A 72,089-nucleotide genomic window follows, 5' to 3' on the forward strand; every position below is an offset into this window, starting at 1 on the left:
ATCAGAAAGATTTGGTATAGCACATTATACAGGAATTGGTTAGGAAAAAAAATGCCTTCTTATGTTGTTAACAGCATAGATGAACTAACAACAAGATCACATAATGAAATACAAGCATCAGGTTCACATGGGGTTATAGTTAATACTACACTGCATGGTTTGAGTGTGAGAGCGTATGCTAACTATTGATGGTTTTAAGTGACAACAGATATTTTTTTTAGGTGTCGCCTTGGCTACCTGTTTGCAACAGCCCTATTCAATTCAGTATATACTTAGGATGGGCTTTGGGTGAACCACTTGCTCATGATCAGATGGCCTTTATGTCTTTATCATTTCTCTGCCCCTGATGACCATCTGTCTTCAAGAGGCCCACCTGCCTGTCAGTGATGATGAAAAATTGCGTAGTTTGCAGTTAAGGTATTAGCTGCTACTAGGTTTTCTGAGACGTATCCGAGGTGTGACTTTACCTGCTACGGAATTTAATTGGTTGTCATCTCTAATGAACTGCGGCGCGCGGCACGGAGCAGAGGTAGAGGGGTGGGTGCGGGAGGGTGGGAGGACATGGGGGAAACAGGTACACAAAAATAAAATAAAAACGTACCTCCTCACTAGGGGCCTCATTTATGAGGCCTTGCGTCAGTTTTGCGCTGCTGATGCGTCACTTTTCATAAATGAGGCCCCAGGGTTACAAACTGGCATGGTGTAAATTCAGGACGGTCAGTGTAAAAATTCAGGACAAAAATTCAGGACAGAAGGTCAAAATTCAGGACAAAAATTTGGGACAAAACATAAGTTTTACAGAAATATCGGAGGAGGTGGCACAATAATATATAAGTAAGTAAATAGACAACCAAAATAAATACAAGTCAAAATAAGTTTATGTAAGGTTGAGCCAATCGTGCACTTCACAGTTTTTCAGTCTCCGCGCAACTTTGGAAAGCGAAATCGGGCCCTTTCTGCAACAAGATTTGTGCTAGTAACAATAAACATTAATAAATAGTTTTTTTTTATTTGTATGTTGAAATCTGTCTTTTAAATGTACAGTGAAAATGCTGTTAGTTATTTTATTTTTATTTTCTCCAGCATGGTGCCAAGACAAAAGCAGAATGCTTTGCCATAGACAATCCCATGCAGGAGAAGGCACACCACATGCTGTCACTACAATTGGGCCCATTGTCATTCTATAAGTGATAATCAGCTGCACTCTCAGAATGACAATGGGTCACTCCACAGTCTGCACGTGGGAGGTCCAGGACGGGCCTCTGCAGGCAGCCTCTTCAGTTTAAAAGATAACTGCGAGAGGCCCGAGTGAAAACTTTTAAACTCACGGGGCCTCTCGCATAGGAAACAGCGTTCCTTACTCAGATTTCCCATTTCGATTTCAGTATGATGTCTGTAAGGCGTCCGTAATTTGAGATACCCAAATTACGGACGCCTTACAGACATCATACTAAAACGACGGACGGTCCGTGAAATTTACGGACGGTTGGTCACCCTACTCCTCACTGCTGCCTCACTGCGTTTCTCCTCTGTAGTCCTCCCTGGCTCGGCCTCAACAAGAAGCACACCAAGGCTCCCAGTTAGCCAATCACAACACTGCCTTAGCAGCGTTGTGATTGGCCTGAGTGCCGTGTTTAAGCACTCAGACACTGATTGGAGGCCTGGGCATGTTCTCCAGAAGGCTGCAATGAGCCTTGATGGAGATCATGTAAATTGTGCAAGGCTGTTCTGGGCGGCCCGAGAGGGCCCGGCTGAGCAGTCATTGCGCAATTAGGAAGGTGCTGCCTACCACTACTCCCCTGCCTCCGCCCTCTCATGCAAAGCTGCGTAAGTAGGACAAAATAAAATAATAATGATGTGAGTTATTATCCTTTTATTTTCCTTTTGTTTCACTGCAAAAAAAGCAGTTAGACGACGTTCCTCCGCCTAAGTGGAGGAGCCGCCACTGCTAATAAAAACGGATCCACATCGAAGGTCGCTAAATACAAGGATCCAAAAAGGAGACTTTTGCTTTGCAAAATGCTCTCTACATGCTCAAAACACTGATGACTATGACATGTTCTTTAATCTGCTAATAGAATTAAGTGCTTGGTGGAGGTCGTTGAAACTCCGAGGGGATACTAATTTACCTCTATTTCCATTAAAGGTTTGACCGCACTGCATTTTATCTTTGAGATGCAGCACTTGAGAAATCTTACTCCAGAATTAAAGCACTCTGGTCCAGATTTACTAACATTTACAGCTATGCTTGTTCCACTTTTATGGCACACCACAACGCAAAATGTTAGTTTGCATTTATTAAGCCACGCAATGGCAGACATACATTTTCATGGGTAGCTTTGTGAGGAACATTTAACAAAATGCAACCCCTTCTGCTGTGTTCTGTTTCACTGCGTTTGGGAGGTGTACCCAGATTTACGAATTCCCAGATTTACTAAATCTAGTAAACCTGGGATTTCCTCTAAACACTACACCTTCACCATTGAGGCATGAGAAGGAGAAATATCTTTATTTCTCTTCATTACTTCCTCTTTCTATGTGGAATGCAGAACTTTCTATGTGTGATGCATTCTGCATCACACATAGAAAGAGGAAATTGCTTTACAAGATTGTCTTTGTGCAGGAAGGGATACCTTCATCAGACCACCAAACTCGTAACTAGGCCCGTACAAAGGCAGCACCGGGAGACCACCAAAGCACTGCCAGCGAGATCAAAATTAACAGGCACATGGATCAACCATTTTTGCGAGCGCAAACGGTACGATTTGCAAAAATCGTCCGTTTGTGCCCGCAAAAAGGGCATTTGCGATGCATCAAGGTTCAAGGCACTCGCAATTTGAGAATTCGCAATTAATTGTGATGGCTCAAATTACGATTGCATTTAAGGAATCACAATTTGTGATTCCTTAAATGCAATGCACGCGCCACTTAAGAATAGCGATTTCGCTACTAGGGGGTGCAAATTACTATCAAGTTGAACTTGATGGTAATTTGCTAAAACTTTGAAAAATGCGCTAAAGTGCATGTGTGTGTGCAGCATATGTGCACAGTGCAGTTTCAGGGATGCAAAGGGGTGTCCTTTTGACACCCTTGCACCCTTGAAATTGCATGCGCAAATTTGCGCGAGTACCAATTGCTACTCGCAAATTGCGCGTGCATTCTCAAATTCATTCCTATGGGCGTGTAAGCCCATAGGAAGGAATGAGAAGGCATTCCTTAATTAAGGAATGTTTGGGAATCACTAATTTTATAGCGATTCCTACATGCATAGTCCTTAATTGCGATTCCTTAATAATCGCTATTAAGGAATCGCAAAATCATACATTGATGCATGTACCTGTAAACTCCTAATCTGGCGGGCGGTGTCTGTGGGGCTTTGCAGGTTTCGCAGCGGGGTCGCTGGCACAGTGGCCCTCTGCGAGGCCGCTGGAGTCGTGATCAGGCCCTGAGTTGAAAATCTTGGCTCTTTATGTTTGGCAAGACATATCTGGTCAACTCCATGTCCCAAAATGTAAGAAGTGAACATCACTTTGCATAAAACCAAAATTTACCAACATTTTTACATGAATTGTGAGCCATCAAACAGAGCTGATTTAAGATCACTATTGTTTGGCAACTAAATGAAAAAGATGTGTTTCTTCTATGTAGTCTGCCACCCCAAAACCTTACATTAGATTTGTATAAATTTGCAGAGTTTTGGATGAATATACCTAAAAGAGGGATAATTTGGTTTGCTTATCAAATAATGTGTCGAGTAGAATCTAAATCATCATGTCAGCAAATGAGCCAGTAGATCTGATGAACTGCTCTCTTTAGAAGACATTTCCACAAGTGTTAATGTGAACCATAGCATTCTGAATATCTCTCGGGTTAAATTACTACTCTGTGGTCCTCAAGCTGACCTCATGAGACTCCCAAGTGTCTGGCCTTATGCAGGTTGGAAAGTAATGGAGGGGAAAAACCTCTTAATGAGAAAGGACACTGTTTTAAGTTATCTTATCTTGAAAGAGTACATTTTTTGCAGCTTCTTCCCAGGGAAACTAGAGAGGCACTTGTTTGGCAAGAATTCTTTTTATATCAGTCAGTATTTTCAGAAGGAAAAACAACTCTTCATTTGGGACAACTTGTTTAGCATTCGTTCAGGGAAGACAGTCTTCTGAAATGGATTAGAATTCTCTAGAGGCATACTACTGCTCTGCAGGAATACATTCCTCCCGATGGGATTGCATTCTTTCCTTGGGCCCCATGTTCTCGTGGTGGGAAAAATAGGTAGACTGCAAGGACTTCCTTCAGAGACCGTGTAGACTTCATCTCCACGGTACCAGTGTAACTCGAGGAATCTATCCCAGAAGCATTAGATACACAGTCTGGAAGTCGCTCCACAAACAGCTTTGTGAAGTTAATAAGCAAGCAAAACAGTCTAGAAGGATTCTAGGGCTCTGCTGGCATATGGTAAAGATGTCAGTGTAGAGGTCTCCTGGAATAAGATCGCATGCGCTGAAAATCTCAGATTGGAAAAACACTGAGGGAAAAGTCAAGACATTTTAGGGTGTAGTTGCTGGTATGTCCATTCAGTTTTTTTAGTCCTTGCGCCCACACCTTGACAGATGTCCTCCCTACAATTTTAGTGCCCCCTTTAACCATGTTCTTCCATAGTTGATAACCAGCCATACCTGCATTAGTCCATTGTCCACATACTTTTGAGTCAGGAGATAATTTCCTAAATACACAATTTTTAGTGAATTCTCATTGTGCCATGATCGAGTTGACTTCCAATATTCTAAGTTCGACCTAGGGTTTTTCTCACACCAATCACCTCTAAAGATATTATCTCTATCCTTTTGGTGTCTGTGTGTGCACTGCCTGGGCACCCTCTGTGCCTTCCCTTGGAGCTTAGGTTTCTTCACTTCTTGGGTTCTTTGGTTTCTGTGGTGGACTAGAGCGCTGCTGTTTCCTGAAGACCAGACTGAATGCACTCTGAATGTTTCCTCTTGAGGTAATCCTAGTCCTACCCAGTGGCTTCAGGAAATGTGTGGCCCAACCAGGGCTCTACCTTAAACCACTGTCCTCTACAACACATATTATCAGTTGCTGAACATTGTACCGAAACATATAAGTAGTTACTCCTATGATGTCTTCATCATTTATATAACTTAAACAAGCTTGCGTCTTCAAATGTTGGTCAAGAATTTAATATAAGCTTGCTGAACGGTAAAGGCAGAGGTTCACCAAAGCACAAGTTGACTGTGTACATTGGACAAACTCCGGTAACTTGTCAGGGTTAGACTTGTCCTGCTGATCACAGACTGATGGTGCTAACATCAGCAGCTTGTGTGATATTTGATTGAAGAAAGTTTAGCAGTTCACTATCAAAACACAGAGGAGGAGTTAGAGGACTTTTGCTGATACACAGCTTTATGATTCAGGATTCTCCGAAGCGTACCTGCACCACCAGATACTTTCCAGGCAGCATTACATCGCTGGATCCCAGACGCTGTGGTTGCCCCCCCCCCCCGCCGAGCTGGTGACAGCTCCCAGCCTGCCTTGGGAGGACACCTCCCACTTCCTGCATAGCGCGACTGGAGGCGCTCAAATACCGACAGCGGGGACTGTATTTGAAACTGAGTGAGCGCACAGCGAGGGGGCTCCGAAGCGTACCTGCACCACCAGATACTTTCCAGGCAGCATTACATCGCTGGGTCCCTAACGCTGTGGTTGCCCTCGCCGCCGAGCTGGTGACATCGCTCGGCCATGGAGCGGCTGGAAACTACAGCTCCCAGCCTCCCTTGGGAGGACACCGCCCACTTTCTGCATAGCGCGACTGGAGGCGCTCAAATACCGAAGCTTCTTCCGCATCGCAGATGCACACGGACGGCGCCTGGCAGAGCCCAGGCAGAGGGCGGGCCATCTGTGGCCATCCGGGGCCAGAAGAGGCCGGGCCGGGCTCTGTCTCTTGGCTGATCTGGGTTGTTCTTTCTACAATGGGTAAGAGAAAGTTACACATCTCTTTGGACCAGGGAGGAACTAAACCCTAAATACCCAGGAAAACAGCCACTATTATTTCCTACCTTACCTCAGCAGTGGGAGCATTGACCTCTGAAATTGCTACAGCAGAGAAGGAACTTGGGATAGTGAGTAAGGATACTGACCCGTCAGGTTCTCCCAGCGATGTAACCAATCGGGTAAACCACGTCCCAATGGAGCCCACTGTAATAATAGCTAATACCAAGGCGATTACTGGCCCTATCACCCAAGCTTTGGTAGTAGACGATACCCCAATAAGAAATACCCCTGGTTCCCCTTTGCCAATGATGGCTGGATGCACAGACCCCCTAAAGGCTCCAGTCTCTCTCAGAAACATGGTCAAAGGGGAAGGAGGAAGCGCAAGGCGGGGAACAATAAAATTGATGTGCTGGACGATGATAAAGATATAACCAATCTGGAAACTAGGATTCAGGACATCCTGGAGAACTTTTTTGCTGAGCGGTTGGCCTTTGTCCTGACCACTGTAGCTAAAGACATTGTAGACTCTTTGAAGAGCTGTGTTTCTGATTTGAGTAAGAAATGCAAGAAAATAGCGGCGGCCGTTAATGGGAATAGTTGCTCTTCAGTAACGACACACAGTAAGGGGTCAACACACAGTAGAGACAAGATAGGGTCAGAGAAGTCAGGAGCAAATATTCATAGGAGGACTTCAGCTGTAGCGGGTAGAAAACACTCAAGCCATTCTTCAGATCAGGTGACCCAGATAGAAATGAGACATGATCCTATTGTATTAACAAATAGGTTCTCAAACTTGTCTGACAATATAGAAATTGATTGACTAGCTTCAACCATTACATCGCCGTCTAAACATATCACTGATAGTGGTATACCTGAAACAGAAACAGATATTGGCTATCTAACCACAGAGTCAGATACATTTAGCATCATGTCGTGGAATATTGCGGGACTACGGTCCAAAAGGGATGATTCTCATTGGTTGTCATCTTTAACTTCCACAGACATTGTCGCATTCCAAGAAACATGGGATAGAAAGGGAGACTTCTGGGTGGATGGCTATAAGACTTATTCAGTTCCGGCGCGGCCATCTTTAGCAGGTAGATCAAAGGGGGGGATAATGCTTTTAGTCTCCATTAAATTAAAAGGAACAGTAAGAATGTTGGATGTTCAATCCCCAAATGTACTTGCCATAGAATTTATGGACCCAAGCTACGGCAAAACACTTGTGATTAATTTTTATAATGCAGAGTGGGGGGGGCAACGCAACGAACACCTTCTTTTTTTGACCCATTTTTTAGAAGATTATAAAAGTCAACAAACCACTTTCGTGTATATTATTATTTTGGGGAATGTTAATATTCATTTGTGTAAACATAATTGTCGGATAAGGGAGGACCATGGACCTGCGTTTGCATCAGTCCCCCATTTTGAACATGCAATGAAGGGGGAGGCTCTGGAATACTTTCTGGCATCCTGTGATCTATATGAACCGAGCTTTTATGACAACCAAGAGAGGGTTTCTACATTTAAGGGTCGGGAGAATAATTCGATTATTGACTACATATTTATCTCACCGGCCTTGTTAAAACATGTAATTGTGTATAATGCAATTTTGTCCCAATTTAGTGATCATAATCCAGTGATTATTAAACTAGATGGTGGATTTGAATACCTTGAAATAGGGTCGGGGGTTAGAGGGCCAACACATGTTAAAACAAAAGAGCTAGGGAGGAGGCTGAAATGGTCGAAAGTTATACCCGAAGACCTGTTAAATAGTCTACATGTTAGAGCTAAGGAAGAACTGGAAATATGTAATAATCAGTCTCCACAGGGGAAGGAAAAAATTATTGCCTTTGAAAAAATATGTAAACAGGTGGCCCTGGAACTTACACGCCCAGTTAAACACAAACAGGTTAAATTGAAGCGATGGTTTGATTCCCACTGCTCTAGGGCGCATCAATCCCTGATGAAAGCACTGAAAAACAAACCCAGAGATAATCTTTCAATTACGGGTCTCAGGAAAGATTATAAAAATGCTCAGTTAACCCGAAAAACGGATATTAAACGAAGGGCCTGGGAAAGTCTAATGGACACAGCAGTAATGAAGGACAGTGCTACATTTTGGGATATAGTTAACAGTCCTCTTTTTACAGGGGATGAGAATGGGTTGCTGGACATTAACATTCCAGAGCAGGACTGGATCTCCCATTTTGAAATGATTTATGCTAGTAAGATAAATTTCCCCCCATTTTTGTCAGATACTGGAGATGATGAAAAGAGGGATGTAGTTTTTAGTAGGAGGGAGGTGGAGCGGGCCATAAATGATACTAAAAGTAACAAGGCACCTGGCCCAGACGGAGTGCCTGCCGATTTATTTAAGAGTAACCCTAGTGAGTGGGCAAACATCCTGACAAATGTTTTTAACTCGACTGTTAAAGCAGTTTTCCTGAAACATGGGCTAAATCTATTATAATACCAATGTTTAAGAAGGGACAAAGGGGGGACCCGCGCTGCTATCGACCCATTTCGCTGATTGATTCATCGGTGAAAATTATGGGTAGAGTCATACTGAATAAATTAACAAAATGGTCCACTGATAATAAAATCTTGTTGGATTGCCAGTATGGCTTCAGAGCAGGCAGAAGCACTGAGGATCAATGCCTGAATCTTTATCTTTTGTCACAGAAGTACACAAGAGCTGCCAAAGGGTCGATTTACCTTGGTTTTATGGACCAGCGTTTGATCTAGTTAATAGATCAAAGCTGTGGAGGATGTTACTGGACCTGGGTTTTGAGCCTGGGCTGGTATATTTTTTGGCCGACCTACATAGGGATTTAATGGCAAGTGTAAGGCTGACCCAGGAAGGAGCTTGCTCACGGTCTTTTAAATCAGGTAGAGGGGTCAGACAAGGGTGCATTCTGGCCCCTCTCCTTTTTACTTTATATGTTAACTCCTTAGACAAACATTTGATAACATCTACACTGGACATTCCGCATATAGGAGAAACTTCCATCTCAGTTCTCCTATACGCGGATGACGCGGTCCTAATAGCCAGTACCCCACTCGGTCTACAAAGACTTTTGAGTGCGTTCGGGGTTTTTATGGATTCCCTGGATATGGTTGTAAATAGTGCCAAATCACACACTATGGTAATGGGGCCTGGAAGAAAGAAAGTTAGAACATTTTTCTGCAAGGATGCAGAAGTAAAAAGGGTAAAATCCTTCACATATTTGGGCATATTGTTCGACGAACAATGCTCCTGGTCCCCCCAACTTCTGGCAAAAAAAAACTCAATGACCAGGGCAACTTTGGCATTCAAAAGTTTTGCTCAAAGACTAGGAGGGAGGCCATGCGAAGCTGTACTTTTATGGCCCACAGAGCAATGGAGAGGGAGGCGATTGAGCTTAAAAAACCTCTTGTTAGAGCACATTATTTACTGTCTAAGACACCATCGATAGAGCGTATTTACAGATAGTTACAAGGCCTTTCCACCGCATTTTATTTACAAAATTTAGGTTTAATTTAAAGCATTATGTTTTGGGAGTGTTTGAAGGGTGGAGTAAGCCTGAGGATACAGCACTTTGTAAATGCGATGATATGTCTATACAGGATACAATGCACTTTACTTTCTTTTGCGGATATTATAACGAGAGCAGGTCAACATTTTTAAAACCCCTGTTAAGGTGTTCAGGGATTGCCCAGGCGAGGCCTGCTTTATTATATTTACAGTTGCTTGATACTCCCTGGGTAATTTTTAATGTGGCAGTAATTTGGTTGCTGCTATTGGTGCAAAGAAGTTAAGATGTATAAATAATTTTGCTGGTATGGATATTTTGTGCTCATGATCACTCCTACTGAATCTCTATTGAGGATAAGTTACTTCTCCACAATTTCATCTACCTCATGGTCTTAAAGTATGCCTTCTGATACATTTTTAAATACACTGTTAATGACGATTTTAAAACTTTTTATGACGTGTTTACAGTATATAATGAATTAAATTTTTTATGTTTGTGTGTACTTTGTATGATTTTAAATAATCGAATAAAGTGGTATTGACTTGACTTGATTCAGGAAGTGCATAGGTTACTCAACATACTATTCTAACACAGAACACACTTAACATTAGAGCTTTCACAGTTCGGCCAAGATTTACTATGGTTTTGCATCGAGCTCTGTTTCTTTTGAGGCACAGCCCCAATGCAAAATCATTTTGGACATTTACTAAGCCATGCAGTGCCACTTTGCGTAGTTTAGTAAATGCAAGGAAATACTGCATTATTTTGCATCAGGTAGGCGTTAAATGGGCGGGGCGGGAGCATTCCCATTCATCAACCAATGTATTTTGACTCAAACACAGATTTACCAAAACCTGGGTTAGCACCAACTACTTGGTTATTTCCTCTTTTCATGTTATTTCCCCTTTTCATGTTTGCTGCCTTCTGCAGCACAGATAGTAAAAGAAATATACCTCTGAGGATTGTTTTTGTGAAGCAAGGTATCACTTCCCGCACAAAAAAAACAATGGAAGCACCCTTGCATTATTTAGCACTGTAGTGCCAAAAATACTAAATGTGCCCCATCTTTAATTACTTGAATCTGAGAGAGATTTTAAAATGGGGGATTTAGTCCTATGCAAACTGCACATTATATTACCAATATCTAGGCAGAGTAAATAAAGGATGGAAGAGAAATATCAGCATTCTGACTTTTACCAAGGACACTATAGTCAAATCCATACCATAATGATTGTACAGTAATAATTATTGCATGTTCTCTCCAAGTTCAGAGAGCTGTAACTATGTTATGTGGGTATGGTGCGCTAGCAAGAAAACTTTAGGAGTTAAATTGATTCTCAAGAACACATATCACCCATTAGCTCTGAAGCTAGAGTAACAATTGAGATATTATACACGAGTAAAAGGTATGCACAGGAACACACAGCCCCATTTTTACAAAACTGTTGCACAATGCAGTGCAGCACCCAAAGTTGCTGTGGTGCATTGCGAGACAGAGAGAGCAGGAAAGTACCATATCTGCAGAGATATGACACTATCATCCTCCATTTCTAGCGTTGGTGCTCAATCATTCTGCCAAGTGCCAGGCACACACCTTTACAGCATAGTGCAATGGTGTCTGCATCAATCTAGCATATGTTTTGTACTGGAAGGGTACCCTAAATGTGAAAAATACTATGCCATTGTCTGGATCTGAGAGGTGAGAGGAGCTGGGGGAGGTCTTGACCCAAGGGAGGGGTTGAGATGGTACCAGGCTGACCTACATCTGGAGAGTAGGCAAGGAGAAGCCCCGGGAGGTGAAGAGGCATAGGCTGCTGCAATAAAAAATAATTGACCAGTCTCCTGCTGAGTGATTAAGGATCCAGACCCTCAGTATCAAACGGAGAACGGTGACACTGGGAGGGAGACACCCAGAACCGATTTAGGGAGAGGTCAGGGACCCCTGAGCACAACAGATTTCAAAGACATTAAGGGGTATAACTATGAGAGCTAAAGCCCTTGAACGTTGGGTGTGTGTTGTGGTGCAACGCAGCATTAGTGAAGAGCGCCTGGTCAACGTGTGCACTGAAGCTGAAGTGAGACTTGGTCTGCAGGGTGCGTGTCATGGTGCACCGCAGGTGCTGGTGAGGAGCGCCTGGGGTGCGTGTGCATCTGAGGTGGTGTGAGTCTCAGACTTGCAGGGTATGTGTCGTGGTGCACAGGATATGTATAAGAAACAATATCCCAACTGGTAATATTTATAGACAATTAAACAGGATATCCGTACAGTATTATCCAAAAAGAGGCAATGAGACTCAATATGAATTTCGTATGTGCTCAAAGCATCATTTATATCAACATTTCAGAAAATCACGTAGGACACTTGCAATTACAGTTAGTGTCAGCACTGCAATTAATGAATAGCAAATGGTAGCCCAAAATTGTACAAGGTGCACAAGTGCAAAGTGGGTGGCACTACGGCGACGCAAGTGACAGTGAAAAGCAGCGTGGGCGGCATAAAGTGAGAGGTGAGTAAATATATACAGTGCGTAAAAACAAAGTGGTATTCGAACAATTCAGTTTTCATATATCATTTTATGACAACCACTAAGTGAAGGGCGCCTAGAAACTCGCTGGGGAATCGACGGCGTTTCGATCCATAGTACTTTGGATCATCATCAGGACTGAAGGGCCGAAGGCAGTGCTGTATGGAAGAGAAGGGAGGAAAAGAATGAGGGGAGGGGTGGTGCACAGGAAGCGTTGATGAGGAGGCTTTGATGAGGTGTGCATCAAAAGTGGAGTGAGTCTCGGACATGTAGGGTGTGTGTTGGGGTGCATCGAAGGTGTTGGTGAAGAGCACCTGGTGATCGAGTGCACTGGAGGAGAAGTGAGGCTCGGACACAGTGAGCATGTCGTGGTACGGCCGAAGGTGTTGGTGAAGAGCGCCTGGATATCGTGGCACCAGAGTTGGAGTAAGTCTCAGTGAAGCAGTGTGAGTGCTTTGGTGCAACCTGGGACTGTGGAGGTGATCGACTGATCATTGTGTGCAACAGAAGAAAGTGAGTCTGCAGTGTGGTGTGCGTGTCTTAGTGTCTTAGTGCCAACTGAGACTGCAGGAAGGAGTGCCTGGTGAGCGCGACTCGGAGTTGATGTGAAGTACCATCAGCGTTGTGTGTTTGGCTTCGTGCCAGAAGTAAGAAGCTGTACTCTGTGTCATCGTTGAACCATGTGGGGGGCAACTGTTATTGAAGAGGCTCATTGTTATGATATACATTGCCGATATTGCTGCTAACGAACTGCCAGACTGTCTTATGACGCCTCACATTAATGTTGTATAACGAAGTACACGATTGTAGCGCTAGGCATTGCATTATTTCTATGCCCAGACGTGGGTCCCATGCTCACTAGTGTCAAGCTATCCTGGCTGAAGACGGCTGATAGCCAGAAACTGGTCCTAGGATGCTTGATTCCGGTCCAGGGAAGTCATGGCTTGGCAGTTCGGTCTGGACTGTTCCCATGAGGCCAGGGTCAAGACTGATTTGCATATGGCCATGTCTGAACTGGGGTGGCTTGGTGAGCAAAATAATGATGGATTTAACCCAGATCTGTGACTGGGGGTGAATGTTTTGCCATTGTGCAACATTCCGTCCATCATCTTGTGTGTTTTGCTGTTCACCCTTGTGGGAAGGGTATGCCCAGATGTGGGTCCCATGCTCACTAAGCCACTGGAGTCAAGCTATCCTGGCTGAAGACGGCTGATAGCCAGAAACCGGTCCTAGAATGCTTGATTCCGGTCCAGGGAAATCATGGCTTGACAGTTCGGTCGCGACTGTTGCCATGAGGCACTGGGTCAGGACTGATTTGCATATGGCCATGTGTGAACTTGGGTGGCTTGGTGAGCAAAATACCGATGGATTTAACCCAGATCTATGACTGGGGTGAATGTTTTGCCATTGTGCAACATTCTGTCCATCATATTGTGTGTTTTGCTATTATTTTTCCCTTGCCAAGTACAGGAGTGTAGCGGCATTGCATTATTTCTTCATTGCAAAGTACATGATTGTAGTTATGCGTTCCATTATTTCTTAATTGCAAAGTACATGATTGTAGTGGCCTGCAGTGCATTATTTCTTCATTGCAAAGTACGTGATTGGGGTGTGACGCATTGCATTATTTCTCCCATTGCAGGTACCGGGGTGTATTGTTATGCATTGTATTATTTCTCCTTTGCCCAGCACAGGATTGTATCATTATGTAGTGCACTATTGTTTGGCCATTGCAACCTGTATGATTCTAGCTTTATGACCAGCATAGAATTTTGAAAGCGGTGGTTGGGATTTGAACCTACCAGCCAGCCAGAACGAATATTACCCGTTATTCTAGGTTGGCTTATGTATTTTGTGGTCTGATCGTATACCTTTTATATAAAGTTTATACTCGTTTTTATCAAACTCTTGTGGAGTTCATTTGTGGTGTCACCAGGGGGTTGCTGTGGGTGTGGTTGCACATACATACAATAAAACAAAGTAAATCAACACATAGTTTTAAACACACAGTGTTATTAGTCTGCGAAAGAACAGTCAGACAACGTACTTATTTTAGGTGCCCCGGGAGAAAGAGGGATGGGGCGGGGTGTTTGTGTGAAAAAGAAGGGATGTGCAGAATTGGTCAAAGTGCAAGCAATACCATCATAAGATAAACATCATAAAACAGTATAAAACTGGCTTCAGAACACTGAGCCAGTATATACAAATGGAGCCACTAATGCTCTATAATTTAACATAACAACATGCAACCGCCGCTGATATTAATAATCTGGATGTTGGCTGCACCGGCCTGTGTGTAATTTGTAGCAGTCGACGTTTCAACCCCAAAACAAAAAGGTAGGTTTATTTGAACCCTTAGGGCGGGGTCTTCATCAGGACAAAACGGGGGGAAAATCGTGATGGGGCGTTTATTTATGTAAAGAATAATGTGAAAAGATCTCAAAATTTTGTAGGGAAATGTGAATTAAAAGGCATTGCAAGGCACCCGAGAGCATGTAAAAATATCAAAAGTTTAATCACCATGAAGAATCGGGCCATCCGGCTACAACAAAGGACAGGAGAACGTAGAGGTATACCTTCAGAATCTAACGGTCACAAGACTCATTAGTAACCCACTCATAGGTTGAGTCACAAGCTCAGACACCAGATGCCATCAAGGTCATCCAAGTACTGTAGAGGGCAGAAAAACACATAGATGTGTAATTCACTACATGACAACAGCCCATCAAACAAAGCAACATACAGAATGCTCATATTAATATACATGGTCACTCACAGGCCGAAGGATTTCATAAAGGCCAAGAAGTCCCAAAGGTATAGTTCATCAAATTCCATCAAAAAACTCCTCAGAACTACAAAAGGGAATATAAAATTCACAGTTGCAGTCTGACTCCGAATAACATTTATATACAGTCAAAAAAGCGTTCGTCAAAAGACTTACATCACAACTAACTTGCACGAGTATGTGTAAGTCACAAGTGCTTCTCGGGAAAGAGATGCCGCAACCGCGGTCTTCAAGATCTACAAAGAGAAGGGAAGGCTGGTCAAGTAGAGGCAAGCTGTATCAAACTTCTGGCAAAACCATGAAACAAACATCGTACCCTTACCTCTATCTATCCAACTCTATCTCCTTTCCTACTACCGGTGTCATGAAAAACAACTGGCATCCGCATTCAGTATTAGTAATGCTAAAGCAGTCACGTGTGCTAGCGTCTTGAGTCAATAACAATAGTAAAGAGACTCTCAAGTGATCACGTTGACTATGTGTAGGCACGATTATAAAGTCTTGATTATGGTATGACTAAGTTAAGCGAAAAATCATTTAAAAAAAAGCTGGTGGGCAGTATCATTAATTCATTGAATGAAAACGAATGCTAATCGCATACCGCATATGCAAGATGCTATAGACCAGCATTGCTGTGAAACACCCTTAGCGTTTTAGTGAGGGCAAACCGTGTCACAATTCCACCCTAACCAAAAAACAACCATTGTGCCCTTACCTCTGTGTATCCAAATTTGTTTCCTTTCCTAGTCACGTAAAAAGCAACTGGCATCCACACGCAGCATTTGTTATGCTGAAGTGGTCACGTGTGCGCTAGTATCAAGAGTCAAAGGCAATAGTAAACAGACTCTCGGGTGACCGCGTCAACTATGTGTCTAACTGCAGGCACAATTAAACTATCTTGAATGTGTTATAAATTAGTTCAGACAAAAAATCATTTACAATCATTTGAAAGGGGTGTCATTAATTCATTAGAAAAAACGGAGTCAGTACCCTAATCGCGTACCGTATTTGCAAAATGTTACAAAGCAACATTTTTTTTATACAGCCTTAGTGCATATTTCAAGGAAAATTTTACATATAAATACACATATAAAGGACGCCCAGTTACCACATCGTGGTTATGTCATGGTTAAAATCCTGCAAGCGTACAAGCGGACAAGCAAGAGTGTAAAGGCTTAGCAGTATAGTGCATCAGTAGAAATGTTCCTAGAATTCATAAGACACATATTCCAATCACAAATAAATATACTTTAAGAAAAACATTTCATCATGGCATCATGGCATCACCCAACCAAACAGAGCCCTGCCAGTCGCGCACCTATCATACACGATGGTGAAGGCGACATATACATGCAGCGCATACATTTATGCTGTATGGAATCATAGGATATAGAATCTGTATGTCAATGGGCCACAGCAGTGGGAACAAACATTTCATGATTTCATAATTAGTCATTATCAGTCGCGCACCTCTCACACAGGATGGTGAAAGCGACACCCGCCCTGGGATCACTGACATAATATCGAGGGACAAAATATAGACTACTAAAATCATCGATGCCAAAATATCGACAGACAAAATCGACTTCATATCTACAAAAAGGCAAGTACAAAAATATCGACTCCAAAATATTGTTTGAAAATATATACTTTGTAAAAATATTGAAATTCTTAAAAATAATGTACAATTAAAAATATATTAAAAATAAATAACTAAAATATACTTAATAATACTTAAATAACCTTAAAATTATTAAAAAATGTATTTAATTCATAAAAAATAATAATACAATTTTATTTGTTAAAACATACATATATATCAACATAATAATATTAAAAAATATACAATATTATTACTGTAGGATAGCGGTAGTGTAAAAATGACTATTCCCACTCCAGTGAGTGCAACAGTAGGGAAAGTGTTGGATAGCGTAGGGGTAAAAATTACTATTCCCATTCCAGTGAGTGCAACAGTAGGGAAAGCGTTGGATAGCTTAGGGGTAAAAATTACTATTCCCACTCCAGAAAGTGCAATAGTAGGGAAAGCGTTGGATAGCGTAGGGGTAAAAATTACTATTCCCACTCCAGAGAGTGCAACAGTAGGGAAAGAGTTGGATAGCGTAGGGGTAAAAATTACTATTCCCACTCCAGTGAGTGCAACAGTAGGGAAAGCGTTGGATAGCGTAGGGGTAAAAATTACTATTCCCACTCCACTGAGTGCAACAGTAGGGAAAGCGTTGGATAGTGTTGGGGTAAAAATTGCTATTCCCGCTCCAGTGAGTGCAACAGTAGGGAAAGCGTTGGATAGCATAGGGGTAAACATTACTATTCCCACTCCAGAGGGTGCAACAGTAGGGAAAGCATTGGATAGCGTAGGGGTAAAAATTACTATTCCCACTCCAGTGAATGCAACAGTAGGGAAAGTGTTGGATAGCTTAGGGGTGAAAATTATTATTCCCACTCCAGAGAGTGTAACAGTAGGGAAAGCGTTGGATAGCGTAGGGGTAGAAAATACTATTCCCACTCCAGTGAGTGCAACAGTAGGGAAAGCGTTGGATAGCGTAGGGGTAAAATCTACTATTCCCACTCCAGAGAGTGCAACAGTAGGGAAAGCGTTGGATAGCGTAAGGGTAAAAATTATTATTCCCACTCCAGAGAGTGCAACAGTAGGGAAAGCGTTGGATAGCGTAGGGGTAAAAATTACTATTCCCAATCCAGTGAGTGCAATCGTAGGGAATGCGTTGGATAGCGTAGGGGTGAAAATTAGTATTCCCACTCCAGAGAGTGCAACAGTAGGGAAAGCGTTGGATAGCATAGGGGTAAAAATTACGATTCCCACTCCAGTGAGTGCAACAGTAGGGAAAGCGCTGGATAGCGTAGGGGTAAAAATTGCTATTCCTACTCCAGAGAGTGCAACAGTAGGGAAAGCGTTGGATAGCGTAGGGGTAAAAGTTACTATTCCCACTCCAGTGAGTGCAACAGTAGGGAAAGTAAATACTTCCTATATTATTTAAAAATATATGTATATTAATATCTATAAAAATGTATTAAAAGTAATTACTAATTTAATAGAATATAATAATAATCAATCAAAAATACAAATTAAAATTAAATATTACAATTAGTTACCTATTAATACAAATTAATTACAAATTAACAATTAATTAACTAGCAATTAAAAATTAATTAACAATTAATTAAGAAAATACCCCAAAATACATTAAATTATTTAATTAATTATAATTACATTACTTCCCACCCTATTCCCCTATAAACCCACAACCCACTACAGAAAACAAATTATTAAAATTAAGATAATTAACAATTAAATAAAATTAATTGGCAATTAAAATTTAATTAATTTCCAAATCAAAATTAATAATAATTAATTCAAAATAAGTACCAATAAATAAATGTACATATTTAATTAATTATAATTAAATTACTTCCCACCCTATTCCCCTATAAACCCACAACCCGCTACAGAATTAAATTACGCAAAAATTAAATAACATAAAATTCATTAATTAAAATAAATTATAACATAAATACACACTTTTCGATAATTTTAATAACCTATATTATATACTTCGATATTTTGACTTTCTATATTTTTAAAATTCGATATTACATTACTTACCTTAAAAACAATATTTTTGATGACTATATTCTGTCCTTCGATATTTTGCCCATTCTATATTTTGAAGTCGATATTTTGTCCATTCGATATTTTGAAGTCGATATTTTGACTATTTACCCCGCACAGATCAGCACCTACAGAATCAAGTATGTCCTGGCAAAATGGAATCATGGCAGTTTTTTACTTTAACCCAACTGAAATAAGCAGCTAACGTCCTAGCATTGCCAATTGAGCATGACTACTGTCAGCCTCATTCAGCCCGTTATTAATTGAGTCCAAAGTCGCCATCCACTTGGACTCTCGAATATTAAGGACCAAAGACATGTCCCCTCCCCTTGGGCCTAGTGTAACCTTCTCCACAACCAACCATCCTAGAACATCAGGAGTATGTCCCAGCCTTTTACAGTGTTCTACCAGTGGGGCCCCAGATACTTCACACCGGATGCCATGTTTAAAATTCTTGCCTTAACTTTCTGTTGTGTTTGACCAACGTAAACCTGGTCACATGGGCATTTAATCACATAAATTACATTTGCTGTATTGCAATTAGTATGCGGACGCGGAGGGTACAGAGGGAGGAGGAATTTTACAACCTTCTCGGACTCATCATACAGTTCCGGGAGTGACTCAGAACCACCTGGTCCAAGTTCTGCCTATAACTACCAGTGCCAAGACTTTGGATACCAACAATATCCTTTTTTAGGCCAAGGCCAGGGACAATGGAGACCACCACGAGGGCGTGGCAACAATTGGGCGCGTGGACAAACACAGGGCCAACAACGAAACGTCAACAATTGGGATGGAGGACGAGGCAATGCCCAGAAACAGGTCACCTTCCGGCCAGAGAACCATGGTGAGATATCCACGAGGAAGAAAGTCTACCGTTGGTAATAAATCCAATTGATATTGAGGCAGGAAACCAGAATCAGACTATTGTTGGCAACTTTATGATCACACTTGCTACAAGCTCAGTGGTTAATATCTCCAAATACCACTTGCAAGACAATGAAATCAAGGTCTTGAGTTGAGGCCTCTCATATGTCCCTATGGCGCCCCCTAATAAATTTCAGTTGAAGACTGAATTATATAGATTTTTCAGGAAGATTCGTTTGCGGTGTTATTTTAGAAATTCCACCGCACAACAAAGAACTTCGACTACAGGACTGAGAGAACCCTCCACATTTTTTCCACCTACCTATGCTATGAGTAACAAGATTCTTGCTTTTGAAGATGTGGTGACACAAGAAGTGGACAAGCTCCTGGAGCAACCGAAATTTTACCAAATTCAATCGCAGTAGAGTTGAAAAAAAATGCACTCACCACCCTTAAAAACAACAAGGAAGTGGTACTAAAGTCTACGGACAAGGGTGGGGCCATCGTGGTGCAGGATCTTTGCAAATACAAAGAAGAGGTCTACAGACAATTAACGGGCGGAGTGAGTTACCGGAAACTTCGGACGGATCCATCTAAGGACTTGGCACTCGAGATCTTACGAGTGAATCAGAGAGGATTAGATGAAGGGTTTGTTTCAGATCAGGATTTCAAATTCTTAAACCAGAGTCATCCACACCTGGCCACGATTTATACCCTGCCTAAGGTTCATAAGAACATGGATAACCCACCAGGACGACCAATCGTTTCAGGTTGTGGGTTGATGCTCGAAACCCTCTGTAAATATATAGACTTTTTTTTAAACCTATAGCCAATAAGACCTGGGCCTACCTACGAGATACTCCTCAAATGATAAATTTGGTGGATCAACGACCGTTTGATCCCACCCGACAACTTTTGGTGACGTGTGATATTGTGTCTTTGTACACAAGTATACCGCAACTTGAAGCCCTAGAAGTCATCAAAATGGTCCTGGACCAACATAGTGCACCTGTGCCAGTGCAGACGGATTTCATTTTGGACCTACTTAGAATTGCCATGATGTAGAACTTTTTCATGTTCCAAGATGAGTCCTTTCTCCAAACAAAGGGAGTGGCGATGGGGGCCACTTTTGCCCCGGATTTGGCCATAATTTTTATGGTTGACTTTGAGAAGAGATTTATCTTCAGTGACCTTAATCCCTACAATGCCAACCTGGACCTACGGGTCAGGTACATAGATGATGTGCTTTCTATTTGGAATGGTAGCTTGAGTTATCGGACATCTTTTCATGAATGGCTGAATCAAAGAAGTTTGGATATCCAATTTACACTCCAGTCAAGTAATGAAAAGATCGCTTTTCTAGACATCATCATTTTTGTAGATGATAATAGTTTGCAAACTACATTATACAGGAGTCCGGCGGAACGGAATTCTCTCTTGCAATATGGAAGTCACCATCCGAGGGGCCTGAAAGATAATTTACTAGTAGGGAAGTTCCTACGGATTCAGGGGAACTGCTCGAAGAAAGACGACTATATGTCAGAATCACAGGACCTCCCCAACCGCCTCATTGAGTGAGAATATCCAGGTAGAGTGGTTAAGGGGGCTCGGAAGAGAGATCCGTATAACCCCCGTGAGATACTCCTGAAACCAGAAGAGGATAACAACGAAAGCCCTGAACGCATGATTTGTGTGACCACGTTCTCCACTAGAAGTAATGGCATTAAGAAGATCATTAATAAAAATTGGCCCTTGGTTTTCAGATGATATTAAGCAGAACGTGTTGCCTCTACATTCTTTTAAGAGAGCTAAGAACATTAGAGATATGGTAGTCCATTCATTCTTGGACTCTGTAAAACCACTGACCATTACATCCCTGTGGAATCTTCCACCTATTGTGGGACATACCAGATGCGGGACCTGCGCAGCATGTGCAACTACTATCCAAACGAAAGAATTCTATTACTGAGACCGTACTTTCACATTAAAATCGCATACTAATTGCAATACAGCAAATTTAATTTATGTGATTAAATGCCCATGTGACCAGGTTTACGTTGGTCAAACACAACAGAAAGTTAAGGCAAGAATTTTGCACCATGGCAGTAGGATCCGGAGTGACGTATCTGGGGCCCCACTGGTAGAACACTGTAAAAGGCAGGGACATACTCCTGATGTTCTGAGATGGATGGTTGTGGAGATGGTTACACTAGGCCCAAGTGAAGGGGACATGTCATTGGAGCTTAATATTCGAGAGTCAAACTGGATGGCGACTTTGGACTCAATTAATAACGGGCTGAATGAGGCTGACAGTTGTCATGCACAATTGGCAATGCTAGGATGGTAGCTGCTTATTTTAGTTGGGTTAAAGTAAAAAACTGCCATGATTCCATCTTGCCAGGTTATACTTGATTCTGTAGGTGCTGATCTGTGCGGCTGTCGCTTTCACCATCCTGTGTGAGAGGTGCGCAACTGATAATGACTAATTATGAAATCATGAAATGTTAGCTCCCACTACTGTGGCCCCCTGACAAACAGATTCTATAGCCTATGATTCCATACAGCATAAATGTATGCGCTGCATGTATATGTCGCCTTCACCATCGTGTATGATAGGTGCGCGACTGGCAGGGCTCTGAGTATAAGGTTGGGTGATGCCATGATGAAATGTTTTTCTTAAAGTATGTTTATTTGTGATTGGAATATGTGTCTTATGAATTCTAGGAACATTCCTACTGATGCACTATACTGCTAAGCCTTTACCCTCTTGTCCGCGAGATGCAGAATTTTAACCATGACATAACCACGATGTGGTAACTGGGCGTCCTTTATATGTGTATTTATATGTAAAATTTTCCTTGAAATATGCACTAAGGCTGTATAAAAACAAGGTTGGTTTGTAACATTTTGCAAATACGGTACGCGATTAGGGTACTGACTCCGTTTTTTCTAATGAATTAATGACACCCCTTTCAAATGATTGTAAATGATTTTTTTGGCTGAACTAATTTATAAAACATTCAAGATAGTTTAATTGTGCCTGCAGTTATACACATAGTTGACGCGGTCACCCGAGAGTCTGTTTATATTGCCATAACAAATGCTGCATGTGGATGCCGGTTGCTTTTTACGTGACTAGGAAAGGAAACGGATTTGGATAGACAGAGGTAAGGGCACGAGGGTTGTTTTTTGGTTAGGTTGGAATTGTGACACGGTTTGCCCTGACTAAAACGCTAAGGCTGTTTCACAGCAATGCTGGTCTATAGCATCTTGCATATGCGGTATGCGATTAGCATTCGTTTTCATTCAATGAATTAATGATACTGCCCACACACTTTTTAAAATGATTTTTCGCTTAACTTAGTTATACCATAATCAAGACTTTATAATCATGTCTACACATAGTCGACGCGATCACTTGAGAGTCTGTTTACTATTGTTATTGACTCAGGACGCTAGCACACACGTGACCGCTTTAGCATTACTAATACTGAATGCGAATGCCAGTTGTTTTTCATGACACCGGTAGTACGAAAGGAGATAGAGTTGGAAAGATAGAGGTAAGGGTACGATGTTTGTTTCATGGTTTGGCTGGAAGTTTGATACAGCTTGCCCCTACTTGACCCGCCTTCCCTTCTCTTTGTAGATCTTGAAGACCGCGGTTGCGGCATCTCTTTCCCGAGAAGCACTTATGACTTACACATACTTGTGCAAGTAAGTTGGGATGTACGTCTTTTGACGAATGCTTTTTTGACTGTATATCAATGTTATTCGGAGTCAGACTGCAACCGTGAATTTTATGTTCCCTTTTGTAGTTCTGAGGAGTTTTTTTGATGGAATTTGATGAACTATACCTTTGGGACTTCTTGGCCTTTATAAAATCCTTCGGCCTGTGAGTGACCATGTATATTAATATGAGATTTTTGTATGTTGCTTTGTTTGATGGGCTGTAGTCATGTAGTGAATTATACATCTATGTGTTTTTCTGCCCTCTACAGTACTTGGATGACCTTGATGGCATCTGGTGTCTGAGCTTGTAACTCAACCTATGAGTGGGTTACCAATGAGTCTTTTGACCGTTAGATTCTGAAGGTATACCTCTACGTTCTCCTGTCTTTTGTTGGAGCCAGATGGCCCGACTACTCATGGTGATTAATCTTTTGATATATTTACATGCTCTTTGGCGCCTTGCAATGCCTTTTAATTCACATTTTCCTACAAAATTTTGAGATCTTTTCACATTATTCTTTACAGAAATAAACCCCCCGTCACGATTCCCCCCCCCCGTTTTGTCCTGATGAAGACCCCGCCCTAAGGGTTCAAATAAACCTACCTTTTTGTTTTGGGGTCGTAACGTCGACTGCTACAAATCACACACAGGCCGGCGCAGCGAACATCCAGATTATTAATATCAGCGGCAGTAGCATGTTGTTATGTTAAATTATAGAGCATTTGTGGCTCCATTTGGATATACTGGCTCAGTGTTCTGAAGCCAGTTTTATACTGTTTTATGCTGTTTGTCTTATGATGGTATTGCTTGCACTATGACCAATTCTGCACATCCCTTCTTTTTTACACAAACACCCTGTCCCATCCCTCTTTCTCCCGGGGCACCTAAAATAAGTACGTTGTCTGACTGTTCTTTTGCAGACTAATAACACTGTGTGATTAAAACTATGTGTTGATTTACTTTGTTTTATTGTTTCATTTTGAAAGTTAAAAATATTTTGGTTGTGTACTTTTTGATACTTTTCACGGGGACCACTCTTTGTATGTATCATATAGCACCCAGGTCCCAGCAACTTCATAGGGTAAAACCCCCCCTTGTGTAACATTGGAGATAGGCCTGGCTGCTCGTGCCAAGCTACTAAGGGGTGGGCAGAGATATCTCAAACGGTGTCCTTACTTGGCCTAAAGTTGAGTGAGGGGTCCCGGGTCTGGTGTTTGGTGACAGTGGTGAGGGACGGGGACTCCGGGTTCCAACACTTAGCATACAGGGTTTTTCATCAAAAATCATGGGTGGTTGCACAGGAACACTCATATACCATCCATAAAATGCCTCCATGATGCAGAGTAAAGTAAAGTAGTGCTTCGCACTGGTTTAAGGTAATTCTTTTTACAAACCAACGCAAATGCAAATTTGCAGTGGATTGTAAATTGTGTCAAGTCTACTTGGAAAAAAGTAACGCAATCCTGAAGCAAAACATTTCTAAATCTGGGCTACAGTCCCCTAAACATGAAACGGAGGAACAAAGGTAAATCACTGGGGTTGACTGTAGTGTGCCAACTTCTCCTCCTTATATTGGCTCTTGAATTCGGATACAATCTGTCCCACGGCGAAAACATGAAAAAGGCTTGGATAATTTCAAGGGTTAACTTTTTCCAAACAAGCAGAATATTTTTTTTTTTTACCTCTCTCTATTTGTGTACAGTTTGAGGTGTTTCCAAACTAATTTATTTCTCCCAACATATCTACAGTACTCGGCAGAGGCAATACCACAGGTTACTCCTCTACACCCAAACGACATCTTCCTGGTACTTATCTAATTTTTCTATTTATATCAGTTGCTGACATTATGGTTCAGAGATCATAGAGTAATTACAAGTCTTTCAATCAACCCTTCAGCCTTCTCAGGACTTTTGTACAAGTAAAGTGCCTCAATCGTGCCGTCAATAACCTCCAAAACCTCCCATGATTGGCTTGTGGTTCTACCAGAGCAATGAATCTCATAGGATTCTTACCTCCAACTGGACCCCTGCACCAATCTCAGGTAGGTGATCTAGATCCGGCTTATGTACCAGAGAAGATTCAACGTCCCAGGTCACCAGCCTACTTACCATCTGGCCTGTCCCCAACCTCTCATCTCATACTAGAGAACACACATACATCTGCTCAGCCTGAGATAGAAAGAAAGTACGTAATCATAGAGCAGTGTTAGTCATAAACACTCAGCGCATTCTCACATACACTCAAATTCAGGTAATAGTGCTAATGCCTTTCCATCCTTAAAATGCAGCTTTATTCACACAAACATGTTAAAAGCCAGGCAAAACATCAGAAAGTGCTTAGAGGGACAAATGTTTCACTCGAGCCCCTCAGCTCCTTCTTTCAATCAAACGATATTGCAATCAAGCACACATCTTCATATACACACTTTTACCATATATATGTTCCATTCCGTACTGCACCGCACTGCACTGTACTGTATTCCATAGCCCGATGATGGGAAAACAACTGACACAATTATAACTTTTAACTTGTGCCATTTCACGTAAATTACACCTAACTGAGTTGATAGCAAATCTAACATGCACTTATTGCTTCTTCGTTATACTGATAATTAGATGTTAACCCTACATTGTTATATCAAATTAACACATGAGTAAATCCAACGTAAGCACAACAGCATCATGTGATTGTTTCACAAAATCACCCTTACACAGCAGCCCTGAAAAAGATCACACACACGGGCGCACACACACACACACGCAGCCACGCACACGCACACACTCACGCACGCACACACACACCCACACACACACACACACACACACACACATACACGGTATGGACAGAAACAAAAGAGCCAGACTGGACTCAACAGAAGTCGGTTATTCTGCTCACAGTTGAGGGGTGTGATGGGTGAGAATGACGTTTGGTCTCAAAGATGGATTTCATAAGCTCTCCAGGCCTTAAATCTATAAATCACGCCAAGCAGCAAATTAAACCTGGAGTGAACCAATAACCCCACTATTTATAGTAGGCCAACAGTTTTTTGTGGTCTTCCCATTTCTCCATGGTATACATACTGACAACAGGCGCGCAATGCCCATAGGGCTAAAAGGGATTCAGCCCCCCCATTGTGTGTCTCAGCCCGGGCTGCTGCAGCTCGAGCTGCTGTGGTCTCAGATGGGCAGTGTTGAGTCTTAGCTCCAACACACCCTGAGTTTTTCTCAGGTCTTTGAAGACCATTTGCATATTTACAAACCTTTGTAAACTGGATACCGAGGCTTAATTTTTTTTCTGGTTCCAGTACCCCCTGGCCCCCACTCTACCTATTCTTTACATTTGTATTTTAAATTTACTGCTGTAGTGTGAAAGTGCATTTCAGGGAAAGCAATAAAAAGTAGGGTTGGCAAAAGAAAAATCCAGCCATGTTTTGTTTAAAGAGGCTGCAAAGACCTCACCTTGACACTAAATAGGGTAATACATAAAAAAGTATGTATTCATTTGCACTGTGACTTTTTTGACTTTGTTCTCTTTCATTATCAGTCATGGATCATTTAGGCAGCCCTAGAACACAATTAAAAGTGCTTTCTTTTTTTTATATGCTGTTTGAAGTATGCACAGATAAGTGCTGAAAACACAGCTTTAGGTGACTGTTTTCTGTTTTTTGCACCATCTGGGACATCAAAATAATGAGCTAGCAGCCCTAATCATAAGACTGTTAGTTTGTTGCAGGATCAGCACATTATTTAGTTCCTCCACCCTCGATCCCTGATTAATGCCTTAATAGCAATAGTTTAACTTATATCAGAAACCTACCCCACTGACAATTACGAGCTAAGTTACTTCAAGTATCTGGGAATGCATCCTGAATTCAGTCACCTCACTCCTCATTTTTGCCCTTCCCTTTCACGCTCAGCCTGGACTCACAGCGATCACAATGCACTCACACTGATCAGCATGCATGCATACAATTCACCCACTCACCATGCACTCACAGTGATCACTCTGCACTCACAATGCATTTGTCCTGTTCACCCTGTACCTCACCCTGCAGTAACAAGAGCACACTACTCACCCTGCACTCAAGTGACACTTTACTCACCTGTACCCCTCACTGCTCAATCTGCAAGCTCACTCAAACAAGTCCATCACTAACCATGCATTCATTCGTCCCACTCTGCACTTTGATCCACACCCACATTCATAGGTCACCTCACTCACCCTGCAGTCACTCCTCTCACCTTACTCTCACACTGTTGCCCCGCTCACTGTGCACTCACATTGGCACTTCTGCCACCCACACAGCTCAGAGTGTTAATGTGCCTGCTACAAAGAATGTGTACCATGCAGATCACAGATCTGAGTGTGAGGAAACTATGAGTAGTGCTATACACAAAATGAAATATTGGTTAGAAAAGTGTATAGAGAGATGAGGTGCATTGTTGGTGAGTAGTAGTGAGGGAATTCATTGAGAAGGAGGAAATGGGGGAGAGGGTGCCAAAAAAATGCTGCTGCACCGTGTGCGACCAGTGCAAGGGCCAGCCCTGGCTGGGAGTGGATGAAAACTGAGGGAAAAGGACAAAATAAATGTGAAGGCAGAATAAAGCCAGTTGTGAACAGGTACGAACAGGTGTGAACCTTGCAAGAAAAATTGCTAGGCAGCTCTGCTTATGTAACTTTTCCCATGTAAACTCCTTCTTGATCTGCCTTCCTCCTGTGTCCCACCTCACGTCTAAGTCTCAACCTTCCCATTCCCATTTTTCACCTTTTCCATTGACCTATCATTGTTCTGTTTTTCTATCAGATACATGTCACTGGCAACTCTTTCCTTTGTCTTTCCGAAGAAGGTAGTTGAACCTGTCATGATGGAGCATGAACCCTTAGAAATACTTGATTGTAATTTCTAACGAAGGTGCCACTGTGTTGCATACAAGGAAAACATGTGAAACAATATACAATGAACATGAGTTCTTATGTAAATAAAAAATGTATGGTACAGGTGCTTTTATTATCACTCGACCTGATGTGTTTAGTTTTATTAGTCATATGCATAATTTGTGAAAGTCACAAATATAGCATCACAGAGGTTTTGCTGGTAACTGCTCACCATCTGCCTTATTCTGAAGTGGTTACAAACATAGGGACTGATTCACAAAGGTAAAGTTAGACGAACGTATAACTTTTCGACTTTCAGTATACACAAATGGCATTTATGAGTACAGTCCTGCCAAGCGTCACGCAACAGGTGTGATGCTCACGCATTTCAGTGCGGTGATCGGCATCACCGCACTGAAATGCATTGTCACGTATTTTCCCACACCTGTGCCAGGCGCGCCAGCGGCTCCTGTGCCCGGACTCGAGAGGTGCTGCTCAGCCTAAGTGCCTAAACAGTAGAATGCGGCAGAAATCTGGTTCGGCGATGGCGTTTTTCGCGGCTACTCTCAGACTCCTCATCAGTCTCTGCAGGGGGGCCCGGCCGGCCAGCAGCTCAGAGCTGTCAATTACTGTGGCGCACCAGGGGGCCGGGATTACATCCGGATGTGCCAGGCGCGGTAGTGCCGTCACGTCCGGAGGAACTACGAAGTGAGAAGCGGCGGGGAATCTGAGAGAGTGCAGGCGCTGCGCACGAGACGCAGTCTCTCTCAAGTCATGGCCGCCCGCCGCAGCCGCTAAACACTGCAGCTGCAGGCTGCACCTTGACCACCTCCAGCCGGCGACAGTCAGCTCTGGCCACCAGGAGGACTGCAAGCGTGGCCGCGCCGGGCCCGGTGGTCGGGGCCCGGCGGTCGGGGCCCCGCGGTGGCCGAGGAGTGTCTGTCGGCATCAACTGAAGTGGACAGAGCAGCCTGGATGAAGACAGGCACTGGCAGAGTCAGAGTGGCCAGTGCACATCGTGGCTGGGTGGGCAGCACCAGGTCAACTATAAGTAAGTGTCAGTCAGTGTCCACGCTGCGCACGCAATGCCTGTGTCTCTATGGTAATGATTTTATTTATTTTTATTTTATGCGTATATCGCGGACTTTACCCAGGGGTGTCAGAGCGCTTCACAATAGGAACAGTATATGAGGAGAAAATTACGAGACAACAAATTACACAAAAGCAAACGTTAAGTTAGGCAAAAGTGACAATCGTGAGCAAATAAAATACAAGAAATGCAAACGGTAATACTGGAGGAAAAAGTGGGATGCGTGCAAGTTATAAAAGCGTACGAAGTAACAAGTAGAGCCTATAATTCTGCAATAAATGGCAGACACTCAAACCCCAAGAACAAACGTTGCATAGGCAATGGTGGCAGGCACTTGTGCAAGTGTCTAAAGCAAACAAAAAGTAGGAGGTAGCAACCAGTATGTTTCAAGAAAAAAGTGACACTCAGCAAGAGCTCAGAGCTGTTAACTTCAATAAAGCCGCTTGCCTCCTGTGACATGCGTTTATTTTTAAAAAACTGTGCATGCCAGCATGTACACAGAACTTTAATAAAGTACTGCTGCTGAAAAACTTAACTTGTGTAATTTCATGGTTATGCATTCGTTTACAGTACAGTCTGGTTACAGGAGGGAGCAATAGGATTAGTCTCCATCCATTGCGTGTGCTCTGCAACAGTTTCAAGAAGTTCTTGGAGTTTCTTGTTGCTCAATTGGCTGTAAATTCTCATATTTATAAGTTTCCCTCGTCTTAATGGCATGATTTTTGCTCGCGAGAAAGTGTCACTCATAGTCGTTGAAATGTCGCTCATAATTTCACTCAAATTTTTAAAATGTCACACATGGCAATCTGAAACCTTAGCAGCTATGTGAGTAGTAAATGCCGTTTGTGAATACCAAAAGTCGTAAAGTTAGACTTTTGTCTAACTTTACCTTTGTGAATCGGGCCCAATATGTGCAGTGCTTAATTTGAGCCGATGGTTTTCGGTGCTCAGCACCAGCACTTAATTGCTCATACCTGCACTTATGTCAGCTGCCACATGGTGGCGCATTTTGTGAAATTTAAAGATAAGCAGAAAATCGGTTGTTTGTTAATGCAATATACATTAAAAACAATAAATACATGCCACCCAAGCCATACTTTAAGCTTTGGCAGCCTCTAACAGTCTGAAATGTCACACTTCAGTGTGATGGTTAGTAGTTGCGTAACAATTGTAGTTGTGTATGTGGCAATGTGTGATGCAAACTTCGGTGGCCTCATTTCAACATTAGTTGTTAGATGGATATTTACTAGTGTACCGTCTCAGGTCTTTGTCAGCCAAAAAATTAAGCCGGTGGCTATTTGATAGCTTCCAAAATGATATTGCCTGATCATTATGTTTAAAAATGTCCCTTTCTGGTTCCACTGCACCTTTCCTACAGATCTGATTGTTACAAAACAAATCAGGTGTTGTAATATAAAATCTTTATTTATGCAAATATAAAATTGGAGAAGCTACTTTATTTAAAATGTTCATCAGATTCAATTTCTTCTCAGATTCCTTGTTGTTTGAACAATTATGTTTAGTTTGAACGAACCATCGTACCATGTGGTGTATTTTTAATTAGAATTGCTGGATGGGAGCTCTTACCATTCAATAAACTGTTGAAAGCAGTCTCATTCCTAATTTTACACGACTCTAATCCGTTGTTAGATAGTTTAATTTTCTAGTTCAGATATTTAATCTTAAAGAATCAATCTTTAAAGAAAAATGTAAGTTTCTGCCTTATTGTTTAGCAATTTCATGCACAAACCCACTTTTTCATCATTGGCATCACGGATTACAAATATACCATCTATGCAGCAGAACCAGAGCACCAGAGAGTCATGAAATTCCTATAATCCAATAGAATGCTGGTCTTCCAATGAAGATGGAAGAGAGCGGGCAGATTACCCACCCATGACGGAACCCTGAATTCCTGCCTTTTGTTGTATCATTTTAGTATTTTTTTAAAAAGGAGGTGAAACAATCACTCAGGAAGTATCTAAGTACTGCCATCTGTCTGATATATATATATATATATATATATATATATATATATATATATATATATATATATATATATATTGCATACAAAGTGATCCTTCGAACCCTGGTTGTGCTCTACTACTGGTGCTCAGCATAGGGGCCAGATCATGGCCCAAACAACAAATTTTACTCCAATGATGCGGCACACAGGCTTGGGTGCTTTCAGCTTGATTTATTCAACACAACACAACTCTAACTCGGTTAGAGTTGTGTTGTGTTGAATAAATCAAGCTGAAACATATATATATATATATATATATTTTTTTTTGGGAGGGGGGAGGGGGGTGATATATTTTTATTATGTTTTGAGTCATAAAATAGTCATCAACGGTGCACCAACTGGCACTGATCAACATTAAAAGTGCTGAGTTTGCAAATTCAGTACATCACCGAAAGGTATAATGCTCATTAGCATATGCAAAATATGGGGAAACTCGTAATAAGCAGTTACAGCTGGACACAGAGTGTGCAGTATTAGGAATGGCTTGCAGGATCTTCTTGACTGTCATCTCCACAATCGAGTTTATATTATTTAATCCAGCTTCCCCAGATCTTGAAAAATGTATGTGGACAGCCTCTACTGTTGTAGATCACCTTCTCAGCCACCACATGTACGTCCATACCAGTCCTCCATTCCTGGACAAAAGGTGGCTCTGGTGCTCCCAAGTGTAGCGCCACATTTAACGTGTATAAAAACCCTTTATTTTGGGGGTGGGCTAGAAGACTTTCCTGTTCTTTTATGGATGCTGTTCGTTAGGTTTCCGATTTGGCTGCCCACTTGGTACTTAAAATAATTTATGATTTTGCATTATTCCGTATTGCCCTTCTCATTGAGAGCCTTCATGGAGTTGACTCTATGTCGCCTTACTTTTTGATTTTTGTAATAAAACTTGTTAACTTTTCTATTGATTTAGAACTCAGTTATTTAGTGGGTCCATTTACTTCAAATATTGTATTTCCTGATATTTTCCATGTATTGAGAGGTGCCTTATTGCAGGGACATATTGCCTCATGAACTTGAGGTATAACACCATCTCTAATCAAGTGAATGTCAGCATTTTGTTTAATATAGAATTTTGAGGTACCTCGCGCCACACATTCATGCTGTAACCTATAGAAACAAAACCTACCTACCTCATAAAATGTCATAATAAAAGGACACCTGACCTGTAATACATAACTTTGTTTCCGAACACATGCTTAAAACAAGCATTGTCAAAGAGAAAGGTCTAGCGTTTTCCGTCAGCACTTTGGCTTTGTCACTGCTTGTTTTGTTTATCATAATTTTAAAAACTCTACATTGCCTGAAAGCAAAACATGTTTGGGTCTTAAAAAGCACACAGTGCCACAATAGACACTGACAATGAAGGGGACTACATTGTGTGGCGATGTCTTCCTTGTGTAAGAGCAGAATGCTGTCACTCACCACAAAGTTAGCCACTGGTTGTGGTGGGCTAACCCATTGCCCTATGCTGTATTATGCTGTTGTTGTAGTACTTTATTCGATAAAAACATTTATCATAAAAGTAAAACCAATTTCAAGTACTGACAACCCTTAAAATTCATACAAAACAACATACTGGTTTTAAGTGCATTAAAAAACATATATACAGTTAAAATTGGGTGAACCAATAGAGACATTAAAATAGAGTAGAAGCATAGTCAGTCACAGTTAACCTGAAATATCATTTAGCACCCTCATTTGAGATCATCTTTAACTGATTTGATCTTATCTGCCAGGCTCTTCCCAGATATTTTGCAACCCCACACACCAGAGCCAGTGATGTTACATCTGTTGTAAGAATGCGCAGGGCGTTAAGGTGCTGTCTGAAGCCGAGTTCCCTACAAATTGGCCTAAGCCACCGTCTTCTTACATCCCTATATGCTCTACAAGCGAATAAAAAATGTGCCAAAGACTATTTGGGGCATAGGCAACATGGATATGAGGTATGGTCGGGAAGGGAAGGTCTCCACTTTTCAGTGAATGTATTTAATGGTAATCTTCCATACCGGAATTTTAAGAAAAGTGTTCGGTCACCAGGTGATTGGATGAAATCCAGAAATGGTTCGAGCTTCCTGACAGACTATTGTTCAGAAATTGGTCGGTCAGAGGTCCCCACCTATGTCCCTCTAGCTCCTCTTTCAGAACCCAGTCCCAATACAGTTTCTTAACAACATTTTTTATGCTGTAGTGGGTGGGAATAAAATGCAAATGGCATCACAACAGATCAATGGATGAAGAGGATGCATGAAAGCCCCTCCAAGTAAGTATGTTATACATGGAATCATGTAATTTTAGTAAAATCAAAAGGTCTTGATTAACATCAGACCTTAGGAATTGAACCCTGAATAGGTAGTCTTGCCTACTCGTAGTCTTAATTTACAAGGGTAGAAAGATATAAATTATTGATGTGGAGATGTAATTTACTTTTGTCAAAGGGCAGGAGTATTTACGATTTTCACATAGGTACAATATTTCATGAGCAAAAAATATGTTCTGTGATGAAAAAAGGGAATTACATATGCGATTACAGTTGTATTTTCATAACTGTACACATGCAAAATGTACCCAGTGCAGAGATTCAACACAAAAATGTAAGAAAAACAGGAGTATTCTAACAACCTATGTCTATAGCATACAACTTGGAGAGCAATTTGTTCCAATCAGGAATATGTGGCACCTGAAAAATAAGGATACCACTGGCTACGTTATTTATCATGTGCAGTAAAAAACAACTATTGTGAGTTATTGGGGAATAACTGCAGCTTTTTGTGTCTAACCCAACAAAATCTGCATAACATAGTAAATACAGTAAGCTTTTCCCCTATTAAATGTGGGCAGATTTGACCTGTCAAAATGTAACGAAAGTTGAGTAATTTAAAGCATCCAATAATTTTCGGATATGAAAATGACCTTCAAACTCATAATTCTGACCAATGAGTAAACAGGGACTTAAACACTGGTCAGAATTCACCAACCAATTCATAATCAGGCTCTAAATCTTATAATGTGACCCACAAACTATTTCAGCAATGTGCACTGATTACAAAACCTTTCCATGACCTTCAATCAACCTTTCCATGACCTTCAATCAACTCTTTGAAAAAAAATAAACTCTTAGATGTTATATTATTAAACACCTCCTGCAGTGTGTTGGGCTTGAGGTAAAGACTCAGAAAGTAACACAATCAAGCCATCTTTGTAGAAGAACCTTTATCAAACCTCTCCTGTGCAGAAGCTTTTCAATAAAGTATTCAGCCAGGATGCAAGCTGACATCGAGTTTATTCCAGCTAGGGCATGGGAAGGCAAGTGGTGCACGGCATAGGCCCTGATTGGTGTTTCTCAACATCTAGTGAGACCAATTCAGGAATGTACATGGGTTTATCAAGATAAATTGAAAGAAGGTCTGTCCTATGACTGGGGTCACTCGAGTTACACAAAAGGGCAGGACCAAAATATGCAGCATGGTTGATTAAATTATGAAGGAAAATTATGTTGCGTAATGTAGCACATTTGTGATAGTAGTACTTCATTATTTTGCAAGTTTTACACTTGTAAACAACGACTGGCCAACGGTTTTATCTTATTATAACAGTTTGACACCCAAATACAAAAATAAGCAACTGAAAATTGACCAGTCAACTTTTGCAAAAGGCTGACAAATGCCATCTCATTTTTAGTCTCATTTTTAGTAACTTTTGACCTGTTTGAGCTAGAAATATTTTTTTTATTCTGAAAATTATGCGGCAAATAATGGATTATGTGGCAAATCTGGCAAACCCATAAAAATACAAAAAAGCCACAGGATGGCATAATTCCAGTGACACTGCACATAACTGATGATACTCAATGAGAATAGTGTTCTTCAAATTGGTTTACCATGGTAGCCACGTTGCAGATTCTCCATTATCAGTTGCTCTGACATTTTACTATAGCGGGCTTTACCAGCTATTAAAGGCCAGCGTTTAGCGAGGACCTTTAACAAGGTTGCGGGCCTCTAATGGCAGTATAGCCCAGCTAAGGTGGGCTATCAGGCTATTAGAACATTTCACCAATAGAGGGCAGAACGTTCTAACAATTAACACACAGGCCTCAGGGAGCCCAGGGGATTTAAATCCTGTAGAGCTCCATGAGATATTTGTTCACAGCAAGAGCTGTGAAGACAAACATTGTAATGTTTGAGTTCCAAGCTTTTACCAGCAATTAGAAGCCCGGATCACTCCATTGTCTTCAATGAAGCTCCCAACATTCCAATGTTCTAATACCAAGGCTGGAACGTGTGGTGGAAATTCAGACCGCAATAGAAGGCAATAATACCACTGGAATACAGGAACAATCGGTTTACCTTACCTTCAACATCCTTTGTGGTTGGGGTCTAATACTGGATAGTGTGACAGCTCACTAACACATTTATATCCTGGCTAGGAGAAGGTGTCAATAGGGAAGGGACTCCAAATATCCATCACTACCCCGCCTCCATTTCTAATAATCACACTGTACTTTTACACGTTAGTAAGGCCTGCCTGATCAGAATAGTATGTTTGGCAGTCATGTTTTTGATTGCATGTTTATAACAGAAACACAACTTAACTACAATATACAGAGAAGTCTAGTCATATTTAAACATTGGCAGTTTTTTACAAAATAATTGTGAATTTTTAGAAGGGTCCCAGTTATTTTTTCCTCCGCTGGGATGAGGCATTAAATACCTCGAAAACCACCGTTCTATAGCCAGTGAGACATGAGATGTCAGATGTTAGTCGTAAGCATTAATGTATGGATAACGTCAACTCATCCTTTCACACCAGACGTCGATAAAGTGAGGGCTACACCAGATGTGCACGAAGATTTTACGATGAGTAGGTGTGACTTGCTCTTGTAGTACTCCTGCATTCCACCAGTAAGCCATAAGCACTGCCAGAGCAAGGCACAGCAAAATATTTGAGTCACCCTCAGGGTGGTGTGATCAATAGCAATTTGTCAATCTATAAATGTCAGCAGCGGTGAAGCCTATTTCCATCAACTGAAAATCCTAGGAGAAGCAATGCCATGACTGATCTTTCAACTAAGGCCCTCATCATGAATGGCCTCTTAATTCTGAGAGGGCCATTAACAACAGTTATCGAGACATCAGAATGATGAAATCCATTGTAACACCGCAGCTCTCTTCAATTTTCACTTGAAGAGTTTGCTGCTAAAAGCAACCAAAATCTGTGGGTGAAAGTCTGGCCCAAAAATGAGAATTTGCCAGGGGAATCAAACCAGAAACTACCAATTAAGTTTTAATACATTTTTCTCTGGGTCTTCAGGGTCCAATATGTAATGTGAAGAATTTTTCCCAACCCTGTTATCTAAAGCTCCAGGGATGACAACAATCTAGCTCATTTGCCATGCCACTCATAATGAGTTTTAACTTGTTTTAGTTGTCTCACACGTCAATTTCCTAATTGCTAATGGCATTACATGGGCTCACCCTTGTACCGAAGCATTAAATAAGATGGTCATAAGTGTGACGGCCACCCTGCTAACCAAAATACTGTGGTAGTAAGCTATCACTTAAATGCTGCTGTTCTGAATTTCATTCATTTCAGCCACAATTTAAGTTTGATGCTAAATCATGAGTATTTAATATAATTTTCTTTTGCATAACTGTAACTTGCTTCAGACATGTCTTTCTGCTCATGCTAACCACTGTCTTATAGTAGTTTCAGGCCTATTTTTTCAACATGTTGGCTCTCAAAACGAGATCGTGTTGATTAGCTTGGCTCTATAACTTGTTCCCCATTGGAAACCGGTGTGTTAAATTCTGTAAACTTGTGCTTTGCGTTTCTTTCCAAGTTTGCTCTGACATAGTTTGTCAGTTGACCCTCTCGGAGACTGAATATGTGAATCACAGACTATTATTTTTGATTTTGTTAATACATCTGTTCAGACTTCCATTGGCAAGTAAGCAAATGTTTTTGACCATGCGTAATGTTCTGATTCATTTATTACATTAATACAGATGGAATTTGTGGTATTACATCTGATTTAGATATTTTGCACATCAATACGAAAGACCCAGTGGCCATCATATTTAACACTAGGGGGCAGATTTACAAGCCCCTTGCGCCTCTTTTACGTCACTGTTGCGTCACTTCTGTGATGCAGCGGCAGCGCAAAAGATGGGCCATGGTGCGGGGTATTTACAACGTGACGCATCTGAGAGATGCGTCACGTTCTAAAGCCCTGCACCATAAGCGGCGTTTCGGCGCAGGGAGGGGCGTTCCTGCGCAGGAACGCCTCCTAAAAGTGGCTGAGTGAAATCTACAATATATCTCTCAGTCACTTTTAGGCCAATGCTGCGTCAAAACTCTGCGCATGCTTGAAGCAGGCGTAAGGCTTGACGCAGCATTGGACAGATAGGGCACCCCCGAGCCTTGCTGGAGCTGCGTCGAGCTGCGTGGCGCATCCCTGGGGATGCGCCAGTTATTGTAAATCTGCCCCTAGGTTTCCACATTTTTGTGCAGCATAGTGATTGGTGGCTCCCATGCCTGTGCCCATTGTATTATATGTAACTGTTAAGTACAACTTCATATTGGATTTGAGGAAACAAAGAACCTTATGAGGATTGCATGACAGAGTCAAGCATTGCCTCTACCACACAACCTGAGCCACATTTAACCATGCATTCCTTACCACGCATGCCTTTGCCACAAGTTTTCATTGGCAAGGCATGAATAGTCAGGGGGTATGCATGGTTAAGGTTCATCATTACTACGACCCCTTACCCCCACCCTAAGCCCTAAAATTCAAACCCCCTACCTCGCCCCCCCTGCTCTGAGGCCTATACCTGCCCTGCCCTTAAAACTACCCTTTCTCCTCCCCTGCCCTGAGGCCTAAAACCATGCCACTTACTATATACTACCCCGCCGTATGCCCGAAAATTCAAACCCCCACCGCACCCCCCGCCCTGAGGCCTAAACCTGCCCTGCTCTCAAAACTACCCCTTCCCCTGCCCTGAGGCCTAAAGCCATGCCTCTTACTATATACTACCCTGACCCCCCCCCCCCCCCCCGGTACTGTCCCTAAAAGTACCCCACCCTGAGCACTAAAATCCCACCTTTTCCAAAACTACTCAAATCCCTTCCACTGCCCTGTGGCCTAAAACCCTGCCTGTCATTTTAAAAAATCTACCCCGAACCTCCCTGCCCTGTGCTCTGAAACCTCTCCATGCATCTTTAATTTGAATAGGAGATGACTACTATTGGCAGAGGACAATATGGAAGCCAGGATATGCAAAAATACACAGTATTAGAGTTCTCCAGGATTCTCCCACAGATCTCTTCAGCCATTGGTTGCTACGTCTCATTTAGCACTGAGTGAATGCTAAAGATGATTTTGATACAGGGTATCTTACGGTACAGCATGTCCTGAAAGCCAGCATTCTTGTCTGTTATGGATGCTTTATTGGGGGTGCCTGGGTGTATAGGTCCCATGTAGCCTATATTGAATACAATTTGCTGGGTAACCTACAGTAGTGATGGTGCGGAAAATCCTTATGTGTCTTTCCAGCTCAGTAGTCCATATTAAGTTGGTGAATCACTGTTGCCTGAAGTGAATTGATTAAATTCAGCTAGGAAAGGAGGTTGTATGTCAGAAGCACCCTTGGTTAAACCATGTGTGCTTCTACAATGCTGTTTGAACAATTAATCCATCTTAACAAAGCATTCCTTTACCTGGCATGACTTTACCAAACATGTCTGTACCACACAATTTCGTGGTTAAAGGCATGAGTGGTAAAGGGATATGTGTGGTAAAGATCACACTCCAGCCCCCTGTCCTGATCCCTAAAAACAACCCTGACCCCCAGCCCTAAAAATAGCCCTGACCCCCTGAGCCCTAAAAACAACCCTGACCCTCCACCTAGCACTAAAAACAACCCCGAGCCCTAAAAATAACTCATACCCCATCCCCTGAGCCTAAAAACAACCCCAACCTCCTGAGCCCCAAAACAATCCAGTCCCCTCCTCAGCCCCAAAAAAAGAACCCTCTCCCAGCCCTGAAAACAACCCTGACCCACCACCCACCCTAAAAACTACTACACCCCTAAATACAACCCCCACCCCCCTAAAACCTGGCGCCAGCCCCAACTACTAGACCATGTCCATGTCCGATCCTTTTTCTTCCTCTGCCTGTCATGGATGGATTGGTACTGCAGGCACTCGGGCATTGGCCGAAGGGTCGGGGTCTCAGTGCCATCTGTGTGCTGCTTATTCTTCCTTTCCCAGTCCACAGAGGGCACTGGACTGGACAGGGAGAGTAAGGCAGCCTAGCGGGCGGCCATGTGATATGGCCGTTCAGCGATTAACAGCTGTGGACTCTCCTTGACCCCCTGCCCTGCCAAGCAATCACGCTGATGGTGTGCTGCGGATCAGGTGATTGTGTGCCAGAATCTGCCTGTCTGGGGGCCAGGTGTCGCTCAGGCTATTGAGCCATTTTCACCTCGGCCCGACTGGGCCCACACAGCACTGTAACAGTGTTTGCACTTGACACTTCGCCCACAGCCCTTCTCATTCAGGGCATAGTGGACGAGGAAGAATGGGTCTCGCTGTGTAGGCCAGGTGATGTTGTGAACTCACACCATCTTCACCTCAAATGTGGACCTCTTTTTTCTGGGGTTCCCTGGCCAAATCCGACCCTGGTGCCCACACATCCATGCATCTAGATTGCGCACTGCCTTATATGCGTGGTTCCACTTCCGGGGAAACGGCACGTAAGGCTCAGCCGGAGTTGTAAAGGCTCTTTCCCAGCAGAGGACCCTAGTGTGGTTAACCAGGTAGTTACCTGTGAGCACACTACGATCAGATTATGCACATAGACACAAAATACTTCCCACTGTAGCTCTGGGGCCCCAGCATTCCAAGGGGCTTGGAGTGGCTTCTCCGAGTTACGTCAGTGCATTATTTTTGGCGCGGAATGTCAGATGAGTGTTTTTACAGAGAATGATCCTGGGGCCTTTTGCTATTAAACATTCATGCGTGCAGTCTGAGGAAGAGGGCGGGGGAGCGGAGTGGTGGCGACAGAGGAAATTCATAATTCCTGCTGTGATATGTACCGCCGAGTGTGAAAAGACGCATAATTTCAATGAGGAGGGCGAACAACATTTTCTGCGAGGAATCTGTTTTGAGCTTTCTATTTTTCACCCGTTTTCCACTGCAATGCGTTTCTTAAATAGATATTTGTCTTGTGGGGCAGCATGTTTACATATGTAGATTAAATGGAGAAACATGGTTCATGGCAGAGTTAAAATAAACATTAAAGTTGAAGTGGTATAAAGGCTAACCCAACCTGAGTCTGATCAATATTAACAAGGGGCTGCCTTCATTCATGTAAGGGGTATTCAAATAAAACTCAAGTATGCGTGTCCTGATTTTTTGACGTGTTGAAAATGATTTTTTTTTTCTTGTAAGCTCGAATTTGTACTCCATTTCATAATCACTCCTAACCCAAGCACTGGCAAAGCCAATAGGTATCCAATGCTGTGCAGAATGGCTAAAGAAGAATTAAAACATAGCTGTCAGCTTAATTTTGTAGGTGCGCCCGCCACGTATGCATGCACCTACAAAATGATGCAATCTCTTTTTGTAACATTTTTTCACAGGTCTGAAGTGGGTCAGTAATGAAAAAGACACACAAAAAAACAATGCAAATGCTTTATTTTTGGAAGCGTTGGGGGAAGCATCCAGGGGAAGGGAGGGGATGGTGGTGGAGTTAACACAGGGGACAGGAGCAGAAGCAACATGGGGGGATGGGGGGAATCATTACTGATGGCGTAGGTGGGGGAAACTAACGAGGAAGGCTGTGGCCCGTGCAGGTAAGGTATGAGTGGTGGGGCCGGGTGGGGGGGATTTTTGCCAGATGATGATGAGCGAGAATTCATTATTTATTTAATTTTCCCTCGTGGTCATCTGTCAAATCCCCCCAACCTGGCCCCACTGCCCTATCACTATTACCTGCATGGGCCACGCATGGCTGTGGGGGCATGGAAAAGAAAACAGGAGGGAGAGCAACATGGAGCCTTGGGAAGGCAAATGGGCAAGAGAGAGAGAGAGAGAGAGAGAGAGAGAGCAATGCAGAGATAGGGAGAAGGAATGGGTGGGAAAGCCATGCAGGAGAGTAGCACATGTGGATGATCACCTTACTGAGGGTGAGAGTAGCAGGTGAGAAGCAAATAGGCGAGAGAGGTCAGTGCAGAAAGGGAAGAGTAACACATTAGGGAGGAACGCATTTACTCTTGTGTAGTGCTTAAGACAAAAGATAAAGTGCTTCCATAAAAGTGAGCAATGGAAGGACCCAAGTAAAAGTGCAATGCTCCAGGAGAGGGACAAATACAAGGATGACAAGGCAAGCCACTGAATAGGAAACAGGCAAATGTGGGTGCCAGTAAAGCCAACCAATTAAAAACAATGAGCGGACTGCAATCCCCACCATGTTCTTTTTAAGCCATTAACACGTATTTCGCAACCAGATAGCTGCACTGTCTGGTGGGCTACAACTAAAAAACACTCGCACTAAATGTAATATTGATATCCATTTTTACAGGATGTTTTATTGTATTTAAGGAGAACACAATCAGTGTCAGATTGGGACAGTAAAGGAGCCCAGAAAAATGTATACTTACCAGCCCCATATTGTACTGAATGAGTGTTCCCAGTGTGTCCAACTGTCTCCAGGAGATTTTGTGGACATGAAGGGCAAACTACATGTGTGTCTACAAGAAAAGTTCCTTCAGAGTTGTTTGTCAGGCTGGATATTTTATGACCACTCTGTTCTGATATCCCCAAAACTGCCCTCTGATTCTCAGCCTACAGTTGTGGATGGAGGCAGTTTCCCTGTGTCCCAAAATGCCAATCCCGCCTTGAACACCGTACATCACATGGTCCTTCATGTGCACTCTGCATCAAAGAGTACATTTAACCCCTGATTTAGGGGACATGATCATCAAATGTTATTGTATGTGGAGTATTTGTATAGTGTTTTCTAACATGCTAAAGCAGCCTCAAACATTGAGATGTCATCCAGCAGATGACCTTTCTCCATCCTCATTAGTGAGTCCCATTCACTCTCATAAATAGTCGCATGTGCGATTACCGTATTGTAGGTACATAGTTTTGGTAGGAATCCATATGGGGGATTTATCAAGTCTGACCCCATCACCATCTATTAGGATTAACTCTCACTTGGGACACAGGGAAAGGGTCTGCAGCCCTTGTGTCCTCAGCTTATACCGTAGAGGGAAGTAGGTAGGGGAACAAAACACGGATATCCCCAAAAATGAAAAATCCCCATAGAAATAACATGGAGAACACATATTTTGAGACTCCCTTTTTTCTCAGCCCCAGCTTGACGGATCACCCCGAAACTTCCAGCAATGCAGCTGAACCAAAAAGGGGACGTTTTTTTTAAATTTCGTTATGTCATGGATGATGTAATATGTGACATCATCAGCAGTGGATTGTGGGCACGCGAGATGTAGTTAGTACAACTAACTATATCGGAGGAATTTCAATGGTTTCGTACGAGTGAAATGTCCAGCTAACTATAACACACCTAAAACCTACAGTTTTTTAAGTGAATTTCTAAGGTTTTTTACTTGCTAATTCCTAACTATATCACGCCTGAAACCTATGGTTTTTTCAGTGAATTTCAAAGGTATTTTAAATGCTAATTCTTAACTATATCAGGCCTGAAACCTATGTTTTTTTCAGTGAATTTCAAAGGTTTTTTAAATGCTAATTCCTAACTATATCAGGCCTGAAACCTTTGGTTATTTCAGTGAATTTCGAAGGTTTTGTAAATGACAATTTAGAAATGTATTAATTGTTATATTTTTTTATACTGATTTACTACATTTTTTAAACTATTTATTTTTAGATAGTTTATATTTTAAATTCCATTGTAATTACATTATACATTACATTACAAAATATACTTTCTCAGAATTAATTACTTTAGTTTAAATACTTTACACATAGGCAATAGACTTTTAAGTACAGTAGTTAAAGTTGTTGCAATGGGCAACACAATTTCAAACACAATGCAACATTGACCTCAATGTGTTTTTCTAGCTAAATGCAATTAGTTACCTTATGGATTACTTTTCTAACCACAGGATTGGATTCTAGATTCAGTCCTTGGACATCTCCTGTAAACGGTTGAGTAAAAGTGTTTTAGTTACAGTAGTCAACTAGTCCACCAGGAGCCTCCAGTATACGCTAGGGGGCTGCGTTGCAGAGAGGTGTAAAAAGCGGTGTGTCCTCTTTACACGTCTCTGCAAGGCAGACCCCTGGCGCATACTGGAGGTTGTTGGTGGGCTACTTGGCCCCTCAGGGACCCCTAGTATTCAAGGGGAATTAGTTCCCCCTCTGCAAATGCGCCGGGGGGCTGCCTTGCAGAGAGGTGTAAAAAGGGGCGGGCCTCATTACACCTCTCTGCAACGCAGCCTCCTGGCGCAATTACAGAGGGGGAACTAATTCCCCTTGCATATTAGTGGTCCCTGGGGGCCAACTAGCCCACCAGGAACCTCCAGTATGCGCCAGGGGGCTGCGTTGTAGATATGTATTCACAAATGCATTAGAGGACCTAGACTTGTACTTCACTCCCACTGTATATGTGGCCATTGACAGATATACGTTTTACCATAGGAAACAGTGTAAGAATGAGATGGGTGAAGGTGATGCCACTGCATTAAAAAACCTAGCTCTTACTTGTCACTTTGGCAACCTACATGATGACCTTATATGTGATCAAATTGTAATGCATGCATCAAATGAACCATCCAAGACAATGTATGGGCGAAGGGCAAATAACCTCTACAAGATTAAATCAATACAGTTAAGAGGGCTGAACTCCCAGGATGGTGTGCAAAAGCTTTTCTATCAGAAGAGAAAGAGAAAGACTACAAAAACCTTCATACACAACCAAGATATTCAAGGAAAAAAATAATTGTCATATGACAAATCCAATTCTGGGAGAAAACCTAATTCAAGCACATTTGCTGGGAAATGTTACCAGGAAATTATGGTCACTTACCGAATGACACAAAATGTCTGATCCACAAAGAGAAATGTTTGAGATGCAGAATTATTGAACACTTTTACAAAGAATGTCGCACAAGGAAGGATAAGTCCGTGAAGCAAGTATATCATGAATCAGACTCGGAAGCAGGATGACTTAATTAGTGTGTTCAGAAAGTTGACATTGATTTTTTAAATGTTGTCGTGTTCTAATCTAGGATCCCGATCAGTACTGTGACCTTATGCCCCCATACGGCTATAATCCATTCATGCCCCTATAATGGCATAAACGATCAGAGCCATATTTCAGCCATATTTCTGAAACTCACCTCTGCAGCTCATTACAGTACATGACACAGCAGAAGCCACTATCTAAGATTCCTAGATTACACTCCGAGTTCTTCAACAAGATTAAACTCAGCAACCTGGGAAAGCCCCGCTAGCTATGTTTTGATTAGTAATAGAACTCTAATGAGCACTGAAAGGACGATCACTTCCTAGTGACATCTTTATTGACGTCTTATGTCCAAAAACTTACGTCAAACAAGGCACCTTTCAGGTATAAATATTACCAATGTTGCCTTAAGCAAGCGTGACATCGATGATAGCGATGGTGTGGTGAACACAGGAGCAGAACAGCTGTCCCTTGCAGAGCCCAGCAGATGCAAGCAGCCCACGGACGCTGCCCCTCCTCCTCCTTGACGCGCTGAGAGAGACGCTGTCTTTTCTCCTGCCGAGAAAATCCAGCTCCGGCGTTTCAAGCCCACTCTTGCGAGTGACTGGGATATCGAGTCCTGGAAGGAGATACAAGACCTCCAACATTCTATTCCAGAGGCATGGTGTTGACTAAACCCTTAGAGAGAATTCTTGAAGCAAACCTTGGCAAAACCAACTTAACTAAAACTGCTACTTACTTACTCCCTCCCACATATTAGGCTTAGGTCAGGTACACTGGGGTAGGCGTAGTTAGAAGCACCAGTAGAGTACGTTAGCTAAATGTATATATGAATGTATATATTTTATTCATTTTAACCATTGTATGGCTAAGAAACCATATCAATGCTTTTACAGTATTATTTCGCAATCCTCTTTTTACTGTACACACTTTTTATAATAACTAGTCTTGCAATTGTGGCAATTCATTTCTCTTGCATGAGAAGAAAGACTGTTCAATAAATAATACCTTTTATTGAAAACGCCCGTCTCTCTATTCTCTGCATCTTGGTGAAAGTAATCTGCACAACTGACTGAGTAAAATAACTGTCTATTGTTTCACACGACTCTAGAGATTGACTCTTATTCTAAGGAGCAAAGTTGTCATGTTTATGCGGTTGTTGGAAAACTGAATCCCTTCTTGTCTGTACCAGGGAAGCTGATCACTTCCTATTCAGTCAAGAAAGTTTCCAGTGACCTCTGAGCTAGTTTGTACAAACACAATTAAGTTTAGCATAGTCAGTAGAGACCTGGAAGACCGCACTTCTACGTCTATACTACTGTTTATGTTATTCCAATGCGCAGGGCCTATAGGGAAAATAGGAACTACACTACATGGCGCCCAACGTTTGGTAAGGCGATAAAACGAACGCAAGACGTTAGAGTAACTCAGTCGTGCATTTTTCTCACAGACCCTTTCTCCCGTAAATACTCCAATAGACGTCTGGAGTGGGTGAAAGGTTAAAATCCACCCGAACTTAGTAGGAAGAGATTCCTATGTAAAGCTCTGGTTTATTCAACGTTGAAGGATACAGTGTTCCAAAATATTGTGCACCTAATCTTTGTCTCCTTGGAGACCTGCTCTGCAAAAACCTTTCTGACAAAAAAATGTCAGACACTGAAAACGGAACCGTTGATGCCGCAGTAAATGCGACTCAGCAGGGTCCCGATGGTACAGGGACTACTGAACCGGGTGCGATAATCATCCCGGTCAACATAAGAAAAACTATAACGTCAATACTTATTGAAAATGGACTGACCACACAAGGTGGCACAGTCGTCTTCGTGATAGAGGCACACGAATATCGGCAGACAGAGGTATTCTATTCTTGGATAAAATTTCCAGCGGCAAACACCGCAACACACGAGTTCCACTATTACAACATAGGGGATCCACCGGAAGAGTACGCTCCTTTCGAGGAGATTGAAATCCCATTAAAATACCAAGAGCACCTGCTCTGGTTTAAAGGCGCCCTAAAACATAATGATCATATTACCAGGCTCGGTCCACTAGGTAGACCAGGAGCAACGTGGCCGGTACTAGCCAGCTACACACCACATCCGGACATTGTAAACATGTCGAAAGAGGAGCTGTTAATATAGCTAAAAACCTTAATTAAAATACATAGACAATTAGTCCAATATGTAATGCGAACTGCAACAGTCCACACAGCTGTTAATGTTCCACAGCTGACCACTCATCAGGGGAACACAAATAAAATTACACCACAGAACATACAATCATGTCTTGGTAAAACACCCATAAAACGGGAACAAATTCCTTTCTGGTTAGCGCAGAAAATTACTCAAATAGAGGCAGTATTTCCGAATACTACCCCTATTGAGAAACACAGAATTCTGACCATCTGCCTTCCAATGGGGGTCTCACCACACGTGGAGGACTGTGACACTTGGGGTACAGTCTTTGCTTCCATTTACACAAAAACACATGGTGTTCCGTCGATGGCGGTAATACCAGATGTGCTAAAACAGATTCAGAATGAATACGCTCCAGAACCTGCTTTAACTCTTGGTATGAAACTACTGAAAGACTTCAAGCAGGTCTCGGCTATATTACTAGCCAACATAAATGGAGAAGCAGCATCTGTGGTGATCTGCCAGAATTGAAAGAAACAGATATAACAGATCAACCAATTGAGCTTGCCAGAATTATAGAAAAATGCTACGAAGAATTAGGTAGAGACACCTTGGGTGGTGTCAGAACCTGTCATTTGGACTCGCAAATATGTGGTTCAATATCAGCTCAAGATGATGCCAGAACTCCTGCATATTCATCATGGTCTGATAGGGTCCGAGTCTGGAGAGACAAAATGGCTGCCACAGTGCCGTGGTGCTGTGAGGTTGACGCTCTAGTCGTTTAACCTCGTTCTGATGCGGAGAGTACGAACGAAGCGCGAGCTCTGGAAACTACGCACTTCACCTGAACCGTTAGTGAAGACGAACCTGTGTGCGTAGCTCTGGTGAATTCCTTGAATCCTTAGTTTTAAAGTATCCTGGTTGTAGTACTCCATTTGCGTGTAGCGCGAGTGTCGAGGAAATATTGTTACGGCGTGTTAATCCAAACGCGTAGCAATTCTTCCCCATTTCCAAGTTCGAGATTCCAGTGTCTGAAGAAAAACCCCCGAAGATTCGACGAAGAGAGAAGCGAACAATTCATGATCACCTGAGGAGAAAAACCCCAACAGTAAAGGGAGTCCGTCAGCGAATTGAAAGCTAAGTAACGATTACCAGTGTTTGGCCAAACTGAAGATTACCTGTAGTAATTGAACTAGTATGTCATAGGAGGAAAGACTTATTTCTTGAGTATTTACTGAGTGAACAAAGAAAGAATCGATTACATGAACTTTGCTTAACCTTGAAGCTGTTACCTGAAGAAATAAGATAAGACTGTCAATAGGAAAAGACTTGGTCGAGAGACATCCTAATAACAGCATCCTATCAGAACCCCAAATACAGCGTCATCGATAGTTAGTGAAGTAAGTATGCCCTAGAAGATAATACTCCTAGTTTAACAATAGAATAGTATTAGTAGGTATCTAACCCATTCGTTCTTGTCTTCCTATGCAGTAACAACTGACTAGACGAGACAAGCACAATAATCCTTAAGAAGAGAAGCAAGGTCCAGAAATAGTAAAGTGAGTTAACATAAGAACCCGTGAATACCAGAGTCAGGATAGGAGAGTAGGGAAACTAATGGTGTGCTCCTATTTCAGGTTTCTAACTCGCAGACACCCAGCAGGAAGTTGTCAGAAGAAACTTTACGGACCAGTCTCTTCTCTGTTTATTATTTTATCCACACCCCCTTCCCGGAGGATGATGTAGGGAGGTTCTACTGACCTGCCGGCATCGTCTCTTGGGATTTGGGTATAAGCATCTAGTTCCCGAGTCAGAATCCATCTCTGCTCCTGCGCAAGTGAGAGTCAAGAATATACATATCAGGTAATGCTTGGAGCCCTGACAGAGTGAAGTGCCCAAGTTTCTTTTGCACCCGAGCAGAGATGGCAGAAGGAATAGATGTCCAATCGTTAGGAACAATCTTACACGCAATCCACAAGGAACTGGGAGCAGTAAGAGAGGAGAACCAAAATTTAAAACAAGAAGTAGTTAATGCCCGAAAAGAGACAGCTGAGTTAGCCCTGAGGTTACATCGGACTAGTAGTTTAGAGCGAGAGGCCATGAACCCAGTGTTAGAAGCGACAAATAGGTCAACAACACAAGTCATTCACTCCCTGTCTCCAGTTATCCCTTTAGCCGCTCCTGAAAGGTTTAATGGGGATCCGCAGAAGGCACAGATATTCCTCTCACAATGCTCTTTACATTTCCTATGTCGTCCGTCCATTTTCCCTGACGCGCAGTCTAAAGTGGCCTTCATTCTCTCATATCTGAGCGGGGATGCAGCTGCCTGGTCCATGCCCCTAGTCTCGAGAGAAGACCCGCTGTTGAGGAACTTCGAAAATTTCAAACAAGAATTTCTTCGAATATTTGATCGTAGGGGAATCTCCCAGGTTGTGGACAATGAATTACTCGATTTATCACAAGGCAATCGAGATTTAATAGCATATCTGGCGCAGTTCAACAAGTTGGTGGTGGAGACGGATTGGCCAGAAAGCAAGCGAGCAGCAGTTTTCTACCGTGGATTGAGGGACGAGCTGAAAGACACGCTAGCCCAAATTCCGAACCGACCAACGGAGATATCGGCCCTCATCGATTTAGTTCTAGAAATAGATTTTCGTCAAGGGGAGCGAAGAGGAGAAAAGAAGAAGGATTTCCGAGCGGCCATTCCTAGGTTTGACAGAGCACGTTCCGAAGGAACAAGAACCTCCGAGACGGCATCAGGTATTGAACCAATGCAAATCGGAACCATCAGGGGACCATTAACGAAAGAGGAAAAAGAAAAGAGAAGGACTAATAACCTGTGCATGTATTGTGGTTCGAGTGGGCATTTTGTCCGAAACTGTCCGAAGAAGCCCAAAGGAACATTCAAGCCGAAGGAAAACTAGCAGCACCACCCGTAGCTGGAGTTGAACGGGTGGGTGCAATTACAGAAGAGACTCCAAATGAACACCACGTGGCGAACACCTTGCAAGCGGCGGCTCCACATTTGATTCTGTCTATGAAAGTGATATTCCGATCAACGGTCCTAACCGAAGTCTCAGTTATGATAGACTCAGGAGCGACAGGAAATTTCTGCGACTTGCGTTTTGCGGACAAGGTGGGAATCCAAGCAATAATGAAAAAGAGGAGTGAACCAGTCCGAGTAGTAGATGGAACTAACTTATCATCGGGACCCATTGTGAGCCACACAGAAGTGATGGAACTGATTACCACAGACGGCCATCGAGAGCAGATTCAATTTAATTTAATCGACGCTCCACAGTTTCAATTAATTCTTGGATTGCCATGGCTCACGGAGCATAACCCTACAATTAACTGGAACTCCAGAACGGTTATTATGGATTCAAATTACTGTTGCGAGAACTGTTTTGTTTCAAGAACTATCGGAGAGGAGATAAACCCAGCTCACGCCTTGAGTCTTGTGGAGCATTCTATGTGTGCCATTGATACACACCAGATTCCAGAAGAGTATAAGGAGTTCGAGAACGTGTTCAATGAAATGGAAGCGGAACATTTACCCCCACATAGAGTCTATGACTGCAAGATAGACCTAGAACCTGGAGCCAATCTGCCATGCAGTCGAGTGTACGCACTAACAGAAAAAGATCATCCAACATCTAAAAGAATACCTGGATAAGTATTTAGCGAATGGCTTCATCCGACCATCACAGTCACCTGTCTCATCGCCCCTATTTTTTGTGCCGAAAAAGGAAGGAGAATTGAGAACGTGCATCGATTACAGAGCAATCAATAGAATAACAAAAAAGAACAGGTACCCTCTACCCTTGATATCGGTCTTATTGGATCAGGTCAAAGGAGCCCAAATCTATACAAAATTAGATCTGCGAGGGGCCTACCATCTAGTCAGAATGCGAGAAGGAGATGAATGGAAGATGGCCTTTCGGACTAGATTTGGGCTATTCGAATACCAAGTGATGCCCTATGGGCTGTGTAATGCCCCAGCTGCCTTCCAGCACTTTATCAATGATATTTTAAAGGAGTTCATCGATCAGTGCGCTATTGTATACATTGACGATATCTTGATTTACTCCTCCGATGTGACAAAACACCATGAGCAGGTGAAAGGAGTATTGAGAAGATTGCAAGAGAACAAGTTGTTCGTGAAATTGGAGAAATGTGCATTCGATGTCTCTCAGGTCGAGTTCTTAGGATTTGTCCTTTCCCCGTCCGGTATTTTGATGGATCCAAAAAAGGTAGAAGCGGTGACCACCTGGAAATCCCCAACGAGTGTGAAAGAGGTCCAAAGCTTCATTGGATTTGCCAACTTTTATAGACGATTCATCAGTGAGTTCTCCGGAAAAATGTTACCTCTTACCAGATTGTTGAGAAAAGGAACAAAATTTGAGTGGTCGAAAGAATCAGAGGAGGCCTTTCAAGCCTTAAAAGAAGCCTTTACCACAGCACCTGTACTGCTTCATGCTGATCCATCGGAACCGTTTTATGTAGAGACCGATGCGTCGGATCAGGCGCTGGGGGGGGTTCTGTCTCAGCGTCACAAGAGCACGGGTCAACTGCATCCAGTAGCCTACAGATCAAGAAAACTGACCCCGGCAGAAATCAATTATACCATCACCGAGAAAGAACTATTGGCTATCAAGGACGCCTTCAAGGAGTGGCGGCATTATCTGATGGGAACACAGCATCAAGTTACCGTATTTACGGATCATCGTAACTTGAAATTCTTGAAATCCGCCAGAACGCTCACGCCAAGACAACTTAGATGGTCCTTGTATTTCGCAGATTACGACTTCGTAATTACCTTTCGTCCAGGAGCACAAAATGGGAAGGCCGATGCGCTTTCCAGATTGGGCACCGAGTCTCAGAGGGCAGCTATAGACGTTCAACCGATCATCCCTGGGAACAAGTTTATTGGAGCCACAGTCTCAATCAATATCCAAAAGGCCGTCGCAGAAAACATGAGTTCAGAGGCTATGCAGGATTGGGTTAAAGGAGATCCAAACCGGACAATCGTTCATCAGTTGCCATATCATGGGGAGGCCTTGTATGTGCCAACGACAGAACTGCAGCAACAAGTGATGCGTGAATGTCACGATGATAAGTTAGCCGGACACAAGGGAGAAAACAAGACTGAAGAGTTGATAAAGAGACACTATTGGTGGCCTGGAATGTCAACTGATATTGAGAGATATGTTAAGGCTTGTGAGATCTGCGCGCAGGGAAAATCTGAACGACAAGCCCCAAAAGGTTTCCTACAACCCTTACCCACCCCTCCTTATCCTTGGCACACAGTAACACTAGATCTCATCACTGATTTACCTTTGAGCAGGGGTTTTGACACCATTCTAGTGGTAGTAGATGCCTTCTCTAAAATGGCCCACTTCATAGCTTTAAAAGGAACTCCATCAGCCAAACAAGTAGCAGATCATTTTAGTTCCCAGATTGTCAAGATCCATGGCATACCCAAGGTGGTCATTTCGGATAGGGGTTCCCAGTTTATATCCCATTTTTGGAGAGCCTTTATGAAGGGTCTAGGTACTGAAACCAGATTTTCTACGAGCTATCATCCAGAAACTGATGGGCAAACAGAAAGGGTGAACCAAGAAATGGAACAATACCTTCGATTATTCCTCCTGAAAGAGGAAATTCGGTGGGCAGACTACTTGTGGTCGGCGGAATTCGCCCATAACAATGCTAAAAATGGCTCAACTGGTTTCTCCCCCTTCTTCTTGAATTATGGGCGGCACCCAAATGCATCAATTCGACAAATGGAAGTTGCAGTCCCAGCAGTCAAAGACTTGGTTTCTCAACTGAATCAAATCCAGCAGGAAGCAGTAGACAATCTGCGAAAGGCTAAGGTGAAATATAAGACTTATGCAGATAAGAAGAGACGTGCAAGTCCTCCACTGTCCGTTGGAGATAAGGTGTGGTTGAACACAAAACATCTGAGACTGAAAGGGAATCGAAAATTTCAACCTCGTTTTATTGGTCCCTACCCAGTGGAGAAGCAAATTAATCCAGTTACCTATCAATTGACACTCCCTCCTAAGATGAAAATTCATCCCGTCTTTCATGTCTCCTTGCTTAAAAGGGCTTCTGCAGGACTGAGAATGCAATCACCTCCTAAGCCAATCCACCTAGAGACGGGAACGGAGTTTGAAGTGAAAGAAATCCTGGATTCTAAGATCTCCAGAGGGAAACTGTACTACCTCATCGATTGGAAAGGTTATGGACCAGAAGAGCGATCGTGGGAGTTGGAGGAGGATGTTCACGCTCCTAGGTTAATCCATTCCTTTCATCAATGTTACCCTTCCAAACCCAGACGGAAGGAGCCTACCTTGTTGGGGGGTACTGTCAGAACCTGTCATTTGGACTCGCAAATATGTGGTTCAATATCAGCTCAAGATGATGCCAGAACTCCTGCATATTCATCATGGTCTGATAGGGTCCGAGTCTGGAGAGACAAAATGGCTGCCACAGTGCTGTGGTGCTGTGAGGTTGACGCTCTAGTCGTTTAACCTCGTTCTGATGCGGAGAGTACGAACGAAGCGCGAGCTCTGGAAACTACGCACTTCACCTGAACCGTTAGTGAAGACGAACCTGTGTGCGTAGCTCTGGTGAATTCCTTGAATCCTTAGTTCTAAAGTATCCTGGTTGTAGTACTCCATTTGCGTGTAGCGCGAGTGTCGAGGAAATATTGTTACGGCGTGTTAATCCAAACGCGTAGCAATTCTTCCCCATTTCCAAGTTCGAGATTCCAGTGTCTGAAGAAAAACCCCCGAAGATTCGACGAAGAGAGAAGCGAACAATTCATGATCACCTGAGGAGAAAAACCCCAACAGTAAAGGGAGTCCGTCAGCGAATTGAAAGCTAAGTAACGATTACCAGTGTTTGGCCAAACTGAAGATTACCTGCAGTAATTGAACTAGTATGTCATAGGAGGAAAGACTTATTTCTTGAGTATTTACTGAGTGAACAAAGAAAGAATCGATTACATGAGCTTTGCTTAACCTTGAAGCTGTTACCTGAAGAAATAAGATAAGACTGTCAATAGGAAAAGACTTGGTCGAGAGACATCCTAATAACAGCATCCTATCAGAACCCCAAATACAGCGTCATCGATAGTTAGTGAAGTAAGTACGCCCTAGAAGATAATACTCCTAGTTTAACAATAGAATAGTATTAGTAGGTATCTAACCCATTCGTTCTTGTCTTCCTATGCAGTAACAACTGACTAGACGAGACAAGCACAATAATCCTTAAGAAGAGAAGCAAGGTCCAGAAATAGTAAAGTGAGTTAACATAAGAACCAGTGAATACCAGAGTCAGGATAGGAGAGTAGGGAAACTAATGGTGTGCTCCTATTTCAGGTTTCTAACTCGCAGACACCCAGAAGGAAGTTGTCTGAAGAAACTTTCCGGACCAGTCTCTTCTCTGTTTATTATTTTATCCACACCCCCTTCCCGGAGGATGATGTAGGGAGGTTCTACTGACCTGCCGGCATCGTCTCTTGGGATTTGGGTATAAGCATCTAGTTCCCGAGTCAGAATCCATCTCTGCTCCTGCGCAAGTGAGAGTCAAGAATATACATATCAGGTAATGCTTGGAGCCCTGACAGGTGGGAAACCAGTAAATCCCCAACTGCTCGAAAATCCTGAAAAATTATTTATTAAAAATAATCAGAATACTCCTAAAAAGAGCTGGGATGGAAATAAACAATCCACTCCCAAGGAAAAAGTTTTCCAGTCCAGAGGAAGGTCTCCTCGACGGAGGGAAAGAACTCCGACTCAAGAACACCAGTCTCCCCAGAGGGAGCTCTCTGAGAAAAGATATAACCTTAGAAATAGGGACAATTTGAAAAAACCTGATAGATATCAAAGTATTGATACACGTCCCTCTCGATCTTTTTCGCAGAAATCGGAAAGAAGAGGACGGTCAGACCCAGGAGAGCACACCAAGTCCAAAGACAAGGAACCTGCTCAAAGTAAAAAGTTACAATTTCCAAGAAATAAGGTAGCCAGTATTAGAGTAATCGAACATGCCGAGAATACTGAGGACACAGTTGAAAAACAGGGAGTGGGTACAGACAATGCTAGACAGTGCAGCAGAAATCAGTATAGCTTGCAAGATCCTGATGAGTCATTGGAGACAGTGGACACGAATGAATACATTCAAGTAGAAACTGCCGACACCAGAGTTAGCGAGCCTCATAAGATATACGAAATAATCTGCGTATAGAGGGAGATAAGACTAGGAAAATAAGGGGTCTATTTTGGGATAAACACTCAAAAGGCTATGACATCCTGTTATCTGAAAAAGACTGGCCCCCAGAGTTTGTCAGGGAGTGCCCTCGTGGCGAAGAAATGATTATGCCTGCCTTCTCGAATCACATTCCGATTCACACTAAATATATATATGCAAGAAAATGGGCAGTAGCCCAGGCACCAGCTTTATATAAAAATCATGTAGGATGGGATGAGGACTCTCCTCATCACAAAATCCAGTTAAAAAGTCAACTGACTGCACAAAGGCAGTATCCCATTAAGCAAGAAGCTAAAAAACAAGTCAGGGAGATTTTAGATCAACTTGAATACCAGGGGGTGATCGAAACATGCACCTCTCAAATGAACAATCCTTTGTTTCCTGTCTCCAAACCAGACAATTCATATTGTCTAGTCTTGGACTACAGACACCTTAACTCATGTTGCAAAACATTTGCAGTACCGAATTCGCATAGTGCTGCACTAATGAATAACATAGTTCGGAAAAAATATAAAACGACATTAGACATATCTAATGGTTTCTTTTGTCAAAATATTGCACCAGAAAGCAGATACTTGACCGCTTTCTCAGTAATGGGGTCTCAGAAAAATTTCTGTAGGCTCCCACAGGGATTCAAGAACAGCCGAGGACTATTCTCAGCCAGAGTAACATAGTTACTACAAATGTATGATGATGAGGCATTATCTTATGTCGATGACATCTATCTAACAGACGACGACTTGGATACTCACTTGAAAAGAGTGAACACCATTATACGTGGGTTTGCAGCAGAGGGTTACAAATTCAACTGTAAAAAGTCTAGAATTGCCCATCTGACAGTATTATTTTTAGGATACGAATTATTAAGTGAAGGAAAAAGACTAGCAGACAACTTCTTAGAGAAGTGCGCTGTACTCCAAGCACCGAAAACGCTGAAGAACTTACAATCGATTCTAGGCCTCCTGAATTTCTGTAGAACTTACATTCTAAATTATGCGGAGAGGGTTAAACCTCTCTATGAATTAATTAAACCTGATTTTAAATCAATCAACTGGAATCAAAAACACACAGAAATTTTGAGATCATTGCAAACAGACATGTTAGCAAAAACAAAATTAGAAACACGTGATAACACATGCAACCTTGTAATCCGAGTCATCCCAGGAAGATGCGGATTCACGTACCTGACCTCTAATGAGGGAGAAAAGGTACCAATAGCTTACAAATCTCACTTGTTCACACAAGCAGAAAAAATATTCTGTCTCACAGAAAATACTGTAAAAGCAGTATAAACTGCAATAGCAAATGAACGAGAACTAGCACATGGCAAAAGGATCAATGTCCTCACAGCGGAATCCACCTTTGAGGCCCTATTCAGCCCAGTAAACCTGCCTACAGTGTCACTGGATCCGAAATAGATACGGTGGGAAAATTCTCTTGCTGCGGACGACGTGAAATACTATTTTGCTCCGCAATTCAAAAAACTGAATGATTTGACTTATGAAGAAGAATATCCTCTGCCAATTGATCTTCTGCCTCTCCCACAGTACGCCTGTATAATCTATACAGACAGATTTGTACAGCACTACAATGTAGAAATCAAATCCTATGATGCAGACTGTGCGATTGTTAAAGGTCGTTGGCTGTGCGGTAAATTCAGACCGAAAATAACAAAAACTGAATCAGTGAGAAACTGTTCGTCTCAGCGAGCTGAAATCAGATCTTTAAAGATGGCGCTTGAAAATGCAGAACGTGAATTCCCGACACTAATCATGTGCGATTCGCATTTTTGCGTCAACTCTTACAACAACAAGTTACAGAGCTGGGTTCAAAATGATTACAAAGATGACACAGGTGCCACAATCAAGCATAAAATGCTTTGGAAGCAGGTAGTTCTTTTACAGAAAGAACTACAAAAGACTCAAGTGATACACACTCTGAGTCATCAACGTGATGGCGTTCACGTTGCAGGGAATTCATTGGCTAATACAGCCATAGCGGAAGCAACTAAACCGGCTTCCGTAGCCACAAAAAAGCGTTCAGAAAAATACATAGACGGGGAAACCATGCTGGCAGTAAAAACGTCCGTAAAAGGCGACTGTGCAGCACTACCCGTGAACTATCCATTCAATTATGCATACGTAATAGATGCAAACTACGTTCCTTTTGCTCGAATCCTTGGAGTGGGGGATAGGGTAATTCCAAACACGAACCAGAGAAAGTTATTAATAGCAGACGCACACATGGGTGAAGGTCCAAGGCACAAACAGATGAAGGAATCTCTGACTGAATTACAATCAGTATACTGGTGGCCGGGGATGAGCGTGCAACATCAAATATATGTAAAGAACTGTCCCGACTGTGACAGGGATCGCAGTAATGAACGGGTCCAGTCTGTTGCCCAGTTGCCGTTTATAGACAGGGTAATGCTGTCTACATGCCATCCAGCGTCCTATTAATTATTAAGACTAAAACTCACTTTAAAAATGTGGCCCCAGCACTCAGCTGATGCCAGAACGGTTATAAAAGATCTGCGAGTCTTTATCGGCACATACGCAATTGCCATGTTCCATTCTGACCAGGGTCCTGCTTTCAGCTCTTGAGCTTATAAGGAGGCCATGGCCAGCATGGGTGTTGGGTTGCGATACTCTTGTCCATCACACCCCAAAGGGAACAGTGTAGTGGAAAGAAAAAACCGGGACATAAACAATCTATAACAGCGAAGGTATTAGGTTCGGGTGATGGGTGGGTCAAACATTTAATAAGTGTCCAGCTCAGTCTTAACAATTTGCCAAGAAATTCTCTAAAAGGTTTCAGCCCATACGAACTATTGTTCGGAACTAGAATGCACATTCAGGACTTAGATAGTCAGGTATCAGTGGTAGAAGATAAGAATAAAGACTTTGACATCAAAGATCGTTTGGCTGTTTTACAGGACTTGAATGAAACAAGAAAATCCTTAAGCAACATAAAGTTAAAGCAACAGCCGGCTACCACTGACGAGGCACCACCAGCCCCAGCAAGACCTGTCTGGATTCCAAAGATTGGGGATCTAGTCAGAGAAAAAATAGCGGTGAAGAAGAAATTTGGGCCTTCTTACAGAAAAGCAGTACCTGTCTTAGCAATCAACAGAACAAGATCAGTAGTGCTACCGCCCCTTGCTGGTAAAAAGGAGAACAGAGTTGTATCAATCGACCTGGTAAAACCACAAGCATGTGGCCTATAATCAACAGTAGGCCCAGTGGACTCCTGAGAAACAACAGAATACCCAAATTTGCAACAATCCAAGAGGTTCAAACTGAAAGACTAATCACATTTGATAAACCTGCAGTGCACAGAGAGGGACTATGCAATAATGCCATGGAACTCGTGCCACTTGGAAAACAGATCAAAACAGTTTGTCAAGAAACACCAGTCTACAATGATGTGGCATCAGAATGTGCTACCGAAAGACAAATTGAGAAAACAATTCCAGCAATTGACAGAACTGCCTCTGGCTACTTCATCAATTTCAACACCTTTTCTGAAGATCAAAACGACCCCGAAGTGATGCCAGAAACAAAGACTTTTAAAGAAAAAGCAACAGAACTCTTTCATCAAATCAAACAAGTATATCTGGATGCACCATTGATTGAGCATTGGATTATCTCAGGGGTACTTATACTCCTACTAGGCCTAATATTGGTTTTAATTTTAGGGAAGTTTATTATAGTTCAATGGACACAGCAAGTCAGAACATCAACTTAGTCCTTAGTCCACACTGATCATCCCACGTGAAGAAAAGAGAACTATCAACAGTAAATGTCACAGCCATTCCAATAACCGGCGGCGTATTATGGGACAAAACTGACTATAAAGTATATGGTCCGGTCGAAATCCTGAAATATCCTCACCAGTTCAAGGTTTCCTTAAGTGACTTTGTAAAACCGAGTACATTTTCTGATGATTGGGATTTTGAAAGTATTAATAATATGATGTCTGATTTAGTGTTGCAGCAAGATTGACAGAACATGATTATTTACAAGGTTCATCTAGTTATGAACAAATGTATTGCTTCTCACATTACGGAGACCATTACTTACATAAATCTGCACAACCTAGCAATGTTTTTAAATATAACCAATGGGAACATTGTGCTACTCCAGCTAAAAGCAGTTTAAAACATTCTATGAAAAATTCCAGTACTTCTCAGGGTTTAACACCAGTAATGCAGAAACGTTTTATTATAAACTGTTGGATAAAACAGGGTTGAAAACAATGCTGACAAATACTAAATTGATATATTCAGAAGCATTTTATGAAAAAATGATGGCATTTGGTTTTGATTTTTGGAGAAATAACATTGAAACAAAAACCATCTGGGGTACAAAAGATTGGTAGGTACAAGGCCTAGAAGCATTATTTCGAGCCTGCATGACCCCAGAACAAAAAATGTTCTTAAATGACTCAATTCACCAAACAACCTGTCTTGGCCTAGCTAAGATTAAAGACCTTAACAAACCGTCTATTCCAAAGCCAATACCTGATAATGCAACAACAGATATTGAAATAGACGTATCTAAATTTTACATCTAAACAGAACACATCCTGATTGGAAAAAGTGGTTAATCTGGCCTACTGACACGAATAACTGTCAAGATAGATTCCTGAATAAAACACTGGGGTTAACAATGACCAGACCAGACCCTAGATACTCCCAGAGACAACATCCAGGGATAGTAACAACATACAGTGTAGGGAAACTGTGCCTTGAATGGCCAGAAACATCCACACTGGCAGAAATTAAGCAACACTTATCTTTACTTAAAGATGGCGCAGATTTGCGCGATTTCATTCTGGGACCACGCAAAAAGCGTCAAAAACGTTTCATAGCGACCAGTATATATGCGGCTTACAACGAGGCTTGGAAAGTCAGACAAATTGAAACAGCTGAAAAAATACGAGAAATTGATTGTGTTCATTTGGAAAAAACACTTTCTGTTGTGGACAATGGATTAATGACTCTGTCCTCCAGAATATATTCACTGGACAGTATTGTATCATCTGCCATAGATATAATAGACAAAGACTTGCTAATGTTACAGCATGGCCAGTCACAATTGTGTTCTATTGTACAGTTAGGCTGGACGCTGCAAAATCTTCGTTCAGGCTATGTGCCTTGGCGTTTAATCAACACAACGTCATTGTTTTCCATCTTTAACCTTACTGATAAACAAATCAGCTTGGCACAGAAAGGAGCAGACTATACAATCCTGAGCATCGAAAAACTTGAGAGATTACCATTGACAATGTCAGAAAGTCCTGTCATTGAATGGATAATACACGGGATTATCACAATTCCGATAACAACTTTCCGATTTAAAAATTGCCTTGAATACATACCGACTGGCCAGTATGAACGTTTGGGTAAAGGGTACATTAAGTCAACATGGAAATTACCATATACACACACATGCTATAGTGACAGCAACAAAAATGTATTTCTTAGTGGTGAAAACTGCAAACATTTACTAAGCGGTATACTTTTGTGCCAGGGTATTAATTTACAAGGGGCCTGTGAAGGGACTTCAAACAACCTTTCATGCCACCAACATGTCACACCTGCAACGCAGATAGAGCCTTTCTTTAAGCAACTCTCGAACAGGAGTTACATTCTAATAACTGATCACAGCTGTTGTGGCCTTTTGCCAGGGAAAGCATATCTCGTACAAGAAACTTCCATGGTCAAATGCTGTATGCAAGCATTGTTTCCAAACGGCCCTGGAGACTCCGAGACTCCCATATGGCCTCGTTTGAATGTCTCTTCTATACGAATTGATACTTTAAGCAGAATGAAGTCTGTGCTTTTGCAGACAACAGTGCCCATCACGTCATCAAAAGAGACGTATGATCTCCAAGTTGCAAGGACGGCTTCGGAGATACATGACCTTTTATCAACAAATTGCCCCGTGCATTTCACAGAAATGCTTAGCCAAGTGCCGTCAGATGCCGTAGGTATCCCAGGCATATTTAAGACGATTTTTACGGGACTGTTACCACCATTCAAAGCAATTCTGGGAATCATTCCCAATTTTGTCCATTCAGTCTTTGGCAGCATACCCCTGATTTTGGGACTTGTAGCAGGCATTTTATTTTTGACCCTCCTGCTCCGATATGGCAAGTCAAAATACAGACATGACTCCGGCAGGAATGGAAGAAACGATCCTAGCAATACGCTACCAGGACCGAATAACTAGAGTCCTTGGATTGGCCAGGCTGAGAGATCTGAACATGACCTGGTTTATTTCATTCAGACCTATATGGCAGACCTGCATCTTACCTGTGCTTCGATGTATGCTATGCGGAGATGAATGCGTGTTGGACACCTGACTTGCACTTCCATCAGCAGTACCAATGGATACCGATACTTTGCTAAGTCCTGTAACGGCTCACGCATTGTGTTGTCCCCAGCGGCTACCAATCCTGATGACGGCATTCGTTGAGACTCCTGCGCTACGACTAAGTGGTGACAGTGGAGCGAGAAATAAAAGCAACATCACCCAGGTACGACCTTCTGTGAGCATTGCTGATCCAGACTTTAATGATAGCAATCATTCTCACACCTGTCAAGTTACAGCATTATCGAACTTGGTCGAACTGTCACCTGATTTTGTAGACACATTTTTTGAGAGCCTGTCTGATATGTTCTCCCCTGAACAAAAACAATAACTTTTGAAAAGCATTCCGACACACAGCGTTCCCATGACCTCTGAATTCGGCCTTCAGTTTTGATCAACAAAAACTACTGAAAAGCGTTGGAACTCTATTCCCCTGTTCACCAAGAAAAAAAAAATGTTTTTTGAATTGAAAACTTTTTCAAAATATTTACCTTTTTTCTGGCACGAAATTCTTTGCTTAAAGTAGACCTATTCATACAGAACAGAACTTCTATTTTTAGGTAGATCTAGAGACATAATAACTTTACATCAGCCTCTAGCACATGTTACAGCAAATGCATTTATATGTGATGAAATTATCTCGCCCTTCTTTTCTGTATAAAGAGATATTTCATGTGTAATTTTTTCACAAAATCGTTCACTGATTACATATGGTATAATTTTTGAATGATTTCTATGCTTAAAGACGTACAGTACCTATATTTTCATGTATTTCAAAATACGCCATTTCAAATGCAAATATGTATTTTGGGGTGGGCAATGTTACACATGCATCTTATTGCTTTAGTTTTTAGTAATTTGATGGACATAAATTCGTGGAGTGGGTGTCGTGTTCTAATCTAGGACCCCGATCTATACTGTGACCTTATGCCCCCATACGGCTATAATCCATTCATGCCCCTATAATGGCACAAACGATCAGAGGCACATTTCAGCCATATTTCTGAAAGTCGCCTCTGCAGCTCATTACAGTACATGACACAGCAGAAGCCACTATCTAAGATTCCTAGATTACACTCCGAGTTCTTCAACAAGATAAAACTCAGCAACCTGGGAACCTGGGAAAGCCCTGCTTGCTATGTTTTGATTAGTAATAGAACTCTAATGAGCACTGAAAGGACGATCACTTCCTAGTGACATCTTTATTGACGTCTTATGTCCAAAAACTTAAGTCAAACAAGGCACCTTTCAGGAATAAATATTACCAACGTTGCCTTAAGCAAGCGCAACATCGATGATAGCGATGGTGTGGTGAACACAGGAGCAGAACAGCTGTCCCTTGCAGAGCCCAGCAGATGCAAGCAGCCCACGGACGCTGCCCCTCCTCCTCCTTGACGCGCTGAGAGAGACGCTGTCTTTTCTCCTGCCGAGAAAATACAGCTCCGGCGTTTCCAGCCCACTCTTGCGAGTGACTGGGATATCGAGTCCTGGAAGGAGATACAAGACCTCCAACATTCTATTCCAGAGGTATGGTATTGACTAAACCCTTAGAGAGAATTCTTGAAGCAAACCTTGGCAAAACCAACTTAACTAAATCTGCTACTTACTTACTCCCTCCCCGTATTAGGCTTAGGTCAGGTACACTGGGGTAGGCGTAGTTAGAAGCACCAGTTGAGTACTTTAGCTAAATGTATATATGAATGTATATATTTTATTCATTTTAACCATTGTATGGCTAAGAAACCATATCAATGCTTTTACAGTATTATTTCGCAATCCTCTTTTTACTGTACGCACTTTTTATAATAACTTGTCTTGCAATTGTGGCAATTCATTTCTCTTGCATGAGAAGTAAGACTGTTCAATAAATAATACCTTTTATTGAAAACGCCTGTCTCTCTATTCTCTGCTTCTTGGTGAAAGTAATCTGCACAACTGACTGAGTAAAATAACTGTCTATTGTTTCACACGACTCTAGAGATTGACTCTTATTCTAAGGAGCAAAGTTGTCATGTTTATGCGGTTGTTGGAAAACTGAATCCCTTCTTGTCTGTACCAGGGAAGCTGATCACTTCCTATTCAGTCAAGAAAGTTTCAGTGACCTCTGAGCTAGTTGGTACAAACCCAATTAAGTTTAGCATAGTCAGTGAAGACCTGGAAGACAGCACTTCTACGTCTATACTACTGTTTATGTTATTCCAATGCGCAGGGCCTATAGGGAAAATAGGAACTACACTACAATGTTATTGATAAAAAGCAGAAACCAATGTGTAAAATGACTATAGGTGGGGTGAATATGTCAATAGTTGCAGAAGCTGGTTCACCTTATACGATTACTCATAATGAGGTTTGACATAACATGTTTGTTCCAATTTTAGGTGAAGATTTAGAACCATCTTACATGGTTGTAGCACTACTTGCTAATGGCAAATTAAGATTATGTGTCGTCATGAGGAACCTTAACAAGAACATATTAGTAGACCTTTTACACCTATCAAAAATCAGCAACATGTTATTCTTTACCAAGGGTGTCAAGTGATTTAGTACAGATGATCTTACTGAAGCCCACCATCATTTTGCATTGCATTCTGAGAGTAGAGGTTTCACAACATTTGCCAATGCATGTGGGTGGATGCTTCAGATTTGTGGAGGTACCATTTGGCCTTGCCTCCGCCGCAGGTATCTTGCTCCTCCGTCCTTTTGAGTTCTGGGTTTGCTTGATACAATAAAGGATTTAGATTGCTACAGTTCTGGTGCCTTAATCATTATACGTTTAAAAATCTCGACATATTTTTAACTTATTGGTGGACAATTACACTGGAATATAGTTACTGCCCCTGTGGGTGCCTAAATAGGCTAAAAAGAAAAGACACCCTAGGCAATCCCTTGGTTAGGAACATTGGGCCAGATGCATGAGTGTATTTTCTAGCTGCAAATCCTGAAAATCTGTATATCACAGGGTTTGCAATAAGCAAATGTGTTTTCGATTGTACTAAACCCATTTAGCGATCCAGTAGCATGTTGCCGAATTTCTAAATGGAGTTAGGAAACAGTTAGGAATCGCAGTTTGAAAGGTGGATGCTTAGAACATCATCAAAAATAGTTTTTTACCATTTACAAAGGGGGTGTGATCACTTTTCCCTTTCCAATCGTGAACGGGTTACCACTACCCTTTGGTAGTCAGTAAATATTAATGCTTTGCGAGTGCGACCAGATTTCGTTCACAGCATATTAATGCATACCTCAAACGAATAGCTATTTGGATGTGATGTCCTAAGTCCTTTGAAGAAAATGAGCTGCATTAAAAAAAATGTATTTAAATGCAATCACAGACATGGTGGTCTGCTGACCTCAGCAGGCCACCATCCCTGCTATGGAAGAGAATCGTAGAAGATGATATTAAAGACTGTGGGCCTAAATTTTTGAGGAAGTCATGCAGTGCAGCGCAGCAAATCACCTTTTTGCCCCGCATGACAGGGAAAGGACAGGAATGTGCTGTATTTAAGGCAATATGGTGTATTCCTGTCCTTGCACTGGTGCCCTATTGGCAGCCTAGTGCAAATGCTGGCACCCTTGCACCATGGTGCAAGGGTGCCTGTGTTGCATGCAGGATTGTTTATGTGCAGAAAGGGACACCTTCCTGCACAAAACCAATTCTGGGAGGCATTTTCCTCTTGCTATGTGTGCTGCAGAATGAAAAATCGAGGAGGAATAAAGATATTTTTCCTTGTTACACCTTCCCTGGGAAGGTGTAAGATTTTTTGGCGCATCCCCAGGTTTACAAGTACCTGTAAATCTGGGATGTGTCCAAATCCATGGAAGTTGTGTGAAAACACCCTTCTAACATACATGGAAGCCTATTCAGGGCAGAGTAATGCAATGCAGCGATTTGCGCTTCGTTGTGTTACTCCATATTTTTTAAGCCACTCAGAGCCGCACACAGTACCTTTGCATGGCTTAAAAAATCCGACCTAGAGGTTTATGTAACGCATGTACCACATTGCATGGTGCAAACATGATGCAGCCCTCTCATAAATTAGGCCCAGTGTTGTGAGTGACGGGCTTTACCAATGTCTAATTGACTATAGTATATGCACGAAATAAATGAGCATATAGAATCTTCAAGTAGATTAGAGAAAGGCAAAAGCTGCTCTTTAATAGGAAAGGAGTGATGCTAGCGGGAACTGGCCATTGGGTAGCCATGTGGTCCTTCCCTATCAAGCCTGACATGGGTAGCAGGGGCTTAACTCACTGGCGGATTTATATTGCGATGGACAGTTTTTACTCCATCAGGGAGATGGAGAAAATGACTCCCTCGCCCTGATGGAGTAACCGTTTGCCAAATTATGAAATGTCTGTTATCCAGATGGCCATTTCATCCATTGACAGGAACTGCTGTCAAGGCAGTTCCTGCCAATGTATTGACAGTTTGATTTACGGCTACATCAAACATGACGGAGATGTACGGCAATGTTTCAAAAGTTTTTTTATTTTCACAAACAAAACTCCAAAGAGGGATTTTGATTTTGAAAATAAAATTTTAAAAACAATTCCCCCTCACCATGGTAGTCATCTTCCATGGCGAGTCCGGCATTTTTAGTTTTTTACTATCCCTAACTAACAGTTTTTTCCAGGCAGTAAAAACAGCTATATAACTTCCCATATAAATTGGTCATGTGGACATATAGCTATTTCCCCAATTCCTTTTACTCCGTCAGGCCATTAGAGAAGTTTTGCCATGGCGGAGACCAAGTAGGCTCCGCCATGGCCACACTATGGTCTGCCCACATCTAAACTCGGTGGGCAGACCATTATGTTGGCTGTATGCATACTCCATTGTGACGGAGTGTGCTTACCACCAACATATAAATCAGGCCCTCAATCCCTTGTGGCATTTTGAAAAGGATTTGCCAGAAGCCGTTGACCCCCCAGCCCCTCCCCCGAATTAAAGCAGAACTTAATTTGTATAAAACCATAACTATTTACCAAATTGCTCCTGAAACGGTACCACCCACTGTCTTGGACACTTGGGTTGGAAGGCAGGCACAGGCCTACAGTGCTCCAGCCTTCAAGAAGCTTGACTCTTGCTGCTTAACATCATGAGAACAAGAAATACCCAAGGGTCTTGACTCTACTCAGTAAGGCTAAGTCAATATAATCCAAACCAAAACAAGTGCCAATACTGAACACTATATACCAACCACTTTTTAAATGGTACCAATGCAAATACATCACAGGTTCCATACAAAATCAATTCAAATACTTCTTTTTATTTTGAAACGTTAACTTATTTTCAAACATTACATACAAATACAATATTATGCTCAATAGAAAAATGCAACCACCATTTCATCCCAATTTAAACACACACCGTCAAGACACCACATTCACTCAATACTCTCCTTCAACCATTCCACATTCATTCCAGTCTCATTGCCAACTCTACACAGCCAGTAGTTCACCCTCAGGTTCAGTCAAAGTAACTCCTATTTTTAAGAAAGGCGAAACCCAGTAGGGAACTAAGCGCACACAGTCAAACAATACTACATTTAAATAGCAATCTGAACACAAGAAACGTACACCAAAGAATTCAACTTGCAATTTACACAGTGAATAAACGATAATGTTACAGTGTACAAAAGCAAAAATGAATTCTGTACAAGTTTGTTTGACTAGAAACTGCGCAAGGTCAATGCGTTTTGAACCCTTAAGTACCAGGGCTCTCCTCAGGACCTTAAAAATCTTAGTCATGAAAGAACAAGCTGTTTTATTCTGCCAATCATCAATGTGTACTGTAGTGTCTCAATTGCTCATCCATAATCCGCAGTGCTTCAAATCATTTTGCAGGGGCACATGTCGCATCAGCTTAAAAGTACTTTCGTAAATCAGCTGCTGAATTTAGCCAAGGGACTTCCAGTGTATAAGGACTGGTTGCTCTTATATCTAACACATCACTGCCAGTAATGAATGTTGGATTTAATGTCAGCGTATATCTTGTTTCACCAGGAGTTCTCTCCAGATCCTACACCATTTGTGCTCAGCCGCGGAACCAAGCAACGCGAGTGACGCACCTAGTCCTGATTTTTTATTGATTTTGTATGGAATCTGTGATGTGTTTGCATTGGTACCATTTAAAAAAGTGGTTGGTAAATAGTGTTCAGTATAGGCACTTGTTTTGGTTTGGATAACATCATGAGAACAGCATCTTGATTGGATGAGAGAGTTGGCTTTGCGCTCCAAGGACATGCTGCAGAACATCAAAAGACAGCCATCTAGCCCTTGCCAACTGGTCATTGGGAAGATCTTCTTTATAGATTGCCTCAAAGAAATCAAAAAAGGCTTTGCCTACGTCTAAATTAGAGGATCTTGCCGTAGCCTCCCCATCTACCTTGATTTCTCTAATATATTTGAGGGCTTGGTCAGATTTTATTCTCCATGCCAAAACTTTCCCAGCGGCTTCTCCAAATTCGAATTGGGAGATCTTGCTCGCTTCCCACCTTTTGTTTACTCTCTCTTGTAGAATGTTTTCCAGTTGTAGTTTTAGCTTAACCAGTTTTGTCTGCTCCTCTGATGTTCCTAGGGACATGCCGATTTTTAACTCTAGTAGCTTCATTTCCTGCTCCAGGCTAGCTATCCTTTCTCTGTATATTTTCCGCCTATAGGAGGCTCTGTTGGCGATCTGACCTCTTAAAAAAGCCTTGAATGCCTCCCAGACTACAGCCAAGGCTGTGGAGTCCAAGTTTCCATCAAAGAAGGCTGAGGACTCAGCTACCAGAAACTTAACCTCTTCGTCCTCGAGCAAGAGTGTCCGGTCAAACGACCAAGATGGTAGTTTATTCTTGCTAACAGATCTCATAGTGAATGCTAAGGCGGAGTGATCTGACAAATGTGAGGGGAGGTAATCTATCATTGTCAGAGTGTCCTTCAGGCAATAGCTGAAAAGGGCATAGTTAATTCTGGATTTATGTTTGAAACAGCTATTCCGGAAGGACACCCCCAACTTGTTGCCAACTCTTTCTCTCCACAGGTCTGCCAAGCCTAGTTGTGTCATAATTGTGCTAAGAATTTGCCTAGACTTAGTGGAGCTACAGGCTTTAGAGTTTGTTGATTTATCTAGCCTGGGGTTGAGCACGATGTTAAAATCCCCCATCCAGATCACCGGATCCTGAACTGATACCAGGTGGTTCCTAACAGCATCTAAGTGTGATGGGTCGTCTGAATTGGGGCCATAGTAACTCACCAAGGTGCGGATCTGACCATCCAGCGAGACTCTCAATATCAGCCATCTCCCTGTGTGGTCCTCTTTGTAATCTAGAATTTGCGCTTTTGCGGATTTTTTTAAGATAAATATTATCCCCCTGATGTTAGTGTTATGGTCTGTGGAATAGAATGTATCAATCCACCTCTGTTTTTTGAGTATAGTGGTGGCCTCTGTTTTAAGGAGGTGTGACTCCTGGAGGACTATGATCTGTGCTTAATAATCTCTCAAATATTGTAGAATACGGTTTCGTCTACCTCTCACACGCAGACCATTGACATTCCAGGACAGGTAATGGACAGATGTCATATTATCCCTGGCTCCTTCACACTTTTACTCTCCCACTGACGGATTCCTTATGTTAACTTGTTATAGATCTGAAATTGAAAAAAGGACAAGCTAAGAAACTGAAAAGGGCAGACTCATGAGGACTTTTTGCTATTTTTACCTTTCTTCCCACCCCCCTCCTCCCCCCTGGGAAACCCACCCCTACTTACTCTGGCCTGATGTATGGCCAGATTTACGCCCACCTACAGCCTTACTCTTTGACCCCCCCCGCTGCTGCTGTATTTACAGGAATGGAGCTGCTGTTACCGACTAATATGGACGTAGAAAGAAAAAAAAGAACCCAAAATAATGTCCCAAAGGATGCTATTGTCTTATAGAGTGGACATTTTCTTCATTCTTTTATATTTTTGTTCTCTTTTTTTCCCTCCTTTTCCATTTTAATTCATCTTTCCCTTTTTTTTCCCATTCCTCCCTATTTTTTCCCTTTTCATATATATTTTTTTTCTCCACTCAAAAGTTGATATAGGTTATATAACCCCCTTTGGATGGTATTTGGTTTTTTTGTGATTTTTGTTGTTGTTGTGGTTTTTGTAATTTAGTTTTTTTTTCCATTTATTGGTACAGGAAGCTGGGAAGACTTACATATAGGCACCTCTGTATTATTCTGACCAAGTCTGAGATACTTTACGTTCTGGGCCTGGGCATGGTCTTGTATGGTTTCTAATAACTCATCTGCATCCTGTATGGCGCGAATATTGTGCATCTTGTTGTTGTACATAATCCGTAGGACTGCCGGAAACCTCATCTGTACTGTGGCACCTAATGCCCTAAATTTGTCCATACGCTGACCCAACTCCCACTGTCTATCCAGAGTGGTTTTGGAAAGGTCTGACCGTATCTCAAAAGAAAAGTCTGGGCCCTGCATTGTTTTTGCTTTCAGGGCAAGATTCCGGATCTTTTTTTTGAGTGCATATGTCAAAAAGTTAATTAACACCTTTCAGGTTTGTTTCTTGCCGGATTCAAGCGGAAAGGATCGCAATTTATTCGTTGAATATCCTTATCTAGATCTTCAACTGTTTCGTCGAGGTTAAGGGAGTCTTTCAATAGTTTAATTATAAAGCTTTTAAGGTTGGCACCTTCCTTCCCTTCAGGAATCTTCAAAAGTCGAATATTATTCCGTCTGGAGTAATTTTCCAACCCTTCGATCTGCTCCCGCATACTCTCCCCATATCTTTGGAGATTATGTATTTTGGATCTGGCCGTCTCTAGATTTGAAGTCCAGAGCCCCACTGAGCTTTCCAGTATTTTGGTTCTTTCGCATAGGCCGTCCACCTTTTGATCTAGTACCTCGCAAGATGCTCCTATATCGTTCTGATTAGCTTTGGAGGCTGCAAAGTCGCGTCTTATCTCTTCCCTCATCGCGGTTATGGAACTAACCAGGGCCTCGAGTGTACTACCTACTCCCGGATCTTCATGACCTGGATCTGCCACATCCTGCTTCGCCTCCTTTCCTGATGTTATTGCAATCTGTCCCCCTTCATCTTCCGGCTCTTCTTGTAGGATGGACACCTCACTAACAGCAGTAGCCTCTAATACGGTTGAAGAACCAAGCAGGGTGGCAGTTAGAGACAAGTTTACTTTGGGTAGGGAGGCTTCTAAAGGAGCCGCAGGCAATGCCACTTCAAAGGATGGGATAGAGGAGGAGACCAAACCAGAAACAGCAATAGATATACCCTGCTGTTTATCCTGCTTATCCTGCTGCAAACCCTCTCCCCTAGATGTTGCCATACCTTGTGTAATTTCTAACACTTGAGGCAGAGTTTTGAAAAAAGATCGCTGTGATGGAGTTATGCCTCCAGAAACCTTCGGATTTTTATTTCTAGTCTTTTTTTGCTTGATGTTTTTGCTCCCTTCCTTTGTAGTTGCTCCCTTTGTTTCAGTTAATTTTGTTTTAGAGCCCTGACCTATGATTGGAACCAACCCCAAGGTGCACCCTGGGACCTGTAGTTTTTTCTCTTCCAACCTGAGCCCTTTGCCTCGACTCCTAGTCTTGCTCCTTGTAACCCTTACAGGTAGGTCTTTGTTTTTGCTTTTACTGCTTGCGTTAAACCCGTCCCTGCTCAGATCAAACACCTTACTTTGGGATGGAAGGGAGTCTCCCGAATCTTCCGACTCAGCCGCCTCACCGACTGTGGCCCATTCTGATGTTTTACCAGAGTAAGGAGAAGACGATCCTGGCAGGGCAGTGTCCTTTGGCGTTTTTCTCCCTCCTCTTCTACTGCCAGAAATCGTGCCGAGGTGCCCCCGAGCAGCGTCGCCGGCCGCGCCTAAGCTCCAAGGCTGCCCGCCTCCAACACGGGAGAAAGGCGGGGGCAGGAGAGGGAAATGCTGTAGGCAAACACATTCCCCGAGTCCTGATGAGCAGCACAGCCAAATCTCTTCAAAATTGGCAAAACTCCGCTATAGCGTTAATCGACCGGTTATGCCCGACATCATAGCTCCATTGTAAGCGTTGTCGCGGTGCAGCGGTGAAGGGTCTCAGGAGGCTGCTCGGAGCGCGCGGACCGCTCTAGCCGACGGCCGCCATGTTTCCCATCCAATCCCCTTGACACTGTAAGGTAAGTGATTTTTTTAATGTTCATATTTATATTATTGTGTATTGTGTATATTATGTGGATTTTTTATGTGTATCTTTGTTGCGCCCCTCTGAAGTGATTTGCCACCATTTGCCACTGAGGCTAAGGCTAAGTGTTGAGTACCGAGGAAAATGTTGAAATGGGCATGGCTAGTCCGATTTCAGCATATTATTCCCTCTAAACTCAAATTTCCCTTTAATTCCCCCTTTTGGAATGGCAGTGCCCCTGGTAACCCTAAATCTAGAAGGGGGACTAACAGGGATTTTATGGGCCATTCAGTACTGAGCCCTTAGTTGAGATGTTTTATTCAGGCTCTCTCAAGTCTTACTATCCATGAGTCCTGGGGATGCTTTTACTGTTTGTAAGGGCACTCACACAGCATAACTGACCTCCTGGTCCAATAAAATGCTGTTACCCTGATTCCCAAAACTTTAACTCACTCTAAGATTTCAAATTCTGCACATCACCCATCTCTCTGTGTGCCACGACAAAAGGCCTATTGTGAGCAGGGTGTCCACTTAAAAGCCCTATTCATGCCGCTTGATGAGCTCTAACATTCACAACCAACATATTCAGAGGATGTCAAACGTTTAAATGGAGATCAGCAACCTATTAACCTACTTTTAAATGGGGTCTCAGGAAGAAATATCACCCCTATTTCTTGGCATAAGTTACCAGAGCTATATAGATTCCCAGACGTTTTTACTCAAGTCCCTCCAAGAGGGCCCAATCCCACGGTTCGACCCGCGTAAGCTTCTTTCCAAGGTGAGTTACTGCTCTGACCTCATGCCATCCTCCCCCTCTCTGGTGGAATTA

Source organism: Lissotriton vulgaris, chromosome 5 (genome assembly GCF_964263255.1).
Source record: "Lissotriton vulgaris chromosome 5, aLisVul1.2, whole genome shotgun sequence".
Lineage (NCBI taxonomy): Eukaryota > Metazoa > Chordata > Amphibia > Caudata > Salamandridae > Lissotriton > Lissotriton vulgaris.